Source organism: Chaetodon trifascialis, chromosome 5, assembly GCF_039877785.1.
Source record: "Chaetodon trifascialis isolate fChaTrf1 chromosome 5, fChaTrf1.hap1, whole genome shotgun sequence".
NCBI classification, from domain to species: Eukaryota; Metazoa; Chordata; class Actinopteri; order Chaetodontiformes; family Chaetodontidae; genus Chaetodon; species Chaetodon trifascialis.
Genome location: NC_092060.1, coordinates 12,760,811 through 12,832,899, shown reverse-complemented (window position 1 = coordinate 12,832,899; position 72,089 = coordinate 12,760,811). Strand labels below are relative to the sequence as shown.

Sequence of the window (72,089 nt, the reverse complement as noted above, 5' to 3'; positions counted from 1 at the left end):
ATTCAAGGCCTCTGAGGCTTTCCACAGTGTGTCATTTCCTCCCTGGAATCTGTGGATTAGTCATATCACTTCCTATTGTCCTTGCCAGGCAGTGGCCCACTTGGCTGCAGCACTTCTTTGTCCATGGCTGCATTTATGGCCGTATGGCTGTGCCACAGTCAGCAAATGTCCACTACTGTCAGAAACTTTTGTTTTTTGCATTTCTTTTTCCTTTATCGTTTAACTGCTGGAAAATTAAGTTGTGAATTTTGATTGCAATGGAACTGTAATCCATTTCTACATAATTCCCAGGCTTTGAATGGCATTTGGCGGGGGACTTTACTATGTGGCCAAAGGCTTATCCAACAATCTTTCAAAACCATACTCGTATATGGTGTTGGTTAAACCATTAGGGAAACATTCAGTTGCTCATTTGATGGTGAGTTGGTAACTTTGAGTAATAAAAGCCTGGAATGCATCACTAAAATTGGAAAGTGTTAATGAGAAAACAGTTGCTTTGACACTTTATCCTCCAAATCTAAATCTTCACTGTGAGGCAGATACTGCTCTCTTTCCTACAGGCTCGAGCCGGTCTCTGGTTGGATGAGAAAAAAAGGAAATAAGGGGGGGGGAAAAAAAAAAAAAAAAAGATTTTCCATCCAGCTCCAAAGCAGCCGCTGGATCTACATGTGGAAGTTTTAATGGAAATCAGATGTGCTCCTAATCAAAGGAATATGGCGGGAAATGTTAGTGAGCCCAAGCAAGGAGAAATGGGACTGCAGGAACTGTGATAAGACTCAAACGACAGCAACAAATTACACCTCTTCAGAGCCAACAACACATTCACTGTAGGCCTAGTGTTGATTTTACCTCTGCTGGGAACACGGTCACAGGATGGTGTTAAATGCCATTTATGAGGTGCCGGACATAATGGGAGTAAAGACAAAACTGTAAACCAGGGACAGGATGTACAGGCTGTACATCTGTTTTAGTGGTTTCAGTATTAACACTCTCACATATTAGCAATGCAAATTAATTTTCCAAATGCAACTTGGCTTTTGAAGCAGCTATTGTCTATATCTTTATAACAATGGATCAAAAGTCTATGCACAATCTAAGGGGGTCGCTCCTACTGACAAACCCACAGAGAATTATCACCCAACTCTGCAGTTCCCCTCAGCTCTACAGAGCATTTTAGTGTCTTTCAGCTCGTTGTTTTGGTTTTACTTGGCCACGACTTCACTGTTCTTGTTCACTCTGCTGTCAGCATTGTTTTTTTTGCCACAGCTGACAGACACAGAGAGACAAAGTTAGCGACAAACTGATGAACATACTGGAGCATTTAGATGTTAAAGAGACAAATATTTCCCGCCAGAGTGGATGGATACCAAAAAAGAGCTACAAGGAGTATAAATCTGGCCAAAAACATGATTCCAAATGAATGCTGGATATATAAATAAGCAACTGCTTCGGTTCGCCATTTCGACTTTAAACGCAATAATATGTTAGTGTTGTGTTTACTTTTTGTTTCTCCTGTGTTACTGCAGGCCCAACAGGTTGGGCCCAGCCTCCTCTCCTGCTGAGCGCAGATGCACTCAATCAAGCAATCAAGCCTCACCTGCCTGCACAGTATATATGCACCAGGGTTTCAACCAGTATTTGTCGTATCATCTGCCTTGCTGCGTGGTAATGACCAATGCCTTGTCAGTATTCTCTTGTCTTGTCCGCTGCCTGCATTCCTCACTTGTGTTTTCCTGTCTGTGCTCAGGTGTCTCATCCTCACCTGCTATTGGCCCTGCCCTGCTTTCATTGAAGAACTCATTTGAACTCATTCCTTGCATTATGTTCATTAAATTGTTGAAACTTTCATCCACCTCCTGCCTCATCTGTCTGAGCTGGGTGTTTTTCGTCCTGTACGCTCCGCTAAAAAACATAACATCAACAAATTCTTCTGCTCGTCTAGGAGATAAAATCTACTTAAATCATTGTTTGGCAAAAATTCTGTACTGCAAATCTGTACTCGAGTTAGCAATAAAGCAAATCTGCAATAAATATTACTGACACTGAGTTGAATTCATTTGAGTGTTGTTTGTTTGTTTGGCATTCTTTGTCCCCCCATAAGTGTGCATTATATTTTCAATATAATAATTTTTTCACAGTCTTTTCACACTGTTCCTGTGGCTCAGCGTATTTTTGCGCTGATGTTGCACATGTAGTTAACACTCTGGTAATACCACAGTGGCTTGCTGTGACAATGGCATACCGGCTATTTAATCAGCCACTGCACACGAGCATGCTGTCTTTTTCACAACCCCTCTGTTTTCCAATCATGCATCCTGCTTATTATATATTTCAGTGCTTGCATGCAAAGAGCATTCTGACCACCAGCAAGCCGACAGCATGAAAGTGGAAGTGATGATGTCATGTGCTGATACACGTTCACAGGAGGGGAACAAACTCGGCTATTCGTCTTTGTCAAGCCACAAGCTCCTTTCCTCCGTCTGTAGACTAAACACACTCGCACACAGACAGGCAAGCATTGTATGCACGCATGGTTGTGAGTGTGCACAATCAAATGCCTCCACATACAAAGACACACTATAAGATTTACACATATATACCAACAGAATGACAGACATGCACAAACTATGCAACATGCCAAACATCCACTTCAAAGTACTACATTTCCAATTTGTGGCTCATATGCCAGTTCAGGGGGTCCCTCTCTTCTGTGGTGACTTTTACTCTTTCTGAAGCTTTGTTTGCATCTATCTGACTCTCACAGACAGACAAACCACAGAGCTGTGATGGCTGTGACTTTAACTCCCATAAAAACCCATAGGTCATGCACAAAGAGCTCATGGGAACTCGGCACTTAGTCTTCAGCCACCCCCCCCCCCCAACTCAGGCCTTGGCTCGATTATAAAAGGACATTTCATTGCACTCCATTTTCTGAACCAAACTGGCTGGGTTCACAGGGAATATCTGTGGTCCTAAGAGTACTAATAAAGCGGGTGGAGTTGGAAAAACCAAGAACGAAGTCAAACAAGAGACAGAACTAAAAGAAAGAAACTGTCACAAAAATAGAGGATCATGTAGGAAGCCTGTCGAAACATGTTCTGTCTATTTACAACACTGCTGTCTGGAATGCCTGCATTTGACTGGAAGAGTAATAATCAAGAGAGCTGCAGGCAATGGCATCCGCACAGGAGAGGTTATGGGTATTCAGCAGTTTGCATGAACTATATTTCTGCCATAGTCGTGCCAGTGGGGCAAAAGCTTAGAGACACAGCTTGTGTGGGATGCCTAAAAAAAGAGCCTCTGGTGTCTGTTTTTATTTAGTGCGCTGCTTTTCTGAGCGTGGAAAGGCCACAGTGGTATATCATCAAGGTGGGTGGCTGCTAACGGTAGTGGATGAGGGGTTTTCTTGAGGCATGGGTAGGTTTTCCATTACAAATTGTATCAGGTGAAAAAACATGTTTTCTTAATTGGTCATTATAAAGAGCGGAGAGCATTTTCCTCTCAAGCTCATGTGCTGAGCAGATGTGATTAAACCTAACCGACAATCACAGGCAGATAAACAACTCGGATGGCCTGAGGTGTTACCTCCTCTTTACAATAACAAATGAGTTCACTCTAAATTGAAAAGGACCCTTCCTCTGCATGCTGTGTGAATAGTTTGGGGATTGATTCCACATTGCCCTGCCTTGTGAAGTACCTGTCAGGGGTCAGGTACAGGAGCAGACATGATAGAGGATCTGGTCTTTATGGGAAGAGACGATGATGTCAGAGCTGCAGCTTCTCCTCCAGACATCCGGTTGAGGCCATGTCTGCTGTCAGTAAGGTGCAGCAGGCTGAATACACCTGAGGCTGATTTAACAGTTCTGGTAAAGGTGTGTGTGTGTGTGTGTGTGTGTGTGTGTGTGTGTGTGTGTGTGTGTGTGTGTGTGTGTATGTAAGAGAGAGAGAGACAGAGAGAGTGTAGAGTGAAGCTCCATCACCTGGCTCGGGTCTAACATAGCTCACAGGCGCAGCGGTGTACAAAGCTCAAAGAGTTAATGTTCCTCCACATTGTTCTTTCACAGACTGAATCAGCCACCTGTGGTATTAAAGAATGTTTTCAGTCCTGTCTGGTATTTAGTTTCCCTTGCGAGCAATTTTTGGAGTTATGTGTCATTAACAGTCGCAGTTGATGGAGAAAAATCGAGGAAGAGCTTCAGTGGCGTATAAAACTAAAAATCTATCACCATTCAAGAGACCCTGTGAGGCTGTAACTCTCATTACTCACCAGAAAAATGAACAGTTGGAAGAGTGAAATACAGAGACTTTGCTGTTCTTCCATCTTTCCCACTAGTGGGGCAAAAAAACAGCTTGTCAGGTATTCAGACGATAAACCAAAGTCTTTCCTAAATTAAAGGAAAACTGCTCTTTATTACAACTTGTGTTTTCTTTTCGGAGCTCCTGCCATGGTCTCTATCAGTTATGATAACACTGTACAGACCAAAGTAATTGCTGAGATCTTCAGACTAAAGTATATCCAACAGGGCAACAAGTATGAGCGGCCAGCCAATCACACAGATTCTAAACAAACCCCCAGGTCAGTCAAACTTTTGGAGGAGAAAGCAGTGGTAACATTTCTACTCCAATTGTCCACTGTAAACATTTCATAGCACAGTTTATACTGTAGACGGACTCGTGGGATAAACCTTGATCTGTACTTACCATTGTTGTGTGCATTCACAGTGTTTTTGTGCAATGAGGGATTATTAGCAACATTACGGCTATGCTTTTGGTTTCTGAATAAGTGGTAAAACTTTTGGCTGTGTACGCCTCTGACAGTCTCACTGCTTATGTTTGTTGCCCCGTTGGATCTATTTTTCAGAAATGCTTCCAGGTTCTGAGATCTCAGACATTATTTTGGTGGTTACAGTGCAATAAAACAATAGCTGGACCAACTGATATAAAACTGAAGTTGTAATAGTTTTAACCGTGTTTTCCTGTGTACAGTGGTCACTTTAGTACTCTCAGACTCAGCTTGTCAGACAACTCTACAATGACTTACTTTGCCATGCTTTGTACACCTCCACCATACCGGCTGAGCTGTGTTTTTAGCTAAATGCCTAAGCCAGGGTGCCATGCTGACATGCTATTCTTAACATTGTTATGTAATGTTTAGCCCGTGAACACCTGAAAGCATACAGTTAGTATCATTACAAGAAACTGGGCACACAATTTGTCCCCAATTTCAATTCAACAAAGTCCCAAATCAAAGTCCAGCAATAATTAAAAACTCAGACTAGAACCATGCGCCTACTCATGAGTCTCAAACAGAATTGTCTTTTGACTGAAAAATTTCCAAAAAGTCAATTGGAAACATTACAAAAATAAACCTCCTCTGCAATTTTCTCGTGCAGACAGAAATATATCCTGAACTGTATCTTTAAGAAACAATTACACTGCCATCAGTACATAACTACTGAGCTGTGACTGGCATCAACAGGAGTTCAGAGAGGACACTGAACACCACAGAAGCCTCTCAGCATGAGCCGTAATATCGTCTCCCAAAACGCTAAGGCATATAAAGCTGATTAGCCAGCTAATAACTCAGACTAACCAGATAGAGAATCTGGGATGAAATAATAGACCATGAGCCAACAGATACAAACACGGATAATCACCATCATTTCAGTATATCCCTCTCTGTGCAGGGGACATATAAGTCTGTCCAGCTTTTTAGGCTAACAAGCCCAGTGGAACCAGTACACTCTCATTCATTGCGCAGCAGCTTCTATTTTCAAATCAGACACACACATAATCTGAAAAGCTATTAAAATCTGATTATGTTTGGTTTGTTAAATGTAATGGTTGTAGTGACTTCAGGAGTCCCCGCTTTGCTGCAGTGCATATGCTCTTCTAGCATGGCTGTTTTGTTTTGTTTTTGTTTAGTTTTTTTTACTTTTTCCCGCTTTTTGCAACTTATCTCAAACTACAACACATTCAAGGGAATTTCCTGTAACAGCTAAATCATTGGGAGGAAAATTTATGACAACTCTGGGTTGTGATTATCTACTTTGAAGTGCCTCCTGCTACCCACAATGTTAACACCACCCAAACAGTAAATTTATAGACTACAGAGAGAATTGTGCCCTTGAATGCATCTCAACTCATCGGTGTAGATGAAGTGCACAGAGCGCCATAGATTGTTGCAGAAGATTGTCACACTCAAGAAAAGGATATTTGAATTCATCTTGAAATGATTTAAATGCACAGATATTTCTTTTTACTGAAATGAAAGCAGTGACATCATGTGCTGCGAATGGGATTTCTACCTGCTGGGGTAATCTGGGAGCTAAACCTACAGATAAGTGCAAGACTATAGTCCCGCAGAGCACAAAATTTATGGTTTCAGCTCAGCCAACTGTGGCCCCCGAATATCTGGAGGCCAGCCAAAGGTGGGCATAAACACAGACCAGAGCCAACCCTGACATTAATACTGGAAAACAGGTTTGATCCATTAATAAATCTCAGTGAGGCAGAAGTGGAGATGACGACTGACAAGTTTGCAGATGGGAGTAAGAGTGCCAGCTGACAGAAAGAGGCAACAGGTCTCATGTGGAGGAAAAGGTAAAAACAAAAAAAAAGCATCTAAAGAGAGCGCAGTTTTTGTGAGTGGATCAGGTTTAAGAGAGGGATCAACAGGTTCAGCTGCTTCAAGCAGCTCTAATGAATCTTTTATGGTTCAGCCTGCGACAGTCGAAGGCCAGGCCGAAGACGATGTTCTCTGACACACAGCAGCCTCGGCGCCATGAAGACAAAACATCACAGCCTCAATGTCAGCGTGCTGGCAACATGCTCATGGATAAGTTTCTAATTCCTCTCAGCTTCTCGTTCCCTTTAGGATTCACTGATGTAATGACTCCTGCTGTCGGGTCATGTTCCAGACTGCCGATGGGTCGAGTGAAGGCCAAGGTCATCTGAGGAGATGTGGCACACCTGTACCACCTGACTCACCTGTGTTTAAGATGGCTGCTCTGATTCTCCCTCTCAGCACGTCACACTCTGTGGACCCAGCTCTTCACTTTCACACACAGCTCATGATACACTCACTGATATCGGGTTATCTTATTTTAGTCCGTGTTTTCTTGATGTTTGTGCTAATTTGTAGCAGTTTCTTGGAAAATGGAAGCACGGGTTAATGTTTCATTAAATTTACTGCTGTTTTGATTGAGTGGATAAAATATACTCAATTAAATTAAATATCAATTCCCTGTCACCCTGCCTTATTCAGTCAACCCCCCCAACTTTAGTCAATGATCTTGTAGATAATTTCAGTTCTAAAATTCCACATGTGATTGAGGTAAAGGTAATGTCTGGTGAGGAAAAAGCACAAGCACCAAAGAGGAAGGCTACACTGGTAATAATTTAAAAAAGTGAGTGTAGAAAAGCTGAACACAGGCATGCAAGTTAGGCTGCTGCTGATGGGCTGACAAACCCTCCTGCATCGGAAGCCCCTGAACATTTTATGCACTAAATTAATGACTCATTCTTCACTAACAACATCATGAAAATCACGTCTGTGTTGTCTTTGCGTTAACTCCAAACCAATTCAATTAGCATGGCACAATTTGATCTGCATCTTTGATCATGAGCTGTAAACCACATGACAGCACAGAGACTGCTCTTGTTAAGTTCTTGAATGAACTCAGACAGACAGTTTTAGTATTATTTGATCTCAGTGCTGCATTTGACATGGTCGGCCTCAAGATTTTAGTAGACAGACTGGAAAACTGGGTTGGACTTTCTGGCACAGTGCTGAACTGGTTTGAAGTCTATTTGAATGATTTGCCAGCCTCTGCTATTCAACAACATGTCTTACCATAATTATGCAGACGACACACTAACTATATCAGCAGGTGCATCAGTAAGTGCATGAAACAAGATAATTAAAGGAGATGTCACATTTCTCTCCAGTTAAATCAAGATAAAACTGAAATGATTGTGTCAGTGTCAGTGGTCAGCTTCACCCGCTAAGGTTTAAGATCACAAACTAAGCCACAAATCTTGGTGTAGTCTTGAACCTAAATTTGAATCTGCACATGAAGACAATCACAAAATTAGCATCCTACCACCTTAACAATATATCAAGAATTAAATGACTACTGTGTCAGCCAGATTTAGAAAAACTGCTCCAGTATGAACCGTCCAGACCTCCCAGATCACCTGGGACAGGCCTGCTTGCTGTCCCCAGAGTCATAACTAAACACAGAAGCAGCATTGAGTTTTCATGCATTGCATATCTGGAACAAATTCACAGAAAAAATGAGATCTCCAACTTTCAGTTATTTAAATCAGGGCTTAACTTATTATGAATTCATTTCCCGCACAGCACTGTAGCCGCATGTGAATTTTATTCTACTGTTTCATTTGTCCTGTTCTATTTTATCTTGTTCTTATTTTCCGTTTTATTTTCATTCATTGTTTTAAAAATCTTACATTGCCTTGTGTTTCTTTTCTGTCTTTCTCTCTTATGTAAAACACTTTCATTTGCCTTGTTGTCGAAAGGTGCTATACACATAAACTTGCCATGCCTTCAGTTTATTCATCACAGCTGTGCTCGGTCATGATTGGCTGCCCTCAGTGACTAAAGACTAAAATCTGTCCAACCAAACCACTTCTCAGAGTTTGGGCTGGACACCTCCACAAAGAACAATATTCTCATCCTGAGCTTTTTTTCATTTCCTAAAAGAAATGAAATATGGTGACCGCCTATCTTCAATTCATCCAAACACACATACCTTCTGTCACACACACACTCTAAACCCCAAAGTAACGGCCAAATTTTTGACAGTGTGGCTGCCCACAACTTCCACACTGAGCTCCAGTATTCCTTTATTTTGTATGAGTCCCATAAAAGCTGGGGATCTGACTTTCTTTTTAAAATTGATGTTCACACAGATTTGCTTTGCATGTGAACTCTCATGAATGTGTCAAAACTTTCCCTTACGTGCAACTGTGATCAAGTTGCTTGTAGCTTTTACAGAGAAAATTCTTTCCTAAGACTTTCTGGGGTTTGACTCGGGGATTTCTGAATCTCTTTTACTGGCACAAACCGCTATTGAATAAGTCATTGTGGTGAACAGACCAATCTCAGAGAGCCATATAAACAGTTACCAGGCCCCCACTCCCTGTGGGTAAGTTCCATGACACTTCAAGCCTGTTCATCCTACATTAATGTCTGGATGTACACATTTTCATGCATTTCAAGCGTCCTGTAAAATCTTATTAAATAGGCTTAACACGTGAATAGATTCCTGCAACTCTTCTTGTCAAGGTTTGTGCAATTCACACCTTCCTGTGGGGCAGAGCTAAAAAGAGAAAACCTTTTTTTATCCGTCACTGGTTGGAAAGGAAGTGCGAAGCTGGTGAGAGTGAGGTGGGAAATGTTGCCTCTCATTATCAGACCCTGAGTATGATTTTTCCAGGATGTAGGGGAGGTTGTCTCTCTGTTGCTGTTAGCCCCATCTGTCAGGTGGCTGCTGGACAGCTCAGAGGGGTCCTTTTCAGAAACTGCATGTCTCCTGTGGTCTCTCGAGCCTGGCCAAAGAGGATAAATAACCATCTCCAACCTCTGGTGAAGCAGCTTCACCATGACCCTTCCTTTGGCCTCCATGGGCTCTTTTAGCACGTTCTCCTTAATGGAAAAGTCATGTCCTTGCCCAAAGTAATGGGATCCACTGGAGGCCAGTGAAGGACTATTAAACCCGTGGAGTGACAGTGATGAGCCGAGCACGCTGTGGAGACTCTGCTTAAATGTGAACAGCAGGAACACCTATTACAGCCTGACCGGTTTGCCAATCCTTGAGGCGCTACCTGGCAACTGAAATGACACTGAGCTTCAGCTGTTGCTCTTTGATCACATTTCTGTCTGAATGAGCCCTGTGAACTGATTTTGCATTATGAATGAAATCATTCAAAAGACTGTGGCTCACTAAGAACCACCTAACAACATCATTTCATGTGACCGTTTTCGCAGCTGTGTTATTTGTACATTAAGTCAGCAAATCTTGTTACAGTAAGTTGTTCCCACCTCTCATCACTTATTTTCACTGAGAAATAAAACAAGGCATAGAAAAAAACACTGACCATACAAAGCCTCTAGTGTCTTGAGAACCAATATGAGTCCACAGAATGGAAAAAAAGATTCAACCTAGTCTCTTAATTCAGAGAGTAAAAGAGTGAGAAGGCCGTGCAGAGCCCAGATGGCAGGAGGTATGAAGGTATGGATTTAATTGCTTCCACACATGATGCAAACAGAGGGGGGTACAAGGTACAGTAACTACACAAATACACCTTGAGAGACTTCTGATGGGGATGAATATTATTGGAAGCCACTGTATCTGGAGAGACTGAAATTAACTGTGGCAACGGTATATGAGCAGCACACTGAACACGGATCCATGATCTCTGTTGAAGTTGTTCAAAATCAGGTCAGGTGAAGACAGAAGAGAAACCTGAAAGTTGCTCGATGACGGATTTTTAGTCAGATCTGCAGCAACATGAAACATTGTGCCACTGTGATGACAGCCTGGGGCCTACTGATGTCACCATAAATGACAGCTCCAGGATTGGGTTTCACTTGCTATTCAGAGATCCATTACTGAGTTTGTGTCTTATTCCCAAGTTTTTATTCACTACTAGCAAGTTCGAAACCAACGATTTACTGAAAGTGCTAGGAAGCATCTGGACGACCATCCAATCAAAAACAATTGATTATGTCAATGGGAAGTCATTGGAGCATCCTTATAGCTGGTGCATTATTTCCAAAAATAACAGTTTCAGCCAAATGATCAATCAAACTGCTACTCTTTTGTAAATGCATTGCTTCAAAACATGTGCATAAATGAGATGTGTTTGTTCAGAGTTAGTGGTATTCATGCTGTTAAGTATGAGTGGAAAATCTCCAGTTATGCTCACCTCACAGTCATTTAGCTTGGGTGTGTTATTCTTGGGAAATGCGAATTAAAGTCTTCCTGGTTTACATCATTATCAAACATTTTATCAAGCGTCAGATCATCAATGTCAACCACATTTCACAGTTCCTCTTTCACTCTTCAAATAAGCAGGCTAACGTTGACTTTGTCATAAGCTAGCTATGGAACAGTTTCTGTCTGGCCTGTGTGATGCAGCCCGTTTTAGTTCAGTTATGAGTACATTTCCACTGAAAAAGCACTTTAGAACCAGGCAAAGTTTGAGTTTACGAAGGGCTGGAGCTGGAAATAAGTCACTGGAAGAATGTGTGAATTTCTCCTACTTTCTTTTTCTCCTTCCCTTTCACTTTTTCTCTTTCTTTGACTTTTCCTTCTCTCTCTCTCTCTCTCTCTCTCTCTCTCTCTCTCTCTCTCTCTCTCACACACACACACACACACACACACACACACACACACACACACACACACACACACTGTGGCCTCTGATTTCCTGGCATTTCACTACATTACACATTCACAATGACCGCGGCAGATATTTTGGGCTCATGCACTAATGTAATTTGCAGGAGGGAAGAGGAATAAATATTTTGTCAGGACCTTGCATTGTGTGACGCAGATTAAGTCCTCAGTTTGCATGGCAGTGAACCAGATCAGTGTTTGGCATTTTGTTTTTGTCTCCTGGTAAATTTTGATTACATTCTGCAGAGCGTTGATCCAAACAAAGAGTGAGCCTCTTGTTGGGAGAATAATTCCTGCCTTGTTCCTATCCCATCTGCAGAGAGGCCCAGCTACTAAGCAGAGAGGCATTTAGATGGAAATGGGCTGAACCGTGGCACTGTCGCATCAATTGATCCATAAATTTGTGCATATGCCGATTTGATGGATAAAAGGCTGCTATGAAAAGTGCAGTGTTAATTATTCTGGTGCTTAAACCCGACTGGCTAGAAAAATGCAATGCAATGAGTTACAGTATTGGTGCTCAAGCTCTCACCCACTTCCTGTTATTCTTTCACACTTAACATTGCAATAGAGTGAATAAAGAAAGTGTTGCATGACATTCCATTGAATTAAGTAATGTCCTGTACAGATTACAACCTGGACTGCATGTGAAAGGCCTCTTGTTGTGTCATGCTGCTCACATCAATGCTTGGTGACGCAGACCTTGAATATCAATTCAGTTCCACTGAGTAGATACCCGTTTAGCTTATAAAATGGGACATACATGGTCTATTTGGTGTCACAATTTCCATACATGGAAACGAGGAATCCAAAGGCCTGTTTGGTCTCCCACTAATAAACTAAATCAAACTGACCAAACTACTTCTTTGCAACATCCGGTGTTTGTTTGCTTTGGCTGCCAGAGCCATGTGAACACTGATGAGTGTGATTTTAAACTGAGTAACATCAGAAATTTATTGTATTAAAGCATTGCAAATCAAACCCAGACGCGTTGCCAGTGAAGGAAACAGTGATTGTGTCGAGGGCGAGCCCCTGAGATTCATTTGCAATTATTTCTGATTCCCTCATGTCTGAGCCGCAATGCTGCCAAGAACATATTAGCAAGGAGGTAATGTTGCCATATAGCTGATTAGTTTTTTCTTTTTTTGTTATGTGTAAATAACACTGTTGCCTCTGTGTCTGTTTCAACACTACCCAGACAGACTGAGCAAGCTGATTGTGGTTTGGGCTCAGTCTCAGTCTGTGTATTAGTGCACTGGGACTCCCTCCATATGCTTATGGTGCTGTGAGTCTATGTCTGGCACACACATACAGTTCATAAATGTGCACACACACACACATATGTAGAGGCACACAGAAACAAAAAAAAGGGGTCCACTAGCAGCTCAGATGCCCTGCCCAGTCTGTGGAAGCAATCTAGACCACAAAACTATGTCGTAGTGGGACTTGTGCCATGGAGTATATTTAGTATATATACTGAATTTGGAAACTTTGTGTGAGTTTTAATATATTAGCAAGCGCCACGCAGGCATCCAAGCCTGCATGCACTTAAAATGTGAAATCAGTGTCGTCTATTAGGAAACACTGTGGACTGATATTGTAAACAAATTAGACTATTGGACTGTCAAATGTGGCCCTACAGTAGCGTATGCCATCAAAACACCAGGATACGCCCTGATTCTACCAGGCGTTATTCATCTCTGCTTCAGACCGCAACACCCTCTGAGGTAGTTTATGAGAAATACAGATGTCTGGTAGAGTGAAAATAAACAGAGGCAGCGTTGAAACATGAGTGTGCCTTAAACGAATTAGTCCTACATACGTACCGTGTCCCAGAAGATTGGTAATCAGTCCTCGCAGAATGGAGTTGTACTTTCATGCACACAATGAGACACGAGCTCAACTGAATTGCGCCTCATGATGACTGAGGAACATATACTCATCAAAACATCCACAAGAAGGGTGAATATTCTCTCTCTGCCTCTGTTTATACTAAAGCTGTGCCTTTGAACAGCCCCATGGCTGTATCCCATTACATTCAGAGGGATGAGCTCAGGATTGGTATGGTGAGCAATAGAGCAGAGAGGGGCCTGTCTATGATTCTCAGGTCTTGGCCATACTAAATGCTCTCCAATAACTTCTGTAGATGGATTTGACTCGAGAGGGAATGCAAACCAGATCACTTAGGAAATTCCACAATGCTCTTTTGCAGCAAAAGCCCCTCTTCTGAAGGAATGTGCGCTAACATTTCCCCTCAGCTCCCTGGTCTCCCACACACACAGCTGCCCTTCAGAGAGTCACGCCAGAAGAGCACAGCCGAGCTGGCTGCTGGAGAGGCAGGCAGGGGAAAGAAAGAAAGAAAGAAAGAAAGAAAGAAAGAAAGAAAGAAAGAAAGAAAGAAAGAAAGAAAGAAAGAAAGACATAGTGCCTGATGGCTGCTCTCCCAGCTGAATGGGGTCTTACACATTTAAACATGTCAGGAGAGGCTGGGTCAAAGGAGAGAGCTCACAGGAATGGTGATGAAGAGACCGAGATCAAAGTGGAGAATAGAAATAAGTAGCCCGAGGTGGGACTATAAAGAAAGGAAATACTGCGATAAGGAGAAGGAAAATCGATCTGAGCAGACAGATGTTGAGGAAAGAGGAGAAAATGATAGAGGTACAGGGAGGAAAAGTGGGAGCAGGAGGAAAGGGGTGTTGGAGGAGGAGAAGAGGCAGAGCCCAGACGTTACTTAAAGCAGCCTTGAGGTGATGACTGTCTGAGCAGTTTGGCAGGACCATCCATCAGGTGAGCGAAGGACATGAAAAGAAAAGTTGAGATAAACACGTGACACCCAAATCACCGCCGACCAAATTACAAAGGATGCTGAAAGTATTTCATGCTCTTTGAAAAAGCAGAGCTTTGCCATTTGGTGAACTTTGTGTGACCTGCTCTTTGAAAGAGCGGTGAACCGCAAGCAGAATAAGTGCACCATCAAGTAAAGTTAGTTTATCCTATGACAGAAGGGAGATTAAGATGTTACTCCTAAAGCTTGGCAGCCATTCAAAATCCATGTTTTCCACCATATGACTCAGCCATGCCGTCTCAACTGAAGATCCAACAACCCAGTGCCCACAGCCAGCCCTCATCTCACTGAGGGCCCTCAGGACTTAAAAGATTAGTGACATAAATCCAAATGTTTCTCCGCAGAAGACTGCAGATCTATAAATCAAAGATCTAATGATTTCTAAGCCTCAGATACTGTACAGTAAAGCAGATGTTACTAACATTACATGGGATCTTAAAAATAAATCAGTGTTTGGAGATATGAAGTGATACTGGTGAGGATCTAAGGATGAACATCCCTGACGAGAGCCCAATAACTGTGCACTGTACAACAAATATGAACTGTCCATGTTCTACCGTCCTCAGCAATCCGCACACATGGTGAAAAGCTCTGCAGCGTTTTTAGGTTTAATATTTAGAGTCTAGAGAGGAAACTATTTTCTGTGTTTACATTTTATTATTCAAAAACAGCCAGAGACTGCATCAGCAAATTTTGTGGGTCCAGCAGGAACTTAGTCTACATTTTTTGTGCATAGCTTTCGCTCTTTATTTGGATTTCTCTGCCCGGTGTTCATGGCGGGAAAATGGGTCAAGACAGGAAAAGGGAGCTGGGAGAGAGCAGAGTGGGGCCCATTGGTCCCTCAACATCCCTGTGTTGAATATGAAAATATATTATAGCATAATGTGTTCAGTATGCAAGCTTGAAGGAAACCATATGAAAAGATCCCAGACAAAGAGCCCTCTGTGTTCCAACTGACCCCCCCCCCCACCCCCATCCTTCGTCTGCTTCAATTGAGGGAGAGAGAGAGAGAGGGAGAGAGAGAGGAGAGGTAAAAAGGGGGAGGTGTGTGTGCCGTCGCAGGAACTGAAAAGGGGCAGTACACACACTCGCTGCCTCACACAGCCAGACCCACCGGAGTACAGGTGAGCAGCATGACTAAACCAACACACCAAACAGGAAGGAGAACTGAATCCTGGAATTTTATCTGTTGCTGTGAAACTGTGGTTGCTGCAGACTTTGTCACTTGCAGCCCATTATATTTATCTTTACGGGGTAAGGCACTATCTTTGTTTGGAGAGCAAGAGAGAGAGAGGGAGCAGGGGGAATGCAGGGAACTTGAGTGGAAGAGGAGGGAAACTTTGAAAGTCTTTGTTTGAGTAGATGACAAACATCTGTGGCCGCTGTTTTTCCCTCAGTGCGGGCTGCAGGCGTGCAGAGGGGGGGTGGCTGGCTACATTAGCACTGTAGTGACTGATATCCGAGCCTATTGTCCTGACTGTGTAGAGCCTGCTGTGTAGCCAGGTTATAGACTTGAACTGCACTGTGTAACATTAGAAGGTGTATCCAATTAAAGACCTGACCGGAGTTGTATTGACTTTCATATACTGTATAAGTAATTGCTTCCTGTTAACACAACAGGTGAGGCCCATTAACTGCTTTAGAGGGGGGCAAATGTAGCTTTTGTTCAGCGTATGTTACCATGCGGTAACGAATGACTCTGTTTTGCTGTGACAGAAAGTTTTGTCAAACGTCTTAATGTGTTGAGCTCAACAATGCTAAAAGTCAATACCATTCCACAAACCATTCCTGCACTACTGATATTTTCTGCACACATTTTGCATTTTTAAAAGTGCTCATACTTTCTCCCTTTGATGTCTAACAGTTTTCAGATTATGACTCTGATTGTTTTAGAAGGTTCCTCCCTCTTGGCAGCGGATCATACACACCTACTTCAAGTATTTATCTTTGCCTCTTGAAGTTCTCCACCTGTGACTATGAGAGTAGGATGGGCTGCGCACGAAGCAGACTCCTCATTATGAGGTTTTCCTCTCTGCATGATTAATGATTGCAGTTGCACGATTTCTAAAAGGGAAAGAGAAATAGAGGAAGGAGAGAAGGAGACATCTTTCTTTTATTGGAGTCTGTGCCTTGTAGTGTTTTAGATGTCAGTCATCAGCCTGCACAAGCCGAGGCATGTTGACTATCACAGCCCTCTGGGGAATTATGAGCCAGGAATGCCACTTTTGGAGCACTACCCAAAATTATTTCGTAGTGCTGCGAGAGCTTTTCAATGGTTCTTTGTCTGACTGAGGGAGCAAGAGAGCAAAAGGCCCTGCTAAAGCCTTTTGCATTTACAGCTGCATGATTTTTGCTTGCCAAAATGTGAAGGATCCAGGCAAAAGGCAAGAGATAGCAGGCAGCATGGCAGCTCTGCCCATGAGGCATTCAATCAGAAAGGCTTGCCAGTCAGTGTCGTGACTAGATGCCTCATTATAAGCCTGGTAACTGATACGCTTTTAAGTCTTACAGTGGGTGGAATGCACACTCACCTGACATCTCACATACCTCAACACATGTGCACCCAAAGCAACTGATGATGTACAGATGCCATACTTGAGGCAAAAAGGCATGCAGTGTATGAGTTATTAGGTGACTGACATGCTTTCTACAAGTTATTGATGCAGGTGTCTAATAAATGTACAAGATAACAGCCATGAGGGACAAATGAATGATTATGGTTTGTTTAGCTGCCAAAAACATTTCTTTTGTGCGTCATCACTATGTGAGACATGCTGCGGAGAGCTGTGGGATAGATTTGCTGTCCGCATACGAATCCATCATGTGTTGACAATGTACAGGAACTCTGTGATTACACACTGAAGTGGCCTACGGGCCAGACTGTAAATGATATGCTTGGCTCTAATCATGGAGGTCAATGGGTGGCACAGGAAAACAGTGCGGGGGTGGGAGCTGTGCTGGACAGGTGGGCACCGTAAAACACCTTTTGAACTTCAGTGTAATTGGAGGGTGGAGGGGGTTGAGGAGGAGAGATGACATCAGATCTTAGGTATGGAAAGTAGATAGGATCAGTTGGAATGGGGTTGATATTACAAGTTACTTTGGAAGAAATACAACACTCAGTATATTAACAAGCTGAGACCAATGAAAAGGGAAAGAAAAAAACAGATTGTGGCAGATGAGGAGTTCAAGAGTCCATATGTGTGTGTTTTGTTGAGTTAAGTCTGCATCTCTGCTCATGTCACTCTTGAGTGTCCTACATCTGTTTTTTGTCTGGCAGTTAATAAATATTTGCAGACTGGATCAAAGACAGTAATGACACCATATTTTAATCAATCGGATACGGCTGTGTTGGGACACGCCCTCAACATGTGTTCAGTAAACACGAAATCTTGGAGCAACCAAGATAACTGTGAATAAAGAAAATGTTGCGAGCAGAGGTACTAATCTAAAAAGACAATGTCAGTCTCCAAATGAGATCCAGATTGATGCAAACACATCTGGGGAAATCAAAGAGCTGCTGTCAGAGCGGCTAAACAATACCGGCCTTCATCTCTTCTCACTTGACACGATCACGCCAGTAAGCTAAATTGTGGAGGATTTGTGTTGCTTTTCTGCAGGCAGGCGGGGCAGTGTTTTGTTTGGGTTGATTGTGCTCAGGGGCCAATCAGCACTCCTCCTACAGACCGTCATGACTCAGCTGTCATGTCGGAGAGCGTCTCCATAAAACCCAGTCTTCAAGGGATGCAAACAAGTTTACGGTGCTTCCACACCTTCAGGAAAGATGAATATGACCGTGGTTGCCGAGGAATCACTGAAAAAGGCATTTCCAAAATAAGGGCCATGTAGTTGCCTGCCCAGCCCTCCCACTCCTGAGTGTTACAGTGGTGACCACCAAGCAAAAACAAATGCAACCGTGATCGGCTTCAAGGAGAGGCAAGTCTGATCAAGGACAAGGACATGAAAACACTGGTTTATTATTACAAACTTTGCCAGTGGGTATTATTAGCTTTGAAGGGGGAACATGACACTGCTGATCTAATGAAATGCTTTATCGGATATGAAGGAGGGGTGCGATAGATGTCACTGTAGGACATTCAAATCTTTGTTTGTGTCTTTACTTCATGCTGCATGGAAGTCTTAAATCCACATTCACTTTTTCAGTGTTCTGCATCATAGCACAGACCCTGAGGCAGAGATAAAGCTAATTTTTTGGCAGGTTTTAAATAGGGATTTCCCACCTTAAAGCCTTAATGAAATGTGACCTTCCCTTCGTCTTTTGAGACAACAGTTTATCACGTTCAGACTTATAAAGGCGTCTCCTTGTTTCCTTTTCCACCCTTTTATCCTGACCGAGTTCAAAGGGTGAAGCCAGATCTTCATCTTTGGAGATTGAGAATTGGACTTTCATTGTCTCAAAAATGAAGGTTGAGATTTATTTTTTTTGGAAGTAAACCAATGTTAATTAAAAGTATTGGAGGAGCCAAGCAGACTATATTAAAATGTTCCTCAAGCCACTTTCTAAAAAACCCATTCCAATTTGTAAAATCTGCAGACTCCCTGTCTGCACAGAGGTCAGGTCTTTTGGACTGCTTTCTTGAAAACCATCACGCGTAGTACTTTAAATCCTGCACATAGCAGTGGGTTGAAACTCGTGCCATTACACAAAGGGCGATGATGGAAAATTGAGTAGGATTCTTGTACCAGCTGTTTGCCAAAGCTGTGGTTTGCCAAAGTTGTGGGTAGATGTAACATCCAGCTTTTGTCTTTGCAAATATCACATTTAAATAACATATTTGAGTAAAAGTTTGAACGATATGGTTTTTGCATAACTTATTTCTAACCTGCATATTTCTCTTTTTTGCAGGTGGTTCTGGACAGAAAATGGACACAAAGAGGAAGTAGATACAGCACAGTGACCTTTCATCCCCCAAGCAATCCTTATCTACAGCTTAAGCTTGGTCCACCAAACTAAAACAGTTACAGACTGGCTGAACAATCAGAACACAAACATCAAATGTTTTCTGCAAGGAGCAAAACAAACAAGCTGAAAATCTGGATGCTAGAGGTTCTGACTGCAGAATTACTGCATTCATGACCAATTTTTGATGCGTTTAAGTATTAATCAAAACTACCACCAGAAGAAATAAGACCTTTCTTTTTCAGTTATGGCTTTGTGAATAAACAAAATAAAGAAACTTCAGAGGGTATATCTGGCTTTAATGTATGAGAAATAAGACAGGACACCAGAATAAAGCAACTTTAACTGAATACATTGGAGCTCTGAATACAAACCAGCTTCTGGAATGACCTTTCCAGAGTGAAATGTTATTCCTCACATGCACCTAACAGCAGGAAGCTGCCATATACACAGTTCCCTTTCACGTCACTGTAGAGTTATGATCTCCAAGATAAAGGGCAGATCCTTTTCTCCCAAAGAAAAATAATCTGCGAGCTGGAGATTGGGATGCAGACGAAAAGCATGTTTTGGTGACCAAAATAGCAGAGGAGGAAGACCAACGTCTGGGAAAGAAAAAAAAGGAGTATTAGAGACATGCAAATAGAGACGACTGGACTGTTTCTCATCCCTCGTTGCCAGATTTTTAAGAGAGCACAACAAACTTGTGCAATTTTCGTGGCATTTGTCCACGGGAACGTATCCAAGGCACATTGGAACTGACCCTCCTGGGAGGTCCTGATAGATAGAGAATAATACTTCATGAAGACCAAAGTAAGAATGCACTTCTTCTGTCAAATTTCCTCTGACTAAAGGACAACATTTGGAAGGATTATTGCTGGAAGGGGAGCCATGACCGGAAGCAGCAACCTGGAAAGCTGAGCTACTCCTTTCCTTTTCCCTTTTTGTGTGTTTTCTTGTATTTCTAAAAGTATTCACCGCCTGCCAGTAAGGACTAAACTTTCCATCTTCCAACTGGACCGACAGTTTCATCTTATCAGGAGAGAAGATTGAGCTGACTGGAACGAAGCACTCACGTATCCCCCTGCCGAGGGCTTTTGTTTCTGCTGCAGCAGAGGCACTTACCCGTGGGTAGCGATGGAGATGGAGAAGGGACATATGTCTATCAGGAGAGGGGTGAGCTGGAGTCCAGGAGGATTGAGAAAACCTCTCCAGGCAACGCAGAACATGCACACTCCTGGGACAGAGTGCCATGCATCATGGGAGAAGGCAGGATTCAACAAAGAACAGATGAGTCCGAAAACAAGTAAGTGTTTGTTTATCTGGTGTTTTCTGCCCTTTTTTGGAAGCCAAAGCTGCAGCAAGAAAGTGTACAATTATACTTCATAACACAGACATGTAGCCGTACATTTCCAGTGGTTTGTTTGCATTGCTGCCTTAATGCTACAGGATGGCTTGAACTGCAGTATATTATCATATCAGAAAACCTATAACTGAGAGGAGTCGACAGCAAATAGAGAAAACAGGCAGCCCTGCCTCTTCAGCGCAACTTGACACAGTGAGGTTCTCCATGAAACATCTGTTTCCATGCCATAAAAATACAGGCTGCCCCAGCTGCAATGGAAATGCAATCATGGATCACTGCTAACGGCAGCCTTAAAATACGACACAACCACTAACAATAATTACTAATGGCTAAAGCTGTTTGGAAACTTTAGACCTTTCTTTACACTTTAACAGCCGTCAACATATGAAAAAGATGAGTTCACACTCTGTCCCAGCAAAACATTAGGTTGCTAAATGGCAATATGGAAAAACACTGAAAAAATATTCAACTGGAAAGATAATTACCTCTGGCTGGTGACAAGCCTGTGAGATGCAGTATTCAAAGAGAGTGAAAAGACATTGTGCTGCGAGGAAGCATAACAGAGAGGTCATGGCCATCAGATAACTGTCCCAGATATAAATCTATAGCCTCTGTAGCTCAAACACTGCTCCCATCACCCATTACTCACTGATTGGTTTCCTCAAACGGAGCAAAGATCACCAAAAACAGCACAAAAGCACTGTTAATAGCTGACTACACCTCTGCAGACCTTTCATAATACACAAACATAACAATATGAACAGCAGGGCTTGGTTTCCACCTCTGAGCTGGTCTTTTATTTCCCCCATGGGATCCACTGAGAGTTTAGGTCACATTGAGCCCGGTACGATCCCAGGACCTCTGTTAATCCTTGTCTTTCCATACCGCTTCACACATCACCCACGAGGCCGGTGCTGTCATCCCGCTCACCCCACAGCCATCGCCCGGAGAAAGATAACATCCGACAGGGTAATCTGACCTTTGATACACAAATGCAGCGTAGGCCCCCCTGACTTAAATCCTCCCGCTGTGGGGGAGTTTGCTGTCTGCTCTCACCCACGCAGGGATGAGGGGATGAGGTAGAGAAAGTTAGAGCTAGGAAGAGGAGGGGGCAATGGGATGTGGAGGCTCTTGCATCATTGCTGAGGGCTGAGTTTTGTCTCTGCCGCAGGACAGGAAATTCCTTTCCTGCCCTTGCAGGTTGGGGTTTAGGGCCCAAAGGGTTCAGAGAGGGCAGACACTTGGTTGGGGAGCGAGCACAATAAACGCTCACACTTACAGTGATATCCAGACAGACGTGGAGGGCAGCTGAGGTCAGGTGCTGGATCTCTGGAGTCTTAGTGGTCTCAACCACGCACACATAATCTGGACTATCTCTTGTCTCCCTTTCCACTTCAAAGACTGCAACAAGGTTCAGACACTTCCCTACCATCACAGGACATTAGACAGAGATAAGCCGCTCGATACTTGCCATTGATTGGACACCTCTCTAGAACTGTCAAAACAAAGTGCTGCCCGTGCAACTGCTCAAACATCAATACTTTCACAAGAGAAGCCCTGAGCTCTCCTCTCAGACGCATGACTCCGCTTTTATAATTAGTGGAAACCCTGAGGAGCAGATTTGAAAAAGTGAAACCGGGCTGGAGGCTTTGCTGTCTGTCATTCAGCCTCTAGCTCCAGACCCCCTCCCACCTTCCCTCCCTGTCTGCCGGTCTGCGCGCTGGACTGCGGAGAGGAAGAAATCCGATCCCCTGTCTCGCTACAGAAAGGGGGTGTGAAGCTGAAAGACGCAGTTAAATTGAAAACTCTTGTGGAAGTGCTACAAAACGGCGGAGCTCTGGTTTTGACGTGACAAAGGTAAGGGATCCAGCGAGACAGAAGAAACTTTGAGTTAACTCGTGAATCATGAGGATATTTTACTGCCGTGAATGAAAACTGAGGAAGAACTTGAGCTTGAATGTTTTGTGAAGAAATACGACTTGTTAGTGGCAGTGTGATGTTTTTGTAACTGACGACATGGACTACCGTCCAGAAACTGTCAATTATATCCTCAGAAAGTCCTTTGAGCCTTGTTATCAGTTCTTTATGAGATCTGTAACTTTCTTTGAGTCGTATTTATTTCCGTGTATTGGTTGTTGATTAACCTGTTTATTATGGGAATGCCATGTCCAAGTGGTAGGAGTCATTTAATCAGATAATAACTAAACTTATCTGCACTTTGCTATCAAATCCACCAGAGAGAAATGGGAAAAATCTAAAAGAGGTGTTCACATTTCAGTGAGGATCACTTGTTTCCACAGAGATGCTCACTCTTTTGGTCAGGATATTAATCACTGCTGGGATTTGCACCTGCGTGTTACTTGATAAGCTGCTCCCACTTGTTTACACTGAGGACACTTCACTTCAAGCCTCACTGCTCTGGCTCTGGTAGACTCAGCTCGCTTCTATTCTAAAAATTAAATAGCTAATGAAAATGTCATTGGGACCTGTGTTGGTATTCCCACTGATATTGACAACCTCGATAAAAGCCACTGAATATACAGTAAGTACCTGTGTGATAGGTTGGCTCATTTCTCTGCAGCAGTCTATAAAGGAAGGTGATTTATGCTCGTGCCAATAGTGCTGAGAGGATTGCTTGTTTAAAGTGGTGTGTGACAATGCCTTTATCCTTGTTATTTTGTTGTCACAAATATGTAAGGTGGGGTAATATCCACTTCTTATAGTGTCATGTCTCGTCTTTTCTCTGTCAGTGTCAGGTTGATTTATTTCCCATAGTTTATGCCGACGTTGATGTATTTCCTTGCAGACACAACCACCGCCACCATCACAGGATATAATTTTGTGCATGTAAATGCGCTACCATCCTTTAGAATCCAAATGGGGCCTGTTGTCCACTTTTATATATTAGAATAATAAGATACAAATTAGATAATAAACGTATGCTCTTGAACTTTAAATGGGTTTATGTTAAGAGAACTCAAGGGTACCCTACAAAGAGTTAATTCAATTACTGTGAGGGTAGACTTTAAGTCTGTAAAATCAATGGCAGATGGATATTATTCCTTTTACTGGGGGAATGATCATGTTAGCTTTATAGTCTGTGCCAGGAAAAACTGCATGCAGAATGAGCCGTACAGGAAAGCTTTAGAAGTGATTGATTTATGCATAATTATTATGATTGGCACATGATTACATCAAATAATGTAGCTGCCTGTATCCATCACCTTATTAAACGAAGAAAGAGTCAGAGCTGCGCCAGCTGTCTGAGAAACGTCCTGGAGGGATGTTAAATATCTTCTGCCAGTCAGAGTTACATGAAATAGATGAATAATCTACCAGATGTGTCACCACAACCAGTTATTCTGCTCTAAAATGTCAATCGTAGAATCCATGACTGAAAAAAGAAAAGATGCAGCTTTGATTTTCCTCTCATGAACTTTGAATCATGATGTAGTCACTATATTTAAGATGGGAACACTTGATTAGACTGCAGTCGAAAGATGCCATTTTTGTAAGCCATAGATTGTAAAAATGGTCTATTAAGGGTTCAGGCTGCAGTATTGCACAAATTAAGTACAGAGAGAAACCAAAGGCATGTTGGAAGCTCAGGCAGGGAGTTTTCTCAGCGGTGGAGGAATGCTCAGGGAGGGACGACTGCAGATGGCAGAGGAAATAGCTCCACTGCCTGGAATGGAGCTCTTAAGCTCAGAAAACACGCTGTAATTTTAACATAGACATGTCTTATCTCATGATTTAAAGGTCATCAACGAAACTGCAACAGGCCTGATCGGCAGCCATGTCTTTCCTCTCTGTAGACGACATTGACCTAGACCTTTTTATTACCTTTAGTCACCAGCTTTTATGTCTTTCTTATTAAAATGTTTATTTGAAATGTTTCTCCGCCTATGTCTGTTAGTTCTTTGTCTGCAGCTCCGACATGCTGAGTCAAGTGTCCACAAAGCCATATTTTTCTCGCTAGATTGGTTGAAATAAAAAGCAGTGCAAAGAACAATGAAAAGCATATGGTGCAGAAACAATTATGTGGGTTTTAAAGAGAATATTGTTAAAAATTTGTCCTTGCTGGTTCCCTTTATTTGTACATGAAAGCAGTGTGGTGAGCTTTAATTAGATGTTGAGGGAGTTGTCTTTGTTTGAACAGTAGATGTAGCGCATTGCGAAGTTTCCCAAAATTTGGGTCCCTTTTATCATTAATCAAACATCTGAAAAAAGCCAAAGTCCTGTTCCTTTTATTAATCAGGCTATCCATTTTCTCTCCCTGTGTCTTTCATTCCAGATCTCACCCGAAGTGCCAGTTTATCAGAGAAGGAGCTAAAGGAGGCTCGTGTCAGGAGTCAGATCATTGCCGCTCAGCTCACCATCCCCTCTAACTCCAGCTCCAGAGGCGTGCAGCTCTTCAACCGGCGCAAACAGAGGGTCAACGCCTTCACACTTGCAAGCTGTGGAGAGGGGTCAGAGGAGGACAGAGCTGGGAATGTGAAAACCGACCCCTCATTTAACAAACTAACATGGGCAGAGAGGAGCAGTGAGGAAAAGGATAGAGACCTGAACTTTAAAAATAGCACTACCAAGCCACTCTTGTCACAACCTGGGAGGGTGCATTCAGTAGGCGATATCACGGAGGACCCAGGTAAGGATTTTCACAAGGACGAGGACATGGAGGACTGTGTAATCCAAGAGAGACATTTCCTCCCTGTCAAGGAAGAGCAGGAGGAAGAGGAAGAATCAAGAGATAAAATCCACGAGGAGCTTGAGGACAAAGTCAAGGATGAGATTCCCCCTGGACATAATGATACTGATCCAGTTCTGATTGCACATGCTCAAGGGGACGCAGAGGTAAATGGGGGTCACACAGTGCCAGATCCCCCTGGAAAGCTTCTGAATGGCTGCCACAGTACCTCTGGACCTGAGAGGGTGTCTGTGCCCACAGCCAAGCAGACAAACACCATCATTAATCGAACTGCCAGGCCTTTTTTCTCACCGTTGACAGTGCAGTCTCCAGAGGCAGCCAGCCCTATCATGGACATTCCCCCTCCTCCTTCGTACGCCACTCCTCCTCTCCCTGCTTTCACTGCTCCACAACCTGTGGCTTTCTCACCCCCGCCTCCGCCTCCATCATATCCCACACCTCCTCTACCAGCTTTTACAAACCAACCCCCTCAGGCCTACTACTCCAGTCCACCTCCGATGTCTCCTGTCACGTCCCCTACCTCTCCTCCACCATCCCAGTTCCCTGTTTCCTCAGTATCCCAATACCCACTCATGCCCCATTATGGCCCTCCCACAGCCCCCAAACCATCCACTTTCATTCCTCAGCCTGCTGGAGAGAGGAAGCAGATGACACAGATCAAAACAGGAATACTTGAGGAGGGTGCAGCTAGAAGGGCAAATAAGAAGTCAATGTTCACGTTCAAAGAGAAGCCAGTGGTAGCGCCGAACCCTGAGCTGCTCTCTCTGGTGCAGGGGGTGGATGAGAGGAAGAAACATGGACATAGATCTGTGCCTGAGCCAGCATCCGAGGAAGAGTTGCTGGTGCTGGGTGCAGAGGCCTCCAACTTCCTTGCCAAGGAAGAGGACAGGGATGAGGATACAAGAGCTCCAGAGTGGGCTTCCTGCCTCAAGAGCTCAAGGACCCGACCGAGGGCAGAGCACAGGCCAGAGCAGACCCTCACCAATGTATCAGGAAAGGGGGCTGAGCTGTTTGCCAAGCGTCAGTCAAGGATGGAGAAATATGTTGTTGAGAAACAAAATGCAGGGCAAATTAGGTCTCCTTCTCCCACAATGTCTCTGCCTCCATCTTGGGTGTACCCATCAAATATGCCTGGCAGGGTCAAGGCCATTGCTAAAAGCTCTGACATGAGTGCTCAGCTTTCACAAAACCTAAAGGCCCAACAAGCAGTCAAGCAAAAACCAAAGCAAAAAGCTCCAGCACCAGAGCCAGTTCCTGAGCCGCCTCCATTAGAAAATGGTTGCTCCAAGATAGAGATGGACCTGTCCAGGCATCGGCCTTACCAACTTAACTCATCCCTCTTCATCCTTAACCCTGCCAAAGACCCACTTAGTACTCTACCTAGAGGAGCACCACAGTCCAAGAACCCGATGTCTACCCAGCCTTTCTCTAGACAGACTTCCTTACCTAATAACCCTCCCTCTCACTTCAGTACCCAGCGCATGTCTCCACAACTGCCACTCAGCCCCACAAGAGGAGCAGAATATCCATCAAATCCAGCGTCTTGGCAGCCTAGAATCAGTTCTCCTATGTCTGCCTTTTCTCCAGAGCGAGTGTCCTCTCCTCGGTCAGGGGTCCAGACACCGAGGCCAACGTTTTCTGCCAAGAAGGCAGGGATTACAGCACAGGTGTGGAGACCCTCTCTGTACCATTTTTAGAAAATCTTTTTACATCGGGGGGTCTTTCATAGAGACACAAAACTGGCAAAACTGATTTTAGTAGGGCTAATATTTACACTTTACTGCACTTCTTCTGTTTACCTTGTGCCTTTTTCTAATACTTTCTCTTGCTTTGTAGGTATATAAGAGAGTGGAAACTTTTTATGAGTGAAATGCTTTAATCTTCACAAGAAAACAATTGAAGAAACACTATAATAACTGCAGTAACAGCAAGGCCTTGTCTTTCTCTAAGTGAATACATCTTAATTGTTCAGTGAATATATAATTGTATTTTTTTGCATGGTAATAAACACTCAAATAGCTGTAATTAGCATCAATTAAAATAAAAATATGGCTCAGCGTAATCAGATAAGTTCCATACCAAAAGTCGTGAAGCACGTCAGCACTAAAAAACTTCAATTTTCAGGGCGTTTTAAAATATGATGAGAAACAGCCTCACTCTTTTTCCACTTTGTCTCCCAATTCTGTGGGCACCGGGGTGTTGCTGCTTCACAGAGCACTTTAACAGATGGTCTGGCATCTGCTTTATGATCTATGATTTGCAATTTAATGCCACTCACTGACGAGAGCAAGAGAACTCCTTTTATGTCTTTATGTCTTCAGGGTAATTTACTCTGCTTTCTAGCATTTTCTACCTAAATATACGGCATGTTCTTAGATTCTTTGATGTTTCAAATCTGCAGGCTGCATACTAATTTGGATCATGGACCTACATATATATTGTTTTTATGGCTTAAAGCAGTAATCCAGAAGACTTTTTTCACAGAACATCATCAATCACTGTTGTTTTAGACTGCAGGGTTTGTGCATGCTTTATGTCATAAACCTTGATTCACTGCTGTCTTCTGCTGTTATCCTGTCTGTTGTGATTGTGGTTTTTTCTGTTAAAGTGAAGCTTTCCTTCTCTAATTAAACCTTTATGCTAACACTCTGCTGTGACCTCTTTTTCCTTTTTCTCATTTCCTGGCTCTTTTCAACCATTAATTTCACTGCTAAGTGTTTGTTATTTCACTTTCCTGCCTATCTTGCAAAGGCATGCCTCTGTTAAGTACACAGATAATTTGCCACAGGAGACAGATCTATTTTGGAACATAGTATGAAAGTCCAGATGTAATTATAATAGCTTTCCATTGCAAGATATTTTATACTTTAGACATAAGACACTTTGAGTTATGTGTGTTCGTGCTAAGACCTGTCCCTTGGTTGTTGGTCTTGACAGGTTCAGACATTCAGACAAATGGAATGACCCTTGACCTGGGACTTGTGTCTTTCACAGATGCCCTGAACTTTGGAAACGTGACCAGTAACATTAACCTTAAAAGACCAGAACTTCTCAGGATACTGGTCCTAGCAGTTCAATCAACAGTATAACACTAAAGACACTCTTCATATTATTATCATGAGTGGAAATTAATTAGTATGTGCATAAGATGGTATGTTACTCTTGCTGTAGTTGAGTAACTTCATATCCCTGTAAAGGTTAACTACCTCAGGAAGGCCAGATGACAGTAACCTGAGAGAGACACTAAAGACCGGGCCTATGTGTGCTTGTGGCCAGGCTTATTGAGGAAACACACAGAGAAGGGAATACACACAGATGACCTGAATAAATGCTACTTTGGGACAGACTGAACACATGAATGCTATTTTATCAAAACAAATTCAGTCAACATAATTGGATTTTGTTTAACTGAACAGGGTTTTGGTCAAGTTTCACAGTAAAATATTGGCCTTCTGTGTCATGGTCAAATCAAACTTATAATTTAAATAATAAAGACATTAATTCATTCCAAAGTTGCACAAGCATTTACAAGACGTTACTTTTCAAGTTTGTTTTTTTTGTGTGTGTATGTTTCCAAGAGTAAAAAAACTAAAACTAAAAAATATTATTTGTCATGGTCCAACAGACACCTAAGGACTCCTCCCCAGTTGAAACCTCCAGTGAGACGCCCCCACCAAACAGGACACCAAGCCTCATCAGACGTTTCAGCAGCCCAGAGGGCCCCACCACTGGGACTTGGACTCCTGGCCTCCAAACTAATCGCCCGTCCACCACCGTCTCTAGCCGCTCAGTTACTTCTCCTGTGTCCTCTCCCAGGGGAACAAGATGCCAATCCCCTGTGGCTAGTCAGAATATCCAGTTTTCCTCCACTCCTTTCTCCAAAACAACATCCAGACCCTCTCAAACATCTACAGCCACCTCTCCACGCTCTCCTTGGGGTTCAAGATGTCAGTCCCCAATGATAAGCCAGAATACCCAGTCTTCCAGCATTGCCTCCATTCCTGGTTTCAGACCTCCCCAAACTTCTACGACTACTTCTCCTCTTTCCCCTCCTTGGGGCTCAAGATGCCAGTCTCCATTAGTAAACCAGCATACCCAGTCTTCCACTGTCACCTCTGTCTACACATCCAGACCTTCCCAAACCTCCACAGCCACATCCCCACGCTCTCCTTCTTGGGGATCAAGATGCCAGTCTCCAATGGTAAGCCAGCATTCTTCCACTGTCATCACTACACCCAGACCAACCCAAACATCTACAGTCACATCTCCAGTCTCCCCTCCTTGGGGTTCACGTTCCCAGTCTCCTGCACTCTCTCCGACCAGTTTATCCTTTTCCACCACAAAGCCTCTGTACACATCCTCTGCCACCTCTCCTGTTCCCCTACCCAAAGACAGTTGCTGCATGTCCCCCGTCGTTAATAACGTAGACTCTAAAGCCAACCATCGCCTACTGGCCAAGAACATCATCAACGCAGCCAAACGTAAAAACAGTCCCTCCCCTGGAGCATTGAGTGGTCACAACCTCCCCATCTCACCTCTGGGGAATTCCCACCATGGCTACGACTGCCACAAACCACCCATCAGCCCTTTCCAGTCGCGGGCATTGGGGACACAGTCTCCTACCTTCACCAGCCCTCCTCCCACTCCAACACAGAGGATCTGCTCCCCTGTGAGGCTCTACAACACTCGCTCCCTCACCGACTCTGATGCCTCTGTTGAGTCTGAAGACTCAGGCCTCCGATCGCCTGGCCTGCACTCCTACAACACTTGTCCCCGCGGCTGGGGCGGTAGCCTGAGAGTAAAAAGAAGCACCATCTCCACTGACCTGTAAGGGTGTTACTGGATGGCAATCAGAGCATTACTTCAGTTTTTACAGACTTTTGTGGCATTGGATCAACCAGTAAAAGAGTGTCTGATGGCATTTCATCAGATCAATATTAGATAAGTTACCTTTCTGTAACTTTGAATACCGATCCTGTTGTATCATGGTAGTATTAGTATTTTATATGACTCACATGCATAGTATGAACTGACAACAAGCTTTTTAAGATAACACAGTTGCTGTGGCATGTACGCTTCTTACATACCAAAAGTGCAAAAAACTCAAAATAACCAAAGATATTTGACTTCACTTCAATGTTATGTTATACTTTTTACACCCTCACACCAAACATACTACCTTTGCAGCCACTTCTCGAGTTTAAGTAGCATTTAAGTGAAAAAGTATCAGGTTCGTTATTAATGAATTGTTATTATGTTTTCTGGTCTGATGCAAGTCAAAATGGGAAGAGACTTAAACAACTTAAGGCATAGAAGGGATACATGGAATGAGTAACGTGTAAATATATAGCTCATTGGACTGTACAGTACTGTGGGTAAGGAATTCTCACTGTACTGTATTAGTAAAGCCTCAAATTTAACTATGCAGTGAAAAATGATTTAGATAATACTGGGTAAAGTGAGTTTCCCTCATTTTTCCATGACAAAAACACAGTGGTAGTTGGGATACATGCTATTCACAGTATCATACATGGTCAAAGTATTCACCACAGTTTATTGTGCATTTTAATCAAAGGAGAATAAATCATATGCGTAATTATCGCGGTGCAATAATCACAGTGTATATATGTTGCTTTATGTACTGCATTTGCTAAAATGAATGTAACCTTTACAGACAGATTGACGGAGAAGAGCAAAAAAGGGAGTGTTGAGTGTGAAGAGTTATGTGGAGGTTTGCTGGGGCATTGATGCACCTGTTCAATCACTGTCCATGTTTCAGGAAAAAAAAGTTTCAAAGATTTCAAAACATTTAATGATTGATGATGAACAATTTGATGGACAAATATTAGCAGCGCAAATTTAATGGCACATTGATTGTACTGTTCATGTTCAAATTGATATATGTACGTGTTGTCGTCTTTACTGACCACAAACAGTCTTTCTGTTTATATCAGTAATGTCTTTCATGAGGAACAGACTAACATATTTTGTACCTGTACTTGTTGTACAAAGTGCCTGTTTGGATGAGGTTTAGAAGAAAATGCGAAGCAGAGAAGGTACAACGAAACGTTGTCCAACTTTCATGGGGGAAAAAAAGGTGAGATGAATGTTGTATATTGTGAAAGTGTCTGTGAGAAAAGGATCAGAGGAATGGATTGTATTTTAAATACATACATAACTCTAATGTAGATTCTCTTCTTAAGAGAACTTCTTCTTAAGTTCCTTCTTAAGTTCCTTTTTGTACTTGATTTGCACTTCCGTTCATTCCATTTCAACAGCTGAGTTGGCCTTGTTTGAAACTTGATTTGCCCTACTGTAAAAATGAGTAAAAACATTCCTGCACAGTTTAACGCATTGACATGATGGCTGCATTTAGCTGTAAATCTAACTGCTGCCTTCAAACACAACTGGCTTCCTGGTTCAAGTGTTGGGTCCCTGAAAGCAATTTTACACCTTTCCCATCTTTCCCAGTCCTGTACCAGCACAAACAACAGATTGTTCCTTCACTACCTGACATGCAGGCCAAAAGCATCAGCACATTTCTAAATATTAATTTCTGTGTGTCTTTTGAGTGACAGGGACACCTGCTACATGGTGCCCTGGCCCCTTCAGCAGGATTAAGCCTATCACTGTCATGGATTGGTTTCAACCTGGGTCACCTCTGGACAAACTAAACACTGCTGACATCCTCAAATGCAGAACGCAGTCTTTGCAATTCTGGGCTTGCGGGGTTCTGTCATTGTGAGATTGCATTTTTTTCAATATAGCTTTCCTCTCATTTCATAACTGTATGATGTCTGAAAATGAATGCAAAATAAAAAGTGATGACACAGCAATTTATATAATGTATAGTCTGTCATTTGTTTTATTATTATACTTCATAACAGCCTGAACTGAGAATGTGGTGTAAAAGAAAGTAATGTAAGCTGGAGTAGTCATCAATTACTTAATTTATACACACAACCTTTCAAAACAAAGTTACCAGAGTGCTTTATAATAAAAATACATATTAAAAATTGAATGAAAAGATCAAATCCAAAAGATAAAAGTGAGTTTTAAGAAGAGATTTAAAGGTATAGCTGGATGGCAAAAATCACCTTTAGTGACAGGTTGAGATTTTGGAACCATTTGGGGCCTCCTGCCTGAGGATCATAAGCAGCAATCAGGCTTATAGGGAGTTAGCGGATCACAGATAGAGGCAGTAGTCAGACCATTTAAGGCTTTAAAAAGGAGCAGTGAACTCTTAAAATCAATTCTAAAACCGACAGGTAACCAGTGAAGGGCAGCAAGGATTGTGTGATGTGGTCGCGTCATTTAGAACGTGTTAAAAGCCTGACAGGGTGGTTTTTTCATATGTGGAAGTCTTTGGATGTTTCCTCCACTGAGACCAGAATAAAGTGCAATGCAATAGTCAAGTCTGGAGGAGATAAAAGCATGGATAACCTTTTCTAAATCTGCAGAGGAAGGGAATGACCCGATCTTGGTTAAATGTCTCAGTTGGGCAAAGTGGGACTGCACTACTTTAGATACCTGAGTATCAAAAGTACACTGGGGTTCCTTTTTAACACGATAAGATAAGGAACTCAGACCAGAGATTAACAGGTGCTTGTTAATACTGCTAGTCCTGGGGCCAGAAAGTATAATTATAACCTTTTCTGACTGAGTGATTCAACTGTAGCACATTTTTGGACATCCACCTCTTAATTTCAGCGATGTGAGACATAATATAGGAAATAGCAGGGGTACCAGGCTTTTTAGGGGCATACAGTTGCCCATCATTCACATAGCAATGAATATCAATAGTATGTCACCATATGATTTGCCCCAGGGGTAGCATAAGACCCAGAATAGACCCCTGGGAGACTCCACAAAAGAGAAGAACACAAGAGGAGGAGGCATCTCTAAGCCGAATAGAGACAGATAAGAGGTGAACCAATCCAGGGCACATGACTGATGCTAACATAGTTTTTCAGACAGCTGAAGTTCATTCAAAGGCTGAGCTGCAATCATGGAGAATTAAAACAGAGTACAGTCTCAGTGCTGCATGGTGTGCCAAAACCAGATCGACATTTTTCCAAAAATTTGAGTGTTGTTCATTAAAGAAATTAACTGTGTGGAGAACAATCCTGCACAGTGCCACCTAAACAAGAATTCATACTGTATTTCATACCATATTTCTATTGGTCCTAATATAACCCTTTGAGGCAATTCAACAGCATCTCCATTAAAAATGTAGTGGTAATTAGTATATTGTGATGATTGGAATCGAATGGTATGAATTGCCAATTTTAAGTCACATTAACGAAAAGCTAAAACAGCTCAGATTTGTGTAATTAAAACATACTAATTCATTAGTATTAATACATTATGTAGATGCAGCCCCTGCAAATGTATCTCTGCCCCTACCCCTGTTTCTAATGCTGCTTACATTTGATATGCTCGCAACTTGTTTATCACCCAAAGTAGTGACATATGTGCATGAACAGCCACCACATTTGGTCTCGCATTATGCCTCACTGTGTCAGTGCAACATATTACATACTTGTGGTGATAGTTAGGGGACTGAAATGTCCCCAACAGCAACCCCTCAGGGTGAAAAGAAAACCAAAGCCACATTCATCACAGGCTCATAGACTGCCATCTGTAGGACTGCGGACAGAAGTTCAAATGAAGCAGCACTTTTTGAACTGATTATGTGCGCGCAACTGTTTCTCAAAATAAACAGTTCATGTATTCTCTGGCGGTCTCTATTTTCTTTTCAATAATGTATCACAGTATTGAAATTAGGCAATTATTCCCGACTGAAAATGCTAAGGGGAAACAAAAAACTGTAGAAATGAGAAAGAATTTCAGTTTGTTATCCCATGAAAGTAAGAATGAATGTCGTTCCTCAGACATTTTTCACTGCTGACATTCTAACATGTCATGGAAGGAAAGGCACAAGTGTAATTAATAAAATGAATGATGAATGCATTTAGTGATTCCCTGCTACTGTGCATGCTCTCTCACTGTCATTGTAATAGAACAGACCTTAATGTTATTACTTAACCTGCTTTTCCTGCTATGACAAGTCAAAGTGTGTGCAGTGAAACAGGCCAATGCTCCCCAAGTGTCAGTGTCGAGGCATAAATTCCACAGTAATCTTTCATTTTCAGACACAGCATGCTGAACAGCGCGCAGACTCCTACTAACCTGGATGCTCACTTGCTACATCCTATAATTACAACCCATGTGATTCTGGCACAGCCGCTTACTTGAGAAAAAAATGTGATATCTCTGTGTTAGATATCACACGTATAATTCATATCACATGTATAATTCCAGTGGAAAATGTGAAAGGATAACTGCATATAAGGTGGCACGTAGTCAGCAGTGTCGTAGGTTTGGGAGCCTGTTTTCATAAGCTGAGCAGTTTCCCTTCCACTTTTATTTTTTCATTTAGATTTGAGTTGCCAAATATAAATTACACCATAAGATAAAGAATATGCTTTATTATTTATTGTTAAATATAACCCATTTGCTATGGATTGAAAGATGAAGAACAATGCAAGTATGTAAAATACTCTTCTTTTTATTTTAGTTTTAAATTAGAAACCTGAATTATTTTAGTTTTAAATTAGAAACCTGAATTGTCGCACTGACCTTCCCCGCGCTCAGTTTAGGTCAGTAATGGGAGGATGTTTCAGCTTTTTCTCGCTATGGCCCACCCAGTGAAGTGAAACCCTGCCTTGAAACACAAGAGGCCGCTCTTGAGGTGAAAAGGGCGAAAGCCAGCGCGGTGGTTTCTACGTTTGACAGCAGGGGCTTGTTTTACAGCCAAAACAACAAGGATGAAGATTTCAAGCGACGATGCGGCAGCAGAGATAATCGAGGGGACGTTTAGGTAGCTGAAAGGCCATCAGCTTTATCTCTATCTCCCGGTGTGCGGCACCAAATCACCGCCGGGCAACTTGAGTATCGACTGAACTGCAGATGAATGTCTGTGCCTTAAGTGTCCCTGGATTTGTTGTTGTTAGCTGCTTATGCTAACCATAGAAGTTGCGAGCTAGCTGGCCTAGCATGCTAATGGTTAAATCGAGGTAAAAACCGTAAGACGCATATGTTTGATTTGCTTAAAGCTGTCCGGCGAGTAAACTCGGCGTTGTGCAGCTGATGGAGCCAGCTAAGCTCGGCTTCAGTCTTTCAGGAACTGTAGCTTTGGCTAAGCTTTTCAGGGACCAGCCGTAGTAGTTACCTAGCTTGCCACTTAGCCACCACTATCCCTGGAAGAATGAGTAGGAAACACCAACATTTTAAAGGAGCAGAAGTCAGCTGCTGCGTGAAGTACTTCTTATTTGGATTCAACATTTTATTCTGGGTAAGTAAACACAGTGTTTTTAGCCTTCACCTGTCCCTATCGGAAAATGAACGTTAAGTGTTGCTAAGCGAAAAGTCTCCAATATTCTATCAAAGTTAGCTTAACGTTAGCACCGTTGCTGTTGGCAAATTTTGACTTAAAAGATTCTCGAGGTCTCGTGAAAATGATCATTTGAGTTAGTTTAGCTAACTGGAAAAGTATTAAATTAGTTTTTCTCCTGCCATGTGCAGCTGTTGTTCTGGTGTGAGGCGTCTTGTGTGGCAACTTGTATAACAGATTAGCTTGTTTACTTGTTTGTCCTAGAAAACTAGAAGTTGAGTCATTTTTGGCGTGGGACAGAGTTGGGTGTGCTCATAATTAAGCAAAAAAAAAAAAAAAAAAATCTTCGTATTCATGTCATGACTTTGAAATATTAAAATCCACTTCTTGTCTGTACTTCTCGCGTCTTTTTCCTGTATTGGCCTGTGGGCAGCTGCAACTTTTCTTTCATGAAAGTCGAGAAATGAAGTGTTGGTTAATAGTGGGGAGTCATAAGCAAGTATTAGCAGTCACTTCAAATCCTTCATCCTTCAGGGAAGTTTGTAGGAGAGCATAGGGGCCTCTGATGATGGTTTGATTGTCTGATGGTGGAGACACACAAACGAACATGGAGAAAAAGCCTGGCTGCTGTGAGCCTCTCTCCTTCTGCCTTGGCAGTGAGGTACCATTGTGTTTGAGTTTGAGAAATGGCAGTCTCATCTGTATTGTTAGTCCAGTGGCAAGTGAGCCCACATCTCCCTTACAACGCCCCCCACCCCCTCCATCTTTATCCCTCCTCAGTCTGAAAAGTTGCTCTGTTCAGTCAGCTTCACCCCTCCCTCCTCACCCGTCTGCATTGCCTCTGTCGGCTGGTGTAATATAATGTCTGTGGGTGAAGGAATGGCGTGTCTATGTGCCCCAGAGGGTCTTCCCACACACTGTTGGAAGGAAAAGGCCACACGGGCTTGAATAAAACCCAGCCCTCCTCCTTTCAAGCACCCTTTTCACCCCCACCACCATTATAGTGCTCGGGCTCTGCGGGACAGCATTGTTTCTTTCACTCACACACCCACGAACGCACAAAGAGTGATGCTGATAACAAAGAATGGAGGGGGGGGCCTTTCTGACGGACTTATCAGGCACATGGGATCCACACGCAACTGGATCAGTTCCTGTCCCGCCTCCTTTCATTGCCACCTCTTCATTCCTCATCACTCCTCTTCCAAACGTAGGAGTATTACGCTGAGTCTCTGGCTTGTTTTTATTTTTTGGGGAACTGAGGTGATATGAACTGCCAAAGATGCCGCAAGCCACATTTTTTGGGGTTATTTTAAAGTACAATGAACAAATACATTTTACAGTTGGCCTCACAAATGAAAAATGCTCTGTAATTCATTTTGAGTGAGCAATCAACCAGGAAATATTGAGTCACAGGGTTATAGTGTTGTGTCTGATTCATATTGCGTTCTTTCAGACTGTTTGACACTCAGGCCCGGCTAATAGTCCCATGTCTGGGCTTTTTGTGAAACTGTGGAACAAGTTCCAGCTCGCTGGCTGTTTCCGTTAATAATCACTAGAAGATGTTCTCCTCTCGTCTGTGTGCTGCAAAACTGGCTTTGACAGACAAGCCAGTGCATTGCCGAAATAGAGAGAGATGGGATTTATTTTCCACAAATCAACCCATTTGTCTTTCCTGTAGTGATCTTGTCAGGCTTGAAAATGCTGCCTAAATTGAGACAGAATGCCTGTAAGGCCCTAAATATTGTGAACAAAATGGAGCAATAAAACCCAGTGTGTTGGTTTCTGTGTGAATTCTTCCAGCGCGCCTGAGCTTGCTGTTGACAGCCAGACTTTCTCGCCCAAGAACAACACAAGTTCTCTCCTCCTAACAATAGACACATTCCTCGCATCCACTTAATTAATCATATTTTCTGCCTGAGCTGCTGAAATGTTTGGAAGCTGCATGCTGTAATTAAGAGCTTGTTAAGCTGTAACCAAGTTGCTGAGCTGTTTGTGGCAGGCTGTGCGTTATTAGCCAGCTACAGCTCTAAGTGTCTGTTCACATTTGGCACTAAAATGCCTGCTAGTTGATCACATTGCAAGTGGACAACTGCAAAGAACCAGGTGTGACTGAATCTCTGAAGCTGCATTTAGATGCGATTCATGGCTCCACACACTGTACCTATGCAGTATGAACGTCACTGCATTTGAAGAAAGCACAGTCGACTTTAGCCTGTATGTATAGCAGACCTTAGGCCCCTTGATTTCCATGTTGAAGACATCCTGAGAGAAGGAGAGAGAGACACAGCACACTCGCAAGAGCACATCACTTCAGCAGACTCTCAGAAGTGCAGCCACATCAGCAGATGCAAGACAGGATTTGGTTGAAGACTTCATGGCTGCGCCGAAGAACAACATCCGTTTCTGGTCACGCACAGGAACGCTGTCTGATATTCGACGGCGCTGATATTTATTTTTAATAATTTATTTCTAAAATTGTAACACTCAGAATTTAGAAAAATGTAAACAGAAAACACGAAACTTGGGGGGAAGAAACAAATTCGCAGAAAAAAATGGGTTTCATAAAGCCCAAAGAGCTGAACTAATAAGTTCATCATTGATCAATCGTCAGAGTCACGGCTTAAGTCGGTTTTCACCTAAAAATGCCAAACGTCTGCTGATTCCATTTGATGATTTTGTCTGTCAAGTGGGATGATTATCTGAATATGTCTGGTTTTGGGACCATTTCATATAACTTTGAATATGTCAACTTGGGCTGTGAGGAATCAAAAGGGGCATTTTCCCAGTTTTCAGGCAATTTGTTAACAAAGTGATTAAATAAGAAAGTAATAGGTAGATGAATCGATAATAAAAATAATTGTTAGTTGCACCATCCTAGTGTATAGCATCGTGGACATCCTAAACACAGTTGATGTCAAATACCAGCTATTTTCCTGCTTTCTAGCCTTGTGTAGTCTTGTCTGAGGACAATAGTGTGCGTTTTTTGGTTTAGTGTTTGCTGGTCCCCACAGATAAAATCAAATGTGAACAGGGAGGCAAGGACCACTCACAGGGGGATTTTTCTTTTCTTATTAGTTCTGATTTCTGCTCTGATACTCTGTCAACTGCAGTCCTTCTCAGTTGGGTCTACACAATATCTGGATGTGTCTGGGTGCAAGATAATAGCTTTGAACAGGACCTAAACTTGTCTCAATTGTGGCCTCTGCCTCGAGTGTTCATTGTCCATTCCAGGCAGACACACTGCGGCCCTGGCGCTTGTTTTAGTTACATGCTGTTGCACTTCAACAGCTAAATAGATCCACTGATTTTGCAGTATCGAGTGTAGAGAAAGGTGAATGCAAAATATGTGGAAATGTTTCCTTGCTGCGTTATCAGATGAGCTGTTGGTGCTTCCGCTGACATCATATCAAGAATGGCTGCGTTCACACGGCCTGACATTAGGGATTCAGCTTTTGAGGGAGTGATTGAAAGGTCAGTCACGCTTGAGTAAGTCTATACCCTGTGCATTTGTGTATGTATGTGTGTCCAGGCAGCGTGGAGCTTGGTTTGTCTGCTAGTTAGTTGAGGTTAATGGGATCAGTTGGCTTAGGGAGGCATCTTCTCAAGTGTTGATAATCTCTCTGTCCTCGTGGAGAGGAACCCCTGGCTCTGGGACACACATCTTGTGGCTGCACTTGACAGAGAAATAACCTGATTATCATGATTTGAATAACCAGGCGGATACAAGGACATGTAGTTCCAGACTTTGTTTATTTACACAGTGATAAAACATAGAAGTCCAGAGATAAAAGCACAGGGATTAGTGTAGAATTCTACAGAAGAAAGGGAAACTTATTACTCACAAGAGCAGGTGAGATTGAAAGAAGTAAATCCGGAAGGGATTTTTATTAAAACATCTCGCCACCAAGCAAACAGAAGCATTATGAATAAGCAAGACCAAGGCCACAGTATTGTGCTCTTCTGGGTTTATTATCATGAAATTACTTGGTTCACTTAGTTTTTATCTTCTAAAAAGAACTTACTGTCTGTGAACATGTCTCAGGTTGACATTGACAGATCTTAACACAGGTGGCATGTTTCAGACTTCAGCTGACCTGAATTCGACTCTGGCTGCCCAAACTGTGGGAAAAGTTAGATAAAAAGAAATAACGTAAGCACTGTACAAAGGCGGGTTCAGTTCAGTCTCAATGTACTCACTGAGTCAGACTCACTTCAACCCAGATCTTATTGTCCCATGAGGGAAGTTTGGTTTGCAAGTAGGGCTTTGATGAAAAGGCACATAATACGGCTCGAGTGTGTTAGTCTTACACTGTAACAGACACAAAATACTGATAGTTTGTGGTGACGGTAGGTCAGATTTCTGAAATAATGTGATGATAAAGGAATGGAATTCTGTGGAACTAGCAAAATTTTAACTGTGATTTTAACTTAGGTTTTGATCAGTACTCGATTTCAAATTACTGTGTATTTTATGAATAAAGTTAATGGAAGTATTCACTGACTGAGAAAGAGATTCAGAAATAGTAAGGCAAAATGACAGGGTACCCGGCATGGATAACACCTCGCTGTCTCACTTAATGCTGCTTTCGCAGTCGCCTCAAGCTGTGGCAGGGGGAAATGCAACTTGACGTGCACTGAAGTACTTTTGACCGGAAATAACAACAAAATTGGCCATATAACAGCAGTACTGTTCTGGTGTCTGTCTGGTGTTTTATTTTAGAAGCACCAGAGTGAAAAGACCATTTTTCCGTCTGCTTTATTGCATAGTTCACAGCAGAGAGTACACAGGAGAGATGGGACGAGAGGGGCTGGGAATAGGATGTGTTCACACTGAACCACAAGGGCTTCCTGTAATTGATGATTTGTGAACAATTCGCCAGAAGTAGTAGTACATTTTAAGTGCCTATAATTTACGTGGAGCGCTGCGTGATAAGTATAACACATGATACCAGTCAGTCACTATAGATTCTGTACCAGAAATGTCTGCTTTCCTTACATTATATGGATTCATTGAAGGCAGCATGAGATTCTAGCAGCGCTCGCTCTCTAAATCCAAGCTATTCCTAATCATCTCTGGCTAATCATGACAATTGTAAATGATCTTCAGTTGTAGCAGTGATATATATGTATTGACTCTAGTAAAGTAAATAAAAGCTTTCATGTGTGCAGGATATTATCCATCAAAGTGTCATCAACTCCTCCTGGTTTCCTGTTGAGGACAGAACAATGAGAATGAAACAGGAAGCATATCTGATGTGTCGGTGCCACGCGTTTACTAGAAAATGTCTTCCCTCAGACAATACAAAACAGTATATTGGTTAAATGTCATTTCTCTTAGTTTATTTCCCTTTTAGGCTGCAGTTAGCAACATTAGTGTGACGTCCATTCTACCATTTACTGTCTAACGTTGGGAATGGTAATTATCATGCAGTTCATATAACAGTCATGATGAGTGATTACTTGGCGCAGAGTGTTAAAAATTCAAGCCAATTTGTTGCCTGTTTGAGGCCAACTTCCTGGTGATGACCTCTGGGGGTTTTAAACTCTAAGCGTTGCCTTAATGCAACATTCAGTTTGGAGTCTGTGCAGCTGGATTGTCTCATTTGGAAAGAAGGCACAGGTTCAGTTTATCCTTCAGGTTCTCTTAAGGACGCTCCTTCATGGGCTGTGTCCTCAGAAAGCTCCTGGACCTGAATTGAAAAGGAAAGGAAGAAAAAGGAAGAGTCAGAAATTGCAGCCAGAAAGTTGCACTCTGTTCTATAACACATGTCGGTGTTGTGTTGTTCCAGAAGGATTCGTACTGCTTGATGCAACGATATCCAGACAGTTATTTTTTCACTTGAATAAAAAGCAAAACTATTGCATGTGCTGCCTATTACTGACAGCTGAACGCTAACCAAGTACACCGTGATTACAGATCTTTGTACAGTCAATATGAATGTTGGGATTTAATTGTAGTCGAGCAGTTATTTGTCGAGCAGTAATCCATGTTGAACTCTCATGAGATATCATCAAAAATATATATCAGAAAAGTATTATGAGAGTTTTGTGCAAGGAAATGTTTCCTGATCAATAATGTAGCAGTGAAATAACTCACTCTGAGTTTAGCTCTTGGAAAACATGGCAGTGTGTTCACTGAGCAGTGACAAACACACAAAAACAACAGTCTCACAAGGGTTAGCATGCAGAAGTGTCTTTTTCAAATCCAGATATAGAAAAATCTTTGTCATACTAACGTTTGTAGCATAATACTTGGACAAGTCCCCGCCATTGCCAAATCGAAGTTTTTTATTTACATTTTGATATAATATAGAACGAATTGTCTGAAGTTATTTTCATAGAGCTGCTTAAAAACATCCCAATTCTCATAATTTCATAATTAGGAATCAAACGATGCTGACAGCATTTAAAGATTTTCTTTGCTATCAAATGACAAAACTTATTGAATGTAGGTGTTCACAATTGGTAATTCTTCAAAATATTTAGACAACCATTCTGTGACGTTACACTTCAGATTAAGTTGTGTAATAATAGCTTCAATGCTGTTTGGCGAGAACTCTGTCACGTTTTTTTGTGCTCCATGTGGATTATTTCGAGTCAGAGGCTTAATGGTTTAATACCCCCACTCTGTCAGTCTAATCTCTTCTACCTGATCTCCGCCTGCTTACCTTGACTCTTCCTGCCGGTCACTTTCCAGCTGAAGCCATCACACCCTTCACTACAGCCTCTTATGTAACTGCCAGACCAACATGCAGCATGTGACATTTCTGCCACATTGTTGGTGCTGATTGCCATCAGTTTACCTGCTTCTCCAGATTTAATCAGCTTCCCAACAATGCAATTTATCCCAATATCAATGACGCTATTATATTTCAGGCTCTGCCACTATAGTGTGCCTCAGTTAAGTTCATTACCATCCCAAATCTCTTTAGAATGGGGTCTTGTGGCAGCTAAAATGCTGATTAGACAATAACATTGCAGGACTAAACCCACACTACATAGAAATAGGTCCTTTTTCTGAGTCCTGAAGCCTTGTTATTCTGTTAAATTTTTTATCTTGGCTCTGACAGTCACCCTGTGCTTTTCAAAGTTTTTTTTTTGGCATGTTTTGAACTGTGAGCCCTGTATTCATCATTCATGGAATGGGAGGCTAATACCACATGGATTTTCTTTAACTCTCAGGATATCAGATCCTCCAGCCTCTTAAGTGGCCCAGTGCAATGAGTCGAACCTGCAGTAACCTGCATTTGTAGTGATTCACTCCGTCCACAGCCAATTAAAAGACATCTTCTCAGAACTGGCTTTTGTGTCAAGCCTCCAAAAGCCAAATGTCTCACTGAGATTCTCTTTATAAGTGATGGAGATTTTACATGAACACACGATTATCTGTCAGTTTTAGAAGATTATTGGATATTTCTGTATTTGTGTTTTGACTGTTGCTCTTCTCACACATCTGATGTGGGGGAGGCTGTGTTGGGAGAAGGTGATGTCGTGGATTACTGTGGAGTTTAATGTTACAAAAATCTGAACCTGAAGACAGTTGTGGGGTTGTTTGCATATGTTGCCAGGGAGGCACCATCATAAGTCAAATGTGATCCAACGCAGTCCTGATAAAAGATGTTTTCTCTACCTTTGATTGATTCTCATTAAGTCTCAGATGTTTTATTTCTTCATTTTTTCAGTTGCTTTCAGCCTGACAGTGACGCCTCTTCTCTGCCTTTGTTTTACAGTTACTAGGAGCCGCATTCTTGGGCATAGGCCTGTGGGCATGGGCGGAGAAGGTAAGTATAAACACATGCACACAAACACACAGTGTTGAAGCGCAACACGACTGCCTCAGCAGCATAGCTAAATTCCTTCCCTGTATTCCGGCAGGAATAAGCTGAAAGTCCAATTTGCAGGAGAGAATTTAGATGAAAACTGAGAATTGAGAGAAGTGCTGTGGGAAATAAAGGCACCTTTCCTGTAACACTTTGTACCACTTAAAAGCATATTACCTGATAATAGTAAACATGTCTTAGCCGTCTCAGGAAGTGAAAAATATTCCTGCAGTTTAAGTGAGATTTTTGAGTGTTAAAGTTTTGTTGAGCAACTATGTTTTTCCAGTAGTTGAACAGGAAGTAGAATAGTGCACAGCAACACAAAAAGAGCCATAAAGGAAATTACAAACTCATTTCAGTCATATCCAGCAGGAGTTCAATGTCGTTACCCGTCACAAAGTGAACGCTGCAAACTTGCGTGGAAACTGCTTACAGTTTATTTTCCACAGTATACTAACTACAAAGGTCAAATGGTGCCATTAACCTCCCATGTGCAGTGGGTCATGGCCATGTTTAAAACTCCTTCCAATTGAGCTAACAGTCAATTTGTTCATTAATTATCTCGAAGTTGTACTGTTCACTTCAGTAAATGCTGCACCAGCATGGAAGCGTGTACTGATTAGTAACGTCTGGTCGTGAACTCTGTGCAAACAGGCCTGCACCAGAGTCCCTCAGTGGAACAGTGTGAATAATTTAAAGGATTAGGCCGTATGATGAATAGCAGGTACTGGAAAGGCATAATGGTGAGTTTGGGTCTCAGTGGCTAAGATGATTAGTTTCTAGCCTGCTGCATTCAGCCAGACTAGTTTAGTGTTTCAGGGCCTCATGCTTAGATCCAAATGAAGGCACTTTATTCTGCACAAGTGCTATGAAAGCACAAGAACGCAGTCATACCTCCACGCTGTAGTTGTCCCTTAACAAGTGCAGTGGGAGCTGAGCTTAAGCAGTAGGAGACTTCAGCTTTGTGGGCTTTAGCTGCAAGTGTTTGACATGTGCAAGCAAACAGGATGTCAGAATTGAGAGCAGTTACCCACATTAACAGACGGTAAGGCTGGTGGGGTCGCTTTCATTATGGTGTGAAAAAGACAGAGATCTTGCATGATGCATGACTGTACCTCTGTCTAATGTGCTGCCCTGTGGTACCTTCCATGAGCCTACTGTTTGGCGTTACGGTGTAATTTCTGTTTGAGAAATTTGTCAGTGCAAGGCACGATGCAGGCTGGAGACTGACAGGAAAAAATGTTGGCCTTACAGCCTCGGGGTTGCGAGGACAGGATGTGCAGAGAGGAAGGAGGGATGTCTGTTTGTGAATGTTTGCTGAACTCTGCCTCTTCTGGGAAGAGTCACTTGTTTTATAGGCAGGGCAGAGATCTGTTAGAAGGAAAATGTGCTGTAGATAAATTGATTAAAAGAAAAAACATCTGGGGGGTTGGTATTCTATTGGGGAAGCCGCCCACATGCTAACAGTATCGGCTTTTTACAGCTTTTCTTCTGCTGCATTTCTGAACAGGGCAACCCACATTAACCTCTCAGCTGTCATAAGTTAAATTTTCACTATTTTTGCCTCTTTTCAAGGTTAACTGTGTTTCTGTAGAGTGCAGAAATGAGCTGGGACCTTGTAATAGAGATAGTAAGGATTGATTTTGGAAGTGTTACAGTCGGAATTTTAACCGCTTTCTTTTGTCTTTCTTCCTCTCCCTCAGGGCGTGCTGTCCAATCTGTCATCCATCACAGACCTCGGGGGCTTTGACCCCGTGTGGCTCTTTATCGTCGTAGGAGGGGTCATGTTCGTCCTGGGCTTCGCTGGCTGCATCGGAGCGCTCAGAGAGAACACCTTCCTGCTTAAATTTGTAAGTCAGCTCCCAGCTGTCCGAGCACAGTCGCCATTTTAACCACATCACGCCCCCTTAGATCTGCAGTTCACACCAGAGCCGAGGCTGTCAGAGCAGCAGGTGGATGACTCACCCAGGCCAGATGCTTGGGGCGGTTGCGTGGCACAAATCTCGTCACCAAGCTAAGGCCTGTTTCATCAGGAAGCAATGATCAGAAGCATTGATCCACGCCTCATAAGCCACCGAAACATTTTCTCTCTTTAATATCAATTAACTCCGTGATGTATTTTTTGTCTTTTGATGTGTAAAAAAAAAAAACTAAGATGACCTCTAAAGCCCAAAGCCAGTTTAGGAGGTTTATTTGGGTTGATCTATATCGATAACAACACATGAATGATGGAGACACACTCGCCTTGTTGCTGGCTGCAATTCTGAGTAGCTATTAGTTCCAGCCGATGTCCATTAGCAGCAGTGAGTCAGGCGTCAGAGTGAGGAGCTAATGTGGCTTTTGTGCATTTATTATGAGCCCCGTCTCCTCTCCGCCTACATTTACTGTAAAGGGCTGATGTAACGGTGCCCCTGGGACTGCCGTTTTTGTTGCCACACTCACTCAGCAAATCAGGACAGACCTGTACGGCGACATTACATCAGAGCGTTTGTCCTTTCATTCTTTTACAAAAGATGCGATGAGAAAAAAAATGTTTTTGGTCTTCTGGTCCTTTTTTTAAAACAAGATTTTCCTGAGCGCACCCAGATTGCCTGATTAAACTGCCAGATTTATTGTTTTCTGTTTTCTGTTTTTGCGTTTTTGCGTGTTTACACTTGTGTGTGTTTGTGCATGTTTACACTTGTGTGTGTTTATGCGTGTTTACACTTGTGCGCGTCGTGTGCTTTCCAGTTCTCCGTGTTCCTGGGTTTGATCTTCTTCTTGGAGCTGACTGCTGGGATCCTTGCCTTCGTCTTTAAGGACTGGATCAAAGACCAGCTCAACTTTTTCATCAACAATAACGTCAAGGCCTACCGCGATGACATCGACTTGCAGAATCTCATTGACTTTGCGCAGGAATATGTGAGTCCACGCCTGCACTCTGAAACCTTTGTGTTCAGTTACAGTCTCCTTATAAAGGTTCACGTTCCTTGGCTGGAGGGAGTCACTCCCTTCTCTAGAGGTGTTGTTGTTTATATGAGTTTCAACACTGATCTTGAGTCAGCACAGTTCTGGGCAGACAGGATAATGAGTTAGCCAGTGCAACTGTGGAGTAAATATGATATTTCCCTCAAATGATTATCCAATTATGTGAAGTGAAACGGTTTGTTGTCCCCTGTGTACAGTATAAACCCTGGGCTCTGTCATGGCATACTGTAAAGGCGATTAGATCTGCTGCTGTCTCACCATTTGTATCACACTATCTGTTGTCACTACTTGCCACAGTAAGCTGGCTACCCACCCAAGCTGACCTGATCCGGGCTCTAAAGAGCTGTTTCAAGACCAGATCAGAGAAAATAAATCAGTCTGTTAACTGGAGTTGGCTGTTTAATCTCTGCCTGTTGTTGCTGCTGTCTCAGTGGTCCTGCTGTGGAGCTCACGGGCCCGACGACTGGAACCTGAACATCTACTTCAACTGCACTGACCTGAACCCCAGTAGGGAGCGCTGTGGAGTCCCCTTCTCCTGCTGTGTCAAAGACCCCGCAGTGAGTCATTCATCAATAATAACACATGATTAATCTTGCAGAAATGTGCTGTTTTATTTTCAACCCAGACTCCAAAAATGTTGGGATGCTGTGTAAGACATAAATCAGACTTCAAGACATTCATTTAAGAAATCCTTTTGAGATATACTCAATTGAAAACACTACAAAGACAGTATGTTTAATGTTTTATCTCATCGGCTTCATTGATTTTTGTAAATATATGCTTATTCTGAATTTGATGCAGCAACATGTTTCAAACTCTCACCACTTTGTGAACACATGATTGTATAAAGGATGTTACTGCATGAGCTCAACTTTGTAAAACCATTGTTGGTGAACACTGTTGGTTTGCAAATGATTACATTCTGTTTTATTTAAATTTTACACATCATCCCAACTTTGGGGGGAATCTGGGTTTTACTGTATTGTACTGAATTGTAACTAATGATCAACAGAAAAATAATCAACTACTTTCAGAATTGAATAATTATGAGTGAAAATGTCAGTTTGCTGGTATCAACCTCTCATATGTGAGGCTTGTCTGAAACTGAATAACGTCAATTTTTCACTGTTTGCTGACTTTTTGCAGACAGAACAATTAATAGAGAAAAAAAACATTAACATAATTACTGATATTGCATATTAACTGATAATGAAAGTAATTATTAGCTGCAGCCATAATTTAGCTTTGAAATTGCAGCATTTCAACTCATTCTGAATGCTTGAGGAATTTTGCTTGAAAAGTTACTCTCCAAAGTAGTCACCTCCTAATTTATTTCTCCCCCTTTGGCAGTTAAAAGGAGTCATTCAACACTTGAAACACTGACCAGTCGCTGACATGAAGAGTATTTCACATTTTTGTGTTGTTCTTGCAGGAGGATGTCATCAACACGCAGTGCGGTTATGATGTTCGGCTTCAAGGGGTTTGTATCTCCAGCATTTCTCTATACTTAACCTTCTGTTTGTGTAACATGACTCTGCAGTTATTTCTCTTTTCAGGATGCAGCTCTCTGAAAATTGCTAGTGCTTACTGATATTTTCTCATGCAGATGGTCTAATACAATTATAGCAGTTAAATTCTCATTCACAGCACAGGTACATGCAGCAGTGGAGCATGATTGGCAGCCAGTGTCATCCTTTCTGGTTAGAACGACGCAAAGCTGCTGAGCAGAATTATTCCTGAGGGCGAGTTGATTGACAAGCTGCAAATCTGTTTGATTGAAGCGATGTAAGCAGTTGTTTTAAGGTGAAGTGGCAGTCTGCTTCATTTGTACTGGACCTGATTGCTGGTCTCAAACGGACAGTATAATATATTAGTGGTTGTAAGAAAATAACTTTAAATGAAACCAGAGCATATACATATATAACAGTTGGCCAACACAGCAGACACAGAGAACGTATAGGGTTAAGCAGTGCACAGGCTCCTCAGCATGCTTCTTGCCTTAATAACAGATTGTTCTTCAACGGGGATAATTAGGCTCCAGTTATAGCCTAGAGAGCAGCCTTACTACACTCTGTAATTGGCGACTCAGTGGGTTATGCCAGTCCGTTCCCTTTTCCTCTGTGTGTGGGTGTGGTGGTTACAACTCACTGCACTGCAGTCAGAAAGATTGCTGTTGCTAGGCGCGCTGCAATACAGTGAACCACCTGCCACTGAGTTGGTATGAATTCATTTTCTCTGTGTGCTCCTCTGCTCACGCCCTGGCCGCTGATATTTTGCTGAAACTGTCAGTGATGTGCAGTAAGTTTCCTGTGCAGCTTGTTTATGGAGGGCAGGCTGGGAAAGAGGACGAGCAGGAGACATGAGGAGGACAGCGGCACAACAAAGGCACAGGGCTGAAATAGCTTCAGAGGAAGTTCACAGCCAGAACAACATAGTGTTTCCTGCTTTTCTATTGGCTGCCAAGACTCCCTTCACATCCCATTGGTTGAAAGCTAGCTTTCAGGTTTTGCAAGAGAACAAAGGATTTGCCTGGTTGACTTGTCTTGAAGAGTAACAAAGAGAGCATTGTAAAGAGTCCTGTTCACACCCGCTTTTACCCCCATTCCAGTGTCTGCACAGCTCTGAATTACACCTTTTAATGTCCATCTCTGAAGAGACCGTGTACTTCATTGGCTGAATCTGACGCTAACACAAACAGCCATCTGTCCGGTCACAGGAAACAGCCTCTGCCCAACATGGTCCTCTGAATCCACTGCCTTGATATTCTCCATGATGTCCAAACACTGACATGTTGTAATCTCACAGTGACTCAGTTATCACTCACCCCTCGTGCCCTCCTCAGTGGTGAAAGAGTCAGTGGGCAAAATGCTATCTGTGTTGTTTGTTTTGTCTGGCGTTAGTCACAGGCCAGAGTTCAGATGTTTGTGTAAACCCTGCAAAAGGCCAGTGTCCTCTCTGTGAATCATTTAAATGTGATTTAAGTAAAAAATAAAAATCACTCTTCATTTGAATTCACCTCTAACATGTTTTTGTTTTTCAAAAGGACCTGGACCGGCAGAAATATATCTATACCAAGGGCTGTGTGGGACAGTTTGAGAAGTGGCTTCAGGACAACCTGATCATTGTAGCTGGAATCTTTGTTGGTATTGCACTTTTACAGGTAAGTCTTTGTTTTTTCCTGGCAGACATTTAAATGAGGAAGCATTGTATGTGACACCAGGTGTTTACCTCAACCTAACAACATGTCTGGGTGCTGGTTTTGTGTCATTACTGCCATCTAGTGATGGTCCAGGTAACGTCAAGCAAACCCCTGCAGTACTGCAGTCTGCTCTTTTTCTTCTTCTTCTTTTTTTTTTTTTACTGTAACGTGCTCTATTCTGATCTCTTTTTCAGTAAGCGTCTCTTGACCTTGTGTCCTGTGTTGTCTCCTCTTCAGATTTTTGGTATCTGCCTTGCTCAAAACCTGGTGAGTGACGTCAAAGCTGTCAAAGCCAACTGGTGACAGGAGAGGTGAAGCGAGGAGCCCCCACCCATCGGGCCCAGCCAGGTCAAAAACAGTCCCGTCCAGCTGGGAGTGGAGAGTCGAGAGCATTCAACTCTGTCTACTTTGCCACCGAGCTAAGCAGCACATACACACTCTCACACTTATACGTGCAGATACCAAGAGTTTACTTCCCTGTTTATCAGCGACACTTGAAGGGAGAGAGGAATATCCCGCACAAACCAAACAGTCAACACGTTGTTTACCACTCAGCTGGGATTTTAACACAAATATACAGAGGATGTCCCTGCCTACTTCTTTTTACTTTTTTCCTGTTTCCTCTGGTTTTGTTCTTCGGACACGTGTATTTATGGGCGCTGTTGCACAAAGACTTCTGTCACCTGGGAGATTAGAAGCCATGGATGAAAAGAGACAAACAAAACAACAACAAAGGAAAAGAGATGATGAGTCCCTTTTTTAGGTCAAACGTGTCACAGAGCCTCTTACCGCTCAGTGGGGGCTTGAACATCTGATCCTACAAACAGCCGGTTTTTAACGTGTTTATCCCCACTTCACGCTGCAGGGGATTGTGGGCGACTGACCGACCGGTCGGCCAACAAACGTACGGATTCTTCTGCCTGTCATTTTTCTCCATAGTGACCTTTTTTTATGACCACTGAAAGACTCTGAACACTGGCTGGTCAAGTCTGCAACTTCAAATCATTTCAGGAGATTTGAATTCTGACTCAAATTGTAAAAAGTGCCATTAATTCCCATTTATATATTTGTTTCCTTTCTGTCATTTGCTCTGAATTTCTGCTCCCCCCACCCCACAATACCTCAGGGCCTGGCTGAAAACATGCTTTCTGCCACCGGTTAAAAGCATATCTGTTTTTTTTTCCATCCATGTCTGTTGAATTTAGACTATTTTAACGCAGAAAAACACTGACAGTCCCTCGAAAGTTGCTCTGTTTGCCCTGCAGTGATTGTATTATCTGTTGATTTACTGAAGGATATTGTATTATATGAAACAGCCTGGTGTGGTGAGGATTGTAGGTCTATGCTTTACAGGGAAAAGGTTTTAATGATAGCTGAGATTGTGTTTATCTCTGAGCATCCCTCAGGCACATGGGATTGCTGGTTTGGGGCCTTTTTACTTGACATATGTTACCATTTGTCTTATATTTCGTCCTCTGCAAAGTGAAATACGAATATTTGTCTGTTTAAAGATGTCCGTTATTCATCCCTGTCTTCTCATAGACAGATTTCTAGTCTGGACTCATTGTTTGACTTCACCAGGCACCTGTTTTACCTCTGACCCATCAGTCAACTGCGTAATAGCCTCTTATCGTCGATGTTGTTAGCAGTCCTAATGGAGACCAAATAATATCAGCTGCCCACTAGCTAATTGCCAAGGTTTTGTCTGGCTGCAATTCAGATTTTGTTAGGAATGCCAAGAATAACAAATAGCGTTTCTAGATAGCCAAAATGTGAATTTATTGTCCCTTTTTCTGTGGGAAGTGCCAGTTGAAAAGAGAAATCAAACAAAAATTAAAAATGTATGTTACAGTATCGCTTTTATCTTTAATCCATGTGTCTTTTGTTTGGACCGGTTTTTAAATAGAATAGTAAATACATGCTGTTACCTTTGATATTAGCAACAGCCATAATATAACATGAATGCTGCTTTGACTAGATTATCGATGTGTAGTTCAGTAACCAAGCTAACAAGTCTCACATGATGGAAGCGTTTGTTCAACATGTCGTTACAGTTTCCAGGCTGAGGAAATATTCCACGTGATTTGTCCTCGCTCAAGTTTACACTTTGTGCTCCGTTCATGTTGCCCTTTGTTGTTCATTATATAAAAGAATCCCATTATAGGTTGCCCTCGCAGCTGTTCATCTTACCCATGATCCTCACAGAATGCAGTTTGTGACATGACTGGATTCACTTGATAATAGTGTTTGTTTCTGTCTGCATGGAACCACTACGCTCGTTTCTGGTTGGAGCAGGATCATTCAGATACGGAGCACAGGCAGGATTTGGGTGGGATTGACTCGACCCCACACACACACACACACACACACACACACACACACACACACACACACACACACACACACACACAGCCCAAAAAAAAAAAGGAATCATGTTTTGAATTGCAGTGCACACAAGTTGAAAGATGGGTAGCATTAATATTCTGTGAACAGTACAGCAAAACTTTTCCTGCCTCACAGAGTCTGCTTGGAGAATATATTAAAATATATATATATATACAGGAGCTCATTCAGTAACTGCACCTTATGATCTCCTGCTGCGCGTTCATGTCACATGTTGCTTTCACCCACACGCTCCCTCCTCAAAACGCTGCCTGATCTGACTGCACCTGTTTCAGAGCCTGTCATTTTGATGTATTTTTAAACACTGGGCCCGTTTGGAAAAGAAAAAAAAAGCGAAAGGCAAGACAAAACAACAGCCATTTGATTTAGGTGTCATGAATAGAGTCGATCCAGCGGAGCACAACACATCTGCACTGGAGTGACGGCGTCTTAATGACTTCTCTCAGCTGAAAGGGATGAGTTTGCACGAGAGAGGGGTTCATTCATTTCAGGGCTTTAGGTGTAATCAGTGAGTAAGAGCCTCGAGCCGTCTGAGGCGTTTTTCCTTGAGCTCGCATGTAGAAACATTTACAGGATAAAAGCCAGTTCTTGCAAATTGCCAGCCATAGTTGCCATGATGCTGCATGATTTCATCTTTATTTTTATCATCCTGTTATTCTCAATGTGTGTGGGCCTCTTTGATTTCACGAACTGTTGTAAATCAATCGGTCCCACTCGAGCCTAGAAGATCAGGATGAAACCAGCGAGTTTTTTTTTTGTTTTTTTTTTGCCCTCCTCCACACCTTTCTAGTTTAATCTTTTGAAAAGTGGGTTGAAACAGATAATGTGTGCTTAATTAGTTCAACAAATCTTTGAAGTGGTTTCATTTTTTTTCTCAAATCACCCCTAATTGAAAGTGTTTGCTCAAGGTCTGAAACACCCCCCTCCCCCACCCCCCCACCCCTCGTGGAAAGAAACAACATCTGCCTATGCATGAAGAAGAAGGAGATTGGAGGTTTTGTGTGATAAAATGGAGGGCTGCTGCCTTTTGAGTGATGGATCTGGCTGAAGGCAGATGGAGGCCATGGGTGTCAGCTCTGTGCTGCAGAGCTGCAGCTCTTACACAAAAAAACACTCCCGCTCTCTCTCTCTCTCTGCAGCCACCTCCGTGTCTGGATGGATATGCCAATAATCAGACAGTCACCTTGGTATTATGGACAATAATGCCGTAATAATGGGTAATAGCAGCATGGCAGGGCTTTAATATGCAGACTCTACAAAGGTGACCTACTGGACTATGTTTTAACAGCTTTGGGTGATTCTGCTTGTGAATTCCTTTAATGTAAGGGAAAGGGGCAGGGAGAAACCACGCTAATTATGCTTTGTCCTTTATCATAATGGCCTTTCATCTTGAAACACCCTCTTCATTTCTCAGCTTTCCCTGTGGGAAGTGAAATCATTCCAGAGGAGGAGCCTTATGCATACCATGAATGTGTAAGTCAGTATCAGCGTGGACCTGCAGCTCCACGCTCCGTTAGACGTTCTTATTAGCCCTATGCAGCGCAGCGCACAATGCAAGTGAAGTTGAGAAATGTGAAATTAAGAGTTATCTATGGTGATGTTTTTTTTTCCATGTTTTTCTGGTTCTTACATCTGTTTTAGTGAACAGGAGCATTCCATTTCTGTCTGTTTGCGGGTGCGTGTGAGCAGACTTACATGGAAACCACAAAGCATCTTAATCAGCAGAAACAACCAGTTCAACAGTGTCATTAATCATTGAAATCATCACTTCTGTCCAGGTTTTCATAATCTTTTATTGATATAAGACTTCTTTTGCTACATATGCATATATGAATGCTTTGACTGAACTTTTTTCCTTTATGTACATAATGCAAAGTGACAGTCATCAGGACTGATGATTTATCCTGTGATCCCTTTCCTGCCTTGAAGCCTGCTAATGTCTTGGAGCATTTCTCTTGATATTTCCAACAAAAGTGAGCGGCGCCTCATTGTCTTACCTCATTGCGTGCAGGCGCTGGTCACATCAGAGCGCCAGGAAGCAGCATCATTAACTCGTTTGTGAGCATATTAACAGATTTTTACAGATTTGCTGCAGTTGAAGAATGTGGATACGGTAGTTAATGATCTTTCAGCCACACAAACCACTATGAATATCCCTTTGTTCAGCTGGGCAGCAAAAACATTCCCCCCCCCCAGTTTTACTTAACAGTTTGGCCGTTTTTCCTTGTGTGTCAATTGCAGCAGAAAACAACAAACCATTATCTATCCGTTCTTTCAGTTTAGACCTGTCTACACGGATGAGTAGCCTTGTAAAGAAATGTATATGAAAACTGTGGGACATGGTCTGTTACACTGTATATTGTGTTGAAATATGCCTCTTTCATATATTAAAGGATTTATGATAACAGAGGAGTGTTTTCCGTTTTAACTCAAGCAAACATGAACAGCGTGTAGATTTGCTCAAGGGCTGGATTCACAGTTTTAATTTGTATATTTTCCACTAACCCTCGATCCTACAACACTACAGAGGCGATATTGCACATTCACTGTATTCGATTAACTGAGGTTACTCATTTTTGAGATTAAGATTTAACAAATAGGACCAGCTCCTAGAACATGACGAAACAATATATAAAGAATTTATAAAGTAGTTCAAATCAGCGGCATCCTGACCAGCTTCTGCATTAAAATGCTGCTTGCATCGGTAATAAGAATCCTATAATGATGTATGTAATGGTAAATCATGAGTACTCTGCTTTTTATACTTCAAGTACCTTTTGCTGGTCATAGTTTTCTATTAATACATACATACATTATATACTTGGGGGCTGCACGGTGGCGCAGCAGGTAGTGCGCGTGCCTCACAGCAAGAAGGTCGCAGGTTCGATTCCCAGGTCGGGCCTTTCTGTGTGAAGTTTGCATGTTCTTCACGTGCATGCGTGGGTTCTCTCCAGGCACTCCGGCTTCCTCCCACAGACCAAAAACATGCTCATTAGGTTGATTGGCGACTCCTAGGTGTGAGTGTGAGTGTGAATGGTTGTGTGTATGTGACCTGCGACCGGTCCAGGGTGTACCCTGCCTCTCGCCCGTTGACAGCCGAGATAGGCCCTGGCCCCCCCGTGACCCCGAAAGGGACAAGCGGCATAGAAAATGGATGGATGGATGGGATTTTACTTGATTGAGTGTATTTTTACATTATTTTAGTTACTTTAAGGATCAACATACTTGTTTCACCGCTGAGCTCTGAGGAAAGCGGTGAAGCACCATCTGCACTGGAACGTCGTGTTAAAGGTTTTTTATTAGAAAATGCTTCGATTAATCAAACGATGGGAAATCAGCCAGTAGATGGAGACAAATAGTGACTGTTCAGGCAGATAGACTTCTACTGTGATTCCCTCATTCAATCCTATACGAAAGCAAAGATGCAATGCTGAAAAAAAAGAGAAAGAAGCTAAAGAAACTGCAGGCAGACAACAGAGTGTGTATTATATTCCGTCCATTAGTGGCTTTTGAAAGACAGCGAAACATTGTACAAATCAATTCAGTTACCTGCAATTACAGCTCTGCCTTAAGATGTTGAGACCAAAGAGTGACTCTTCAACACAATTAATCAACTTCAGAGACTTGACATTTTCCTTCCCCATGTATCTCAAAGATGAAACACTCAGGCAGGATGCACAAAGTGGAGCCTTGACAATGAACAAATGACTTGATGGACTCGAGCTTCAGTGCTCCTCTGGCATGAGGCTTCATGGCCGCGAGGACGGCTCCTGCCTCTGAGGTTCTTCCTTTTTGATTCCATTTAAAACATGCTGCTGCAATGAGCACGAGCTGTCCAATAAGTACGACTGGCGCTGCGTTTTTTTATCTGCATGGGAAACATCATGTACAGTACGCGGCGGCAATCAGCTCCCACTCATCTGCACAGCAGCCTGTTTAATCATTCAAACCAAGCTGTGATATCACTGCTCGATGCACACCGCATTCCCTTTTTGAGGGAAAATCTTTAATTTATTCACCACATTGTATCAAAGATGTGTGAGGCCACGTCAGACTCTGCTGCCTCTTTCCTTTGAGCTGCGCGGTGCTACTCTTTTTCTGCTCATGCATCTGACCTCCTGACCTTTAACAGTAGTCGGTGTTCCACGTTTTCCACTGGTACCTTGTCGTTTGCATCTGCTTCACTTGAAGGAGGCTTCAGCAGAGTGGTAATTGAAGCTTGAATGCATGAGCTGGTGGTTTGTGGTAGAGCTGGAGACAAATTTGTGTGAGAGAAGTGCCTTCTCCCTTGAGGGTGTAATCTTAGCTAAAGCGTCGTTTAATGTCATCACTTGATAATCTATTGTGTGGTTGACTGAGCACATAGATGCATGAGCCCAGTGTCAACAGCATTTTGCATGAACTATTTCGCTTTACAAATACAAATACAAACACATCGGCATAAAAAATATCAACTAGTTCACAAATGTGCTTTTTCTTTTTTTAAACTATTATTTTTCTCTCAACACAATTCAGCAGAACAAAAGATAGATAATACATGAAACATACCTCTTATCCACACATCAAACCCTGACCCCAACCCTGCTGCTCAAATACAACAGATTTTATAAAAGATGAGGCAGAAAAAATGCTGCTGTGGTAGAAACAAAAAGAACAAAAGAAAAAGAACTAATAATGATAAGAATCAGAAAAATGCATTTAATTATATGAAACAACATAAACAAACATCATATCAACATAGTCCTGAACATAACACTCATATGTAGGCCTATATGTAGAACTTGCATGCTATATAATAAAACACATAGCGCTAGCTTCAAAGACATGTAATGGAAAAATGCTGGATGTGCAATACAAACACTACACCATTCATAAACTGCGTGACACGTGCAGTAAATACACACTGTGTGATCTTCAGATTCATTTCAGTTGTTTTATCCCAGATCTGACCTCTGTTCCTTTGTTGTCACCTCTTCACAGATAAATACTACTCAGATGTCTTCGCTGTCTGATCTCCTCCATTCCCGTGGGAGGCTGCTAGACAATGCTTTCTGTCTTCTCTGAGGACTTAAAATGTGAATGAAATAAAGGCAGGAAGCCGTACGATGGTGTTTAACAGTGTCCAAACCACGTGACGCCATATCTGGCTGATCTCCTCAGGCGATGTCCAAGACTTCTCTCCATGTAACGGAGGGATTGTAAATCACTTCTTTGTTTTGTGTCCCTCGATGGGAGAATTGTATATATTAAGATTTGCTCATCTTAGCTACTTCTCACTGCAGGCTGGGTGGTATTGAATGATTTTTATTAATTTCTATGTTAGAAATAGAGCACACACACATTTATTTATGCAGTACAAAGCACCAGTCGTAGCTGCAGCAATGGAACCTCTGTATAGTCCAACCCGGACCATCTACATGCAAGGAAAGCAATGGAAGCAGTAGGTGTTTGTGTGAACTGTTCACCCTAAACCACCCAAATATTTTTTGTGAACAGGCACACGTCTGCTCAATACTGTGTTTGTGTCTCCTCTGCTGGTTTTGGTACTAAATATCTTTAAGTTTAAACTTGTGTTTGGTGAAATGCACATATCTATTAACTTTTAACTATGGCTCCAGACAGCTAACAGCTAATACCATCTTAGTGTAAAGCCTAGTTCAAGGGGGAATAAATTATATGTTTTGCCTTGAAATTTAACACTTTACAGTAGTTACTTAAGAAGAATTCCTCATTTTGTGAGTTGCTTCATTTTAGCTGTAGAAAAACAGCAGCTGCTATTTAAAACTACAACTGTAGCTGTAACACACGTCGCCTGTAGGTGGCGCAAAGCTCATGAATGCTGTAGCTTTGACTTTCTTGGTCTTCTCAGCATGTGGCAACGCTGATTCCTCTAACCCTGCAGGTATAAAAATGCTGTTTTTACTCTATTTCGGCAGATGTCACAGGATGGCATCGTGTGTAAATGGTGTGATTAACAGCTCCCCCTAGTGGACAATCCTCAACCTGCTGAATGTGAAGAGTAAGTGACTTACCACCTACGAGGCGCTTAGGTCAATATCAGAAATGAATTAACTCACTTTTACCTGAACAGTTTCTCTATTAATGTTATATATTGATAAGCAAAGTAGAAACTGACTTCAGTTTGCTGTCCAGTGGAATTATCTTGTGAGTCTGGGCTTTCACTAACCTGCAGACCTAATGTTGCTCTGCCAAGGAGGACTTAAGCCTTTCAACATTCATAAAGTCTGTTGGGTTTTTCACTCTGCAGAATAATTAATGAGATTCCCCAAGCTTCATAGCTCTATGATCATGAGCGACAGCGACAGCAGGGCTCAGGCCCCAGTTATGTATGTCCTTGCAGCCCTGCAGTGTCTGACTCCGTCCAGAGCTCTGCAAGCATACATGCAGGATGTTCAGGAATTCACCCAGTTGTTTTGATCTTTGTCTGAGCAGCTGAGTTGGATCCATACTGTTTGCAATTAGCCGCTTAAAGCATACATTGGAGGAGCTGACTGGCCTCCTTTTGGCACTCTGGGAAGGAAGGCCTCTTGTTCCTGAAGGGGTGTCACAAGCATCAGTCATCAAGGAACCCCAGCTCATTAAGTGGGAAAGGTTCCTGTGGCGAGGTGAAGGACCTTGTCAGCCTCCAAATACAGCTTTTAGTCCAGCTTTTGTGGCCTGCAATTGATTCACTGATGCATTCAACATAGAGAACTACCCCTGCCAAACTGTCAAAGGCGCCCTTTCAGTAGCGGGTGGCGTCACATCTGCGTCAGCTAACTGGGATAACTTGGACATCACATGACTGTACTCAGTTCCTCTTCTTTTCATGTGGTGTGTTAAAGGCATTCTTTCAGAGCAACTAGGTCAGAGATGGAGGAGTACGAGGGGTTATTGACACATACACAAGAACATGAATGTACTTGATCTTTGAAGTGTGCTCATTCCTGCCTGTTATTGAATGAAAGGAAATGTTCCTTACTGGTTTTCTCATCTAGTTTTAAAAAGAAAATCAGATGATTATTTACTCTAATCCATGAATTTGCACCCAATCCACAACTCCTGTTAGCAGTGGCCTCCTCGTGGACATCAAATGATGTCATGATGCTTCAGCTGTGCTGCTTGTTGTGCTCGAACAGATCTGATTGGTTGATGGTGTAATCGAATGAGTTTCTGTAATTACCTGAAAAACAGCAATTCGCTCGGAGCCCAGTCGAATTAATGGGAAAACTGATTATGACCAAAGCACCAAACTCACGGCGCCGCTCTTAATCTGCTGGCGCCTCAGTTACAGGAGCGAACCATGGGGTTAAGCTGAAGGAGAGGGCTTCAGGCCAACCATAATTCATCCATGTGGCTCTGCTTTAAAGGCAGAAGCACACAAGCGCTAATTGCATGTCACCCATTTTTAGCTGGAATATTTATCTGTGCTATATATGTCTTTAGTGCTTTCAAGGTGCTCAACAGGAAGAGCAGGCCGTGTGTGCGTCAGTGCATGTGTGTGTGTGTCAAACTTGGGACAAAGCGATGTGCCCAAAGTGGTTTCATTGCAGTTGCATTTATTCCACTGTTAACTGGTTTCTGTTTCATTAGAAATGTGGTTGGACATGTGGTCATTACGGTTAGTTAGCCTCCAGAGAACGAGATGTGCTTATTCGCTTTCTTGTTGAGAGTCTGCCGCTTGTCTGGCACTGCACTCGGTCAGAAAACCACAGCTTGTCCTTTTTAAGCTTCGTTTTTGTATGAATGAAACAAATGAGATAAAAATGTAAACAGTCCCTGATAAATAATATTATTGTATTTATTACAATATGCAAGCTGTCATAATTGCTGTCAGGAGGGAAAAGGTCAGATTGGTGCCTCTGTAACAGTCCAGTGTGTGTGTTTGCATGTGAGAGTGCCTGACAGTATGCATGTGATTTTAGACCGTTGACAGATCTCTCTGAGGATTGTGTGCTTACAAATTAAAGATGTTCCCGCTGAGTGCCCCCCCCCCAAAAAAATCATGTTTCTCTTCAGAAATACTGAAGAATGAAAGGGCAGAAATGAAGCTTTTTAAAGGGCTTGAATCGTGTTAATTAATGAGTTAACGGCCGCCTTTCCAGGATATTAATCATGTCAAACTCCACCGTGAAGGCATCAGCTAATGGCACCCTGAAAACGGCTAAAAGTGAAGTGCAATAAGAGTTCTTTACACACTTCATGTACCAAAGAGTTTAAGCTTTATTGAGCATGAAATATGGAATCCTATCTACACAGCCGTATGCTCATAATCACATCATTCTTCTATATATCAAGGCAAGCTTACATAACATATGCATCTGCCAACAAGTCCTACTTAATCATATTAGTAAGAAACAGGTTCTTCAATACCTCCGACTTCTTCCTCGCCCTCTTCAGTGCTGCAGATCTGTTTATCTCCCGCCTTAATATATGTTACTACAAGGCAATGTAGTCACACTCCTTTTGAGTTTGGTTTCAGTTAAGTCAGGGACCGATAGTCACACTCTTTTGTGAGTGGGAACGATGGCCAATTGGCGTGTCAACCTTGTTGAAAGGGAAGTACATGACGCTTTTTTTTTCTTTTTTGTTTCCTCCACTGTGCCCCAGTACCTCACCTGGTAGATTGCATACATGTATTAAGGCTGTGTCCTTACTGCAGCGGCCTTGGTCCTACTTCCTGTCAGGGCCCTTTTCTCATCCTCTCTCCAGCTGTCAGTGTCAAAATAAAGCAGACAAGCCAAAAACAAAACTTGAAGAAAAAAAAAAAAGAAAAGAGAAACTGCTGCAGCATCAAGAATGAATCTCAACTTATCGTTGTTTGTTTAATGCAGTAAACTACAATTTGCCTTAGAGGTGTAATATATGTATATTGGACATTTTTAATAACTAAAAACTTTTTCAGCCCACATACATATCAGACCAAAACACATGCTTTTTAACACTTATATCACCCCAATTATCACACTTATCACAGTAATTATGCACACTTGTGACACAGATATGGGTTTCCTGCACACATTGTTTGTACATGTGACAGAAAACCTTTGAATCTGAGAATCCTTAAAGTCTACTTACTGTGCATAGTAACTATCCAGGGCAGACAGCACAAACCGCACCAAAGGCAAAGCAAGATAGGAAACTAATAGAGGAAAAAACACTGTTCTCCGATCATCCTGAGGCTTTTCCGTACGTCTGCTGTTTTGTGTATTTTTCATATTTACTCAAAAGGATGACCTGCTGCTTAAAATCCAGTCCAAACCATCAAAAATCCCTCGAATGGAAACAACTAAATCTTTTAGTCATTTTATGAAAAGTCGATTTTTGACAAATATACAGAAACCATAAACACATCATAAGAGTAATGCCCTGACATACACCTAAATGAACAGCAGCATACATTCAACACAGCTGAGCCTACACACACCTCCACCTTGCCAGGTCTGTTGGAATGATGTGAGGTTAACAGCCGGTGTACTGAGTGATGGACTGTACTGTAATCCATATGAGCGCACCAGCCTTGGCCGTGTCATTACCGTTTTTATTCTTTAAACCTCAGAGCAGATTTGTGCATCTGCACCTATTAAACTGGTCTACAGGTTTTTGCTGCCAAAACTCTCGTCTTCTGACTTTTTATTGCCTCCCCAGCTCTGAGCCAACAGCTTAAACCATATTCTCCCCTTTAACCATCAGGATGCGGACAGTATGTTCTCTGGCCTGCATAACTACTTGAGGATTTTTCATGGAGATTAACTCACTGTCTAAAGTCAACATTATTGAGATTAGACATGAGAACAGCTGATCACACATGCTCACTGAGCAGAAGTTGACCTTTTCTCTGTTTTTTGAATCTATTTGTGACTTGTGTGGCAGTCAGGTGGTTTGGAGTTTAATAGCAAACAGCGTACAAACAACAAAAATAAACTTTGAGAAGCATGTTTTTATTGGCATCCAGTGGGCGCCGAGTAAGGCCTCAGCAGGAGTTCCCCCTCAGCAAGACAAACAGCCCAGCGTCTGGCTGTGCGTATGATGGCATAAAAGTGTTTTTCAGTGCTGAAATTGAATGTCGAACCCGATGTCCAGATTTAGTTTTGATATGTCTTAGGGTTGTCATATCACATTAAGATGGATTCCCTGAGGGAGGTGTTGCAAAAAAGTGTGATGAGGAGGATCCTTTCCTCCAGGAGAAGCCAATCAATATGCCTCTCAGACACTGTCTTTTTCAGCTCCAGCACCACTTTTTTTTTCTTTTTTTTTAACACTGCTGACACAGTTCAATTAAACTTCCGCTTCAATAAAAAAGACTGGATTCAGTGAATGTAAGTGGGTCTAACTCATTTCAATTTCAGTCCACTCAAGCATTTCCCCCGCTATGTAATCTCACACTTTCCTTAAAATAGATGATCAAAACAATTAAATTATGATGCATCTCGATTGGTGCTTGAGAGTAACCCAATCTCACTCTCATAACTGGTTTGTGGTTTCAGAGTGAGTATGCACTGAATGATGACAAATCACACCTCACAGCGTGTGGTTGCATCCTTTGTCATCACTCCATCAGCTCTGCTCAGAAGGAGACAGAACAAGTGTGGAAGTAATTATACTCAGGTGCTACAGGGCTGTACACAGGCACCTGATCAATATTCAATCTCAGTTATTTCACCCCACATTACCATCCCACACAGGGCTGCTCGATGACTGCAAGGCCCGACGCTGCTCATTGAGACTGAGAATCACTTAATCAGAGAGAGTAACTAGATTCAATTGAAAGCAGGTGGAGATATTCTGGTGAGCCTTTGATGCAGTATGACAAATTGAGAAGGATTCTTCCAACACCTCCAGGACATGAGACAAGTCACTTTCAGTAGTTGTGCCAGTGTGTGTTTACGGGGGTAGATGTTTGATATATTAGTCAGCTATTAGCTGTTGATGTGTGTTTGTTGATGACTTGGATGGAGGGTTAGGGTTATGGATGGATGGATGGATGGATGGATGGATGGATGGATGGATGGATGGATGGATGGATAACAGACAGAAACTTCTACATGAACATAAAGTTGTACATGAAAAGTGTCCATTCTCAAGCTAGTGTGCACATTCAATGGCAACACGCTTTTTATTTGGAGAACTTTAGTGGTGAGGACAGTTTGTCACACTTCATATTAAGATAAACATATTCACCATTATGTGTATTAGTACCATATTGACTCTTGATTAGTCATGAAAAAATACTTATTAATGCTTTTTTTCTGGTGGTTTGGGTTGTTCAGGGTGAGGTTATTATGATCATAATTCACAGACAACAACTTCCTTATTTACTGTCTACAAGAAATGATTATGAGGTCATTGAGGAAAACTCTTACTTGATGGTCTAGTAGTTGTAGAATATGGTCATGCGGAATAAGGCATCAATAAGTGCTCTATAATGACACATAACTGTGCCTTAATGTAATGTGTTATGTAGCAAAAGTCTTTTGATTGGAGCTTCATTCTTGGGATGGGGGCAATGAAAAAAGAAAAGAAATTAAAAAAAAAAGATTGTTTGACCATAAATTCTCATCTCAGCGTCCACTTGCAGAGCACAGTGTAGCTCTCAGTCTCATCTCATGGCCTTCATCAGTGGGTGGAGTCTGCTGAGGTCTCATGGAAATTGTTCAGCAACTTACAGCCACGTGATGACAGCTCAGCCATCCGTGTCAAATGAGCAAACTCCATCTGCTGAGGAAGGAACACTGTTATTCGACCCCCTTGGCATTCATTAGACTTCAGTCCATCTGGTTTATTAACACATGAAAGTGGTTTCTATTACAATTGTTTCTCAGGAATCAAACACTCACCTTATGCATGTTTGAAAGATGTCTGTAAAGAGTTTGTAGTTTGCTCCTTCAGAAGCATCTTTGAGTTTACACTATTCAGACCGACTGAGAGAGAGAGAGAGAGAGAGAGAGAGATATCAAAGAGAAACACATCAGCTGATCAGCACAGATACTGTAAGTATGCAGGACCATGATACAGTCCAGAATCAAGACAGAAAAATGCTTTATGAAGAGATTAGTGTAGTTCACATACAGTCTCCATAGAGACAAACACAATGCGACCATGTGGGGCCGTGATGTATTGAATAACCTTGTTAACTTAACCTTTCCAGGAAGCAGCTTGCCGCTGATTTTGTCTGACCCCTGACTGTGTGAGACCACAGCACACTCAATCCATCCTTAAGTCATGCAGGAATTACACAAAGCGTTCTATTGACACAGACTGCATTTCATTCTTTATATATTGTTTAAGAGTGCATGGAGGTTGATATAAAGGCTTTGCTTCATAGCTGCAGATTCATTTTGGGCTCAGCCTAGAGGAAGGTATTTATCAGCACAAGGTTGATCACTGTGTCTAAATTAATAAAGGTCATAGTGAAATGCTTTCAAGCTTGTGAGCGAAGCGTAATGCACAAACCGCTTCCAGCGTGATTCATGACACTAGTGACAGACCAACCGCTTTGACAGTTTCCTTTTCTAATGCCCATAAAATGTTTTCTATCAATGGCAGAATCACACATTCTAATTCTCCGGGCTAATTTTTAATTCAGGATGCTATGAAAGACCGTTATTACTTTAATGGTCACACTTTGCCTGTTATTGTACAAGAAAGAGGTTCATGTCACCTCTGCAGAGCAAAGAATGTACACGAGTGACTGCCGCGCACGTGGAGCTGTGTCTGAGTCTGAGTTTGTTTTATTCTACGAATCATCGCAGACCTGTTTGGTGATTGATTATTATTGATTGATTCAGCTTGTTGAAATGGACGCTTCTATGATTAGCTTTCACAGCTGTGAAATTTCTATTTCGCTCACGTCCTTTTGGAATATGTGTCAGTATGCCTTTCATGTTGTCTGCTGGGACCTGTTTGACTTTCATAACAAGCAACCAAACTAGTTTCACCTCAGAGGAAAAGCAGAGGGAGAAAATTGGAGATTCTATGTTCCACCACTTTCCCAGTCTTCAGCTGCTCCTGTCCCGACTTGTTTGAAACGTGCTGCTGCATCAAATTCAGAATAAGCAGATATTTACAAAAATCAATGAAGCTGATGAGCTAAAACATTAAATATGTTGTCTTTGTGCTGTTTTCAATTGAGTACATGTCAACAAGGATTAGCAAATTATCATATTGTGTTTTATTTATGTTTTACACAGCGTCCAAACTTATTTGGAATAGGAGTCGGACATTTGAGCCAAGTTGTTCTCCCGAGTGCCAGAAAATCATCCCTCTGCCACATTCTGCATTTTTAAGAGGGCTTTCCATGACACACTCCAGTGATTTTTGTCAGACCTTTATGAGCCGGAACAGTATCTGCATCCAAGATACAAAGTGATAGAAAGCCAGCTGACTAAAGAAGTTCCTGCTCCTTTCAGTGCAGCCAACAGATGGATTGAGTGACAAAGCAATGAAAACAAAGCCAACAGGCCCAGTGGTCCAAAAAAAAAAAAAAAAACCACAGAAACTTAACTGCTGGAAAGATTGTGAAACTTTTTCAAAGAAGAAAACAAGTTTGAGCCTTATTTAATGACTCGTGCATCACCGTTTACGACCTGCAGTCACACACGTGGGAGGAGGATGTTCAGCATCCAGAGTTGGTGACTTGCAAAGTATCAGCTTCACACCCAGCAAAGAGAAGTGCTGCTCTGTCCTGCAGAAGCACGCAGCAAAGTGTTGCAGAGGATTTGTTTCCCAGCAAAGCAAACGCCTAAACAAGCATCAGAGCGCTCTCCTGGCCCTATTTACACTGCAAAGAGAAGTTTTCCATCAGTAGTCACAAGATGGTTTGTGATGGAAAAACACTGAAACATCACGAGTCTCTGTGATGTGGGCTTTTAAACCCAGAAGAAATGATAGGGGAAATGTGTGAGTGTGAGCTCTGATACAGATTTCGGGAAGCTTTTAAAGACACTGTCACGGAGGCATGAGGGGAAATCTGATTAATGACCAAATGTCTGTGAAGCCTTTTGTGATACTCAATACACTTAACTTCTTCTGTAATGTGATGGGTTTTAGGTTGTGTCCATCTCTTTCAGTCCTTATTGGCATTCTTCCTGCACCAAACAGCTGTTTTATATGCTTGAAAACAGCTTTTTAAAACTTTCAGCACAGCCAATCCGGCAACACGCTGCGTCTCATTATTGTGCGGGAAAAAAGGAGCTTTTTGAAACAGGGATTGATATCTGTCAACCCTCACAGACATGATGGCTACTTCTGTGTGGCAGCACCATGATGATGTCTCCAGCTGTCTTTGTGCTCACTTTTATTCCTCTAAAGCTGATCAAACAGACATGTTAACACACCGTGTCCTTATGACGGCATGACGACTTGAGTATAAAGTAGTGGATGAGGATGAGGATCTCAATGTAGCCGCTCACACATTACCTTTGTAAGCCTTATAAACCCTGACAGCATCACTATTTTGTATTTCTGCAGTCATCTGACAATGCAACCATAAATATGAGTTTAAGGGCAGCGGCTGCCTTTTGTGCAGTTCTACTGAACCAAAAAACAAGGGATCAGAGAGAGCTGCAGCCGACAGAAAACACATTTAACCTGCTGAGAACACGCAGAAAGTGTCTGCAAGACAGACTTGTTTGTCAGAATTGTCTATTGATTTGACCCCCACTGCTTCCCAGGTGACCGCTGCGATGCAATTCAGATGTCTGCTGACTGAAAGACGAGGAAGCAGGAGACGTGTAATTATTTCCGTGTTCTTTTTTAATAAATGGAAAGCAAACTAAACAATGAATGTGAACACGCGGGGATGAGACACTAGTATTGACATGGCAGAGTAATCAGACATTTGGGGTGCATGTAAATACTCTAAGCCTAATTTCAGGCAATAATGTGGCTTCTTGTGCACATGTAAATACACATAGTCGCCAATCTAGGCAACAGCAGACAACAGCAGCAATTACATTTTTTTCCGTGGTACCTCAGTCACCGCTTGCTTTTATTACCATACGTCCATGCTCTGAAGGCCTCTGAGTGCCCATAAGTTTCCGCTCACGTTGAGTGGAAACAGTCAGCATCAAGTCACACCAGACAGTCGTCCTTGGCACCTACAGAAAACGAGGTTTATATTCAAGTTCTTGTGCTACCAGGCCTGCTGCCACACTGCAGCTCATAAAGGATTAACCATGCCTCCACCCCAGCATCCACCTGTATGCTGAGTGTACATTCCCAACAGGGCCGAAGCAGGAAAGAGCTCACGTCCACTGTGACATCACAGCGAGGGGGTCTGACTGAAAAGACTAAAACCAGCTTTGTGTTGGCCCAGCTCACTTTCAGATTTTCTGACCCTGTCTGCGACAATCAGCTCTCAGCCCATTGGCTGCTACTGCAGGCGTAAATCTTTAACAATGGGTCACAAATATATAGCTTGATTTTTACAAGTTCAATATCTCCTAAAACAGCTGGATGCTGTGGTGTTTAGCAAATATTACTGGGGTGAATTGTGTATTATGAGGGACTAATTTAGGATGCAGATTAACATGTTTTCAGTGCTGTATTGACTACTTCCAGCAGCAGGAAGGTGTATGTGGGATTGGTGTTCAGAGTAATGATGGGACATATCAGCCTGTACACTAATGTGGCTCATTTGTGTATTTTTAATAGTTTTTTGTGGAGCAGTGGAAACGTAAGCTACAGATTTTAGCTGAAATGCTTGTTATAGGATCAGGTTATTAGTTTTGTAGTGTGTGTGAGTGTAGAATGTAACCGTCATCTTTTTATTTGGTTCAATATTAAAAAAAAATCGCCCTATAATGGTTATTGTAGCCAGTGAGTCATCGTTGGCAACACAGTTTGACAGCACAGACAGCATTGTTGTGAGGAACAGGGTGTGGAATATGGATGAAGTTCGAGTGAGGATGGCGGATGAGCAGCTCTTCATAATTTAGTAGAGGCCACCCTACATCCACAGGGCAGTATTTTTAAGTGTGAAGTCAATGTCATTGCCACAACACTGAGCTACCGCAGCATTTTAGTGTTAACAAGTGAAGTTTTTACAGTCAGCGTTGGTTCACCAGCCATAACTCTCCACCTGAGCACCTGAGAAGTGCTGTAAAATCAGTCCACTTACTCCACACACAGTGATTCTTTAATGTTTCAGCAGCAGAGCGGAGAATTTGTCAAATGTGCATCTTTTATAATCTCATGACGATAGCTCTTCCTTTAATGCGGGGGTGGGAGTGGGTGGGGTGTGGGGGGGTGGAGTTTGTTCTCTTTCCCAGGTCTGAGACATGCGTGTAAAGAATACATAATTTGATTTATGTTGTCTCCACTGGGACTACAAGGGATCTGCTTCAATGAGATAGGAAAGAGGAGTCTGTACGTAGAGGAGGTGAGCAGAAAAATCATATGATTTATGTGTGTGCCTAGATTATACTGTAAAAGGACTGCTGTCCGAACCTCGTTGAATCAGGACTGGAATGTGTCTTTGTGGCAGAACAGGTGCTGCTTGTCCCAGTGAATGTGGAGGAAGATACAACATGTTTAACATTTAATAATGAACTGTCAACACACAAGATACACCATCTCACCTTGAACAGTGAGCTGTAAAGCACATTTAAAAAGGCTGATAGAAGCAAATTCCCACACACAGAAGAAGAAAGCAGTTTCCTTCCAAAATGAAAATACACATTTTCCTCAGCAATGTGCACATTTAATTATTACATACAGCTACTACCAGGCTTCTTTCCCAGCTGCTCTCATTCTTATGTTTGTGGATGTGTTTGTTATGATTTAATGTGGAGATTCAAGTAAGTTTAAAAAAATCAATCTCAGACTTGACCATTTATTTTAATTAGACCCATAGGATGAGCATTTGTGACAAGTGATTGTCCTCAGTTTGCCAATTATATCGCAATTTATGTTGGGGCAGGACTTAAAGCAAGAGTTTGATATTTTAGGCAAGTCAAAATAGAAATTGCACGCCGGGAAATTCAGGGATGTAATATGCACATATGTTTTATTTCTTCCCAAAGCAAAGATTGCACATTAGCATCACACAAGTAAGGATTGTCAAATTAAATTGTTACTCAAGGCCATTGAGAAATTGAGTTATTCAGAAAAATTGCAACCGTAGCTGTCATGATGTCAAAATAATTTTGCTCAATTATGTCCACAACTTCAAATCTAATTACAAAGAGGATCCCAAAGCACTTATGCTTAAAAACATCATTCATACAACACCCTGATACTTCAGAGGAAATGCAGTTCCTCTGAAGTCTGAATCTGCGGTTGGTAACAAGAGAATCAAAGAAGATCTGTGGTCAAGGTTGATGTCTCATCCAGAGGTACTAAAGAGGATGAGTGTTTGCTTGTTGCACCTCTGGACCTGTCTCTGCTGTCAGCTCTCTGACTTTTGCTTCCGTGAGGTCACATTCATTACAAACATCAGATGAACTTCAAACAAGCTGACTTCTTCAACAGCATCCATGACAGTACTTTTCATGCAGTCTTTTCTACTGCTTCACTTCCATCCCGTAGCAACCTGCCACAGTCATAAATAACTTAAGAGCTTATGAAAAACACCGTAGAGCAAAGTCAAGTGTATTTTGTTTGATGTCGTGAAGGCAATCAAAGATAAATCTTGAATATTACCACTACACCAATCAATGATTAAAAGTCTGAATTTCATCCAAGTCTTCTTATAAGCTTGTTAAAATAAGAAATCAGAGCACTGATGAACCAAATAAAGATGGAAGCAGACAATGGACAACTGATTAAACTACTGTCAAAGTACAGGCTACAGTTTCTCCATTGACAACATTATGAAACAGCTCGAAGTATACAAGTCTGCCACATGAGCTCTGTCTGAATCTTTACAAACATTGTTTACAGTCAGCTGTAACTCACTTATTGATTAATTATAATGTACATGTATGTTTTACTGTAGACCACAACAACCACATAGAGCTTAAAGGCTTCCACTGGTCAGCAGATACACTAACCATCACTTCAGTACAATACCAAACAGTGAAACCCACATTAATTAACATCAACCCACCAAGGTGAACAGAAGCTGCGGGCCACCCCCCATCTCCAGGTCAGTCTGTGGTGATCTGACACGAAGCGTCTCACAAAAACATCTGACATCTGACAACATCTGTCTGTTTTTGAACTTGACCAATACTAAGCATTAAAAGTCGGGATATCTCCACTGCTGCTCCGTCAGTTTTGACCACTGATGTTAGTCTGGTGAATCACTGGAAGTGATCTGTGTGCTTGGCACACACTACATCACCGCTAGTGCTCCAGTGCCATTGTAAGTATACTTAATCACTCTGATGACAAAAGATATTGCAAATATCGTTTTCTCATAGATTGCTTCTCGCCTTTCATTACGCAAATGTACAATCAGGCAAATGACATGGAAGATATCGAAGTGAGAGCATCACCTGTCCTTCATGCTGTCTTTGTTGTCTCAGCGATATTTCTTCATCTTTCGGCCCATTATGGAAAAAGCTCCTTGTCACAAAAGATACATTTCAAAGGCTGGACTTAAAAGCAGCTCCTGAACAGTTTGAGTGAGTACAGATTGGTCTTACGTTAAAAATAAGAAACAATCACAATCTTAAGGACACTGCACATGAAGCACAACCACAGGATACACCACCACAGTATTCTGCAAATTGAGGCAACCAACACCATCTACAGTAAATCAATATTCAACATCAATATACACTATTGACTTTAATAACTATACCAATTTCACCAAATCTCCCTCCTCTCCATAGGCCCACCTCGACCATCTGATAGAGGCATGCTTGTTGTTACTTTGGTGAGACGCTGGGTGCAAATTAGTTTAGTTGCTGGTGTTTTGGCTTGGTGCTTTTCCAGTGATTAAAGTCTCAGCCAACAACGGGCTTCTCTGCAGTCTAAAAGTAGCAAAAAAAAAAAAAAAGCTGTCTGTTTGAATACTGTATCCTGCATCCATTAAAAGTATTCATGAGATATCGCACTTACATCGCCAACAGTCAGCAGTGTGTAATTATGTTAGGATCAGACTTTCAACATGCAGACTGAGCTGTCATGAGACTTTAAAAAACAAGTGAAACTGACAATTTTGCTTTTGTTTGGATCAGCGGTGAAATGTTTGACTACCTTAAAATCACCACATTATGTCAAGAGTGCTTTTGTTTCTTTCATCTCTCAAAAATGACTTATTGGATAGTTAAAATGGATGATAAAATTATGATGATTAAAAACTTGGAACGAATGGCTTTATTAATGGTCAGTAAACATTTCCTAATGTTTTATCAGACTGGTTTGACATTTACCGACTCAGACTTGATTATTAAAACCCATCATTAATTTTTAGGCTAATTACAAAGTGAGAAACTTAAGGGCATTTATTAATGAATTATCAACATTTGTAACTGCATTATTACAAAATAGAAAAGACAAACTTCAAACTTCATCCAGTAAAATTCCAAAATTTGCTATGGCTCATGGATAATCCATGGAGCATTAGTTCATTATTTATTAACCATTAATAAATCCATTGGTCACAAGTCTACAAAGGGATACTTACAGGAAAGCATTTGACATAAAACGTCACATTGTGTGAAGCTAAGAAGCTGTGCAGTGGAATTAAATTTCATCATTAGCCTGCAGGAAGCTGGCTTCTAAAAAGACAGCTAGTATCTAAACATTTCACACTTGAACATACTAATGCTGGCCAGTGGCACATCTCAGTGTTGTCAGAGACCAGCATGACATTGAATGTAGCTGGCGGTTGACAAAGGTTAATGAAAACATCGAGGCCAAAAGAAAAAAGAGCCACGTCTGAGTCGCCCCTCAGTGTCCCTTCTCATCTGTGCATCTTTGAACTCAGTGCCCGTATTTCCTCTAGTTTTGACCCAGAGCCACTTTCTTTCCTTTTTAGCATGCTCGTCTCCTTTCTGAGCAGTAGATCTGTGTCGTTATCCTTCGATTTTCTGTTGAAAGCCTTTGTTTTGTTTTTGGTGCAACAGGACCGTGCATGAGCACAGACAGA

At 42.1% G+C, this 72,089-nt stretch overlaps 2 protein-coding genes across 3 annotated transcripts; both read left to right on the top strand.

The window, feature by feature from the left end:
* The first annotated feature begins 15,312 nt into the window (after positions 1-15,312).
* LOC139331250 (synaptopodin) lies at positions 15,313-32,096 on the top strand. Of its 2 annotated transcripts, none has more exons than XM_070962651.1 (4): positions 15,313-15,395; positions 19,139-20,495; positions 24,850-26,930; positions 28,889-32,096. In XM_070962651.1, the coding sequence occupies exons 2-4, from the start codon at positions 20,327-20,329 to the stop codon at positions 30,092-30,094; spliced, it is 3,456 nt and encodes a 1,151-aa protein (XP_070818752.1). In that variant the 5' UTR covers positions 15,313-15,395; positions 19,139-20,326; the 3' UTR covers positions 30,095-32,096. The 2 variants fall into 2 exon arrangements, with proteins under 2 accessions (XP_070818752.1, XP_070818751.1); XM_070962650.1 differs by having other exon boundaries at positions 15,370-15,525.
* A 2,932-nt stretch (positions 32,097-35,028) lies between these two features.
* tspan17 (tetraspanin 17) lies at positions 35,029-54,457 on the top strand. The gene is made up of 8 exons (XM_070962537.1): positions 35,029-35,620; positions 43,390-43,440; positions 45,183-45,329; positions 46,210-46,380; positions 46,878-47,003; positions 47,879-47,926; positions 49,490-49,606; positions 49,883-54,457. The coding sequence occupies exons 1-8, from the start codon at positions 35,534-35,536 to the stop codon at positions 49,946-49,948; spliced, it is 813 nt and encodes a 270-aa protein (XP_070818638.1). The 5' UTR covers positions 35,029-35,533; the 3' UTR covers positions 49,949-54,457.
* The last annotated feature ends 17,632 nt before the right edge of the window (positions 54,458-72,089 follow it).

What these genes read in the sequence shown, in the direction of transcription:
- LOC139331250 (XM_070962651.1), top strand. Translation starts at nt 20,327, where the DNA reads ATGGAGATGGAGAAGGGACATATGTCTATCAGGAGAGGGGTGAGCTGG. An exon ending in ACAGATGAGTCCGAAAACAA is followed by an intron (nt 20,496 to 24,849) that starts GTAAGTGTTTGT and finishes CTTTCATTCCAG; the next exon opens with ATCTCACCCGAAGTGCCAGT. An exon ending in AGGCAGGGATTACAGCACAG is followed by an intron (nt 26,931 to 28,888) that starts GTGTGGAGACCC and finishes ATGGTCCAACAG; the next exon opens with ACACCTAAGGACTCCTCCCC.
- tspan17 (XM_070962537.1), top strand. Translation starts at nt 35,534, where the DNA reads ATGAGTAGGAAACACCAACATTTTAAAGGAGCAGAAGTCAGCTGCTGC. An exon ending in GATTCAACATTTTATTCTGG is followed by an intron (nt 35,621 to 43,389) that starts GTAAGTAAACAC and finishes TTTGTTTTACAG; the next exon opens with TTACTAGGAGCCGCATTCTT. An exon ending in TGTGGGCATGGGCGGAGAAG is followed by an intron (nt 43,441 to 45,182) that starts GTAAGTATAAAC and finishes CCTCTCCCTCAG; the next exon opens with GGCGTGCTGTCCAATCTGTC.